This window comes from Scyliorhinus torazame, chromosome 25, assembly GCF_047496885.1.
Source record: "Scyliorhinus torazame isolate Kashiwa2021f chromosome 25, sScyTor2.1, whole genome shotgun sequence".
NCBI classification, from domain to species: domain Eukaryota; kingdom Metazoa; phylum Chordata; class Chondrichthyes; order Carcharhiniformes; family Scyliorhinidae; genus Scyliorhinus; species Scyliorhinus torazame.
Genome location: NC_092731.1, coordinates 36136576 through 36207920, shown reverse-complemented (window position 1 = coordinate 36207920; position 71345 = coordinate 36136576). Strand labels below are relative to the sequence as shown.

Sequence of the window (71345 nt, the reverse complement as noted above, 5' to 3'; positions counted from 1 at the left end):
TCGGGAGGGTTTAAACTAATTTGGCAGGGGAATGGGAACCGGATTTGTAGTCCAGCAACTAAGGTAGCCGATATTCAGGACGCGAAAGCGTGTAATGAGGCAGTGGGGAAGGGAACACTGACAAAGGAGAGTACTTGCAGGCACGGAGAGGGGTTGAAGTGTGTATACTTCAACGCAAGAAGCATCAGGAATAAGGTGGGTGAACTTAAGGCATGGATCGGTACTTGGGACTACGATGTGGTGGCCATCACGGAAACTTGGATAGAAGAGGGGCAGAAATGGTTGTTGGAGGTCCCTGGTTATAGATGTTTCAATAAGATTAGGGAGGGTGGTAAAAGAGGTGGGGGGGTGGCATTATTAATTAGAGATAGTATAACAGCTGCAGAAAGGCAGTTCGAGGAGTATCAGCCTACTGAGGTAGTATGGGTTGAAGTCAGAAATAGGAAAGGAGCAGTCACCTTGTTAGGAGTTTTCTATAGGCCCCCCAATAGTAGCAGAGATGTGGAGGAACAGATTGGGAAACAGATTTTGGAAAGGTGCAGAAGTCATAGGGTAGTAGTCATGGGCGACTTTAACTTCCCAAATATTGAGTGGAAACTCTTTAGATCAAATAGTTTGGATGGGGTGGTGTTTGTGCAGTGTGTCCAGGAAGCTTTTCTAACGCAGTATGTAGACTGTCCGACCAGAGGAGGGGCAATATTGGATTTAGTACTGGGTAATGAGCCAGGGCAAGTGATAGATTTGTTAGTGGGGGAGCATTTTGGAGATAGTGACCACAATTCTGTGACTTTCACTTTAGTAATGGAGAGGGATAGGTACGTGCAACAGGGCAAGGTTTACAATTGGGGGAAGGGTAAATACGATGTTGTCAGACAAGAATTGAAGTGCATAAGTTGGGAACATAGGCTGGCAGGGAAGGACACAAATGAAATGTGGAACTTGTTCAAGGAACAGGTGCTACGTGTCCTTGATATGTATGTCCCTGTCAGGCAGGGAAGAGATGGTCGAGTGAGGGAACCATGGTTGACAAGAGAGGTTGAATGTCTTGTTAAGAGGAAAAAGGTGACTTATGTAAGGCTGAGGAAACAAGGTCAAGGACAGTAGCGGGAGATTGTGTATTGAGTCTGAAGAGATAGGAGAGGTCTTGAACGAGTACTTTTCTTCTGTATTTACAAATGAGAGGGGCGATATTGTTGGAGAGGACAGTGTGAAACAGATTGGTAAGCTCGAGGAAATACTTGTTAGGAAGGAAGATGTGTTGGGCATTTTGAAAAACTTGAGGATAGACAAGTCCCCCGGGCCTGACGGGATATATCCAAGGATTCTATGGGAAGCAAGAGATGAAATTGCAGAGCCGTTGGCAATGATCTTTTCGTCCTCACTGTCAACAGGGGTGGTACCAGGGGATTGGAGAGTGGCGAATGTCGTGCCCCTGTTTAAAAAAGGGACTAGGGATAACCCTGGGAATTACAGGCCAGTTAGTCTTACTTCGGTGGTAGGCAAAGTAATGGAAAGGGTACTGAAGGATAGGATTTCTGAGCATCTGGAAAGACACTGCTTGATTAGGGATAGTCAGCACGGATTTGTGAGGGGTAGGTCTTGCCTTACAAATCTTATTGAATTCTTTGAGGAGGTGACCAAGCATGTGGATGAAGGTAAAGCAGTGGATGTAGTGTACATGGATTTTAGTAAGGCATTTGATAAAGTTCCCCATGGTAGGCTTATGCAGAAAGTAAGGAGGCATGGGATAGTGGGAAATTTGGCCAGTTGGATAACGAACTGGCTAACCGATAGAAGTCAGAGAGTGGTGGTGGATGGCAAATATTCAGCCTGGATCCCAGTTACCAGTGGCGTACCGCAGGGATCAGTTCTGGGTCCTCTGCTGTTTGTGATTTTCATTAATGACTTGGATGAGGGAGTTGAAGGGTGGGTCAGTAAATTTGCAGATGATACGAAGATTGGTGGAGTTGTGGATAGTAATGAGGGCTGTTGTCGGCTGCAAAGAGACATAGATAGGATGCAGAGCTGGGCTGAGAAGTGGCAGATGGAGTTTAACCCTGAAAAGTGTGAGGTTGTCCATTTTGGAAGGACAAATATGAATGCGGAATACAGGGTTAACGGTAGAGTTCTTGGCAATGTGGAGGAGCAGAGAGATCTTGGGGTCTATGTTCATACATCTTTGAAAGTTGCCACTCAAGTGGATAGAGCTGTGAAGAAGGCCTATGGTGTGCTCGCGTTCATTAACAGAGGGATTGAATTTAAGAGCCGTGAGGTGATGATGCAGCTGTACAAAACTTTGGTAAGGCCACATTTGGAGTACTGTGTACAGTTCTGGTCGCCTCATTTTATGAAGGATGTGGAAGCTTTGGAAAAGGTGCAAAGAAGATTTACCAGGATGTTGCCTGGAATGGAGAGTAGGTCTTACGAGGAAAGGTTGAGGGTGCTAGGCCTTTTCTCATTAGAACGGAGAAGGATGAGGGGCGACTTGATAGAGGTTTATAAGATGATCAGGGGAATAGATAGAGTAGACAGTCAGAGACTTTTTCCCCGGGTGGAACAAACCATTACAAGGGGACATAAATTTAAGGTGAAAGGTGGAAGATATAGGAGGGATATCAGAGGTAGGTTCTTTACCCAGAGAGTAGTGGGGGCATGGAATGCACTGCCTGTGGAAGTAGTTGAGTCGGAAACATTAGGGACCTTCAAGCAGCTATTGGATAGGTACATGGATTACGGTTAAATGATATAGTGTAGATTTATTTGTTCTCAAGGGCAGCACGGTAGCATTGTGGATAGCACAATTGCTTCACAGCTCCAGGGTCCCAGGTTTGATTCCGGCTTGGGTCACTGACTGTGCGGAGTCTGCACGTCCTCCCCGTGTCTGCGTGGGTTTCCTCCGGGTGCTCCGGTTTCCTCCCACAATCCAAAGATGTGCAGGTTAGGTGAATTGGCCAATGATAAATTGCCCTTAATGTCCAAATTGCCCTTGGTGTTGGGTGAAGGTGTTGAGTTTGGGTAGGGTGCTCTTTCCAAGAGCCGGTGCAGACTCAAAGGGCCGAATGGCCTCCTTCTGCACTGTAAATTCAATGATAATCTATGATTAATCTAGGACAAAGGTTCGGCACAACATCGTGGGCCGAAGGGCCTGTTCTGTGCTGTATTTTCTATGTTCTATGTTCTATGTTTTACTGTCAGAGGGTTAGTACTGAGGGAGTCCTGCACTGTCAGAGGGCCAGTGCTGAGAGATTGCAGCACTGTCAGAGGGTCAGAACTGAGGGAGTGCTGCACTATCAGAGGGTCAGTACTGAGTGAGTTCTGCACTGTCAGAGTGTCAGTACTGAGGGAGTGCTGCACTGTCAGAGTGTCAGTACTGAGGGAGTGCCGCACTGTGAGAGGGTCAGTACTGAGAGAGTGCTTTACTGTCAGAGGGTTAGTACTGAGGGAGTCCTGCACTGTCAGAGGGCCAGTGCTGAGAGAGTGCAGCAGTGTCAGAGGGTCAGTACTGAGAGAGTGCAGCATTGTCAGAGGGTCAGTCCTGAGGGAATGCCGCACTGTCAGAAGGTCAGTTCTGAGGGAGTGCAGCACTGTTCGAGGGTCAGTACTGAGGGAGCGCTGAACTGTCAAAGGGTCACTACTGAGGTAGTGCTGCACTGTCAGAGGGTCAGTACTGAGGGAGTGCCGCACTGTCAGAAGGTCAGTACTGAGGGAGTGCCGCACTGTCAGAGTGTCAATACTGAGGGAGTGCTGCGCTGTCAGAGGGTCAGTACTGAGGGAGTGCTGCACTATCAGAGGGTCAGTACTGAGTGAGTGCTGCACTGTCAGAGGGTCAGTACTGAGGGAGTGCTGCACTGTCAGTGTCAGTACTGAGGGAGTGCGGCACTGTGAGAGGGTCAGTACTGAGAGAGTGCTTTACTGTCAGAGGGTTAGTACTGAGGGAGTCCTGCACTGTCAGAGGGCCAGTGCTGAGAGAGTGCAGCACTGTCAGAGGGTCAGTACTGAGGGAGTGCTGCACTATCAGAGGGTCAGTACTGAGTGAGTGCTGCACTGTCAGAGGGTCAGTACTGAGGGAGTGCTGCACTGTCAGAGTGTCAGTACTGAGGGAGTGCCGCACTGTGAGAGGGTCAGTACTGAGAGAGTGCTTTACTGTCAGAGGGTTAGTACTGAGGGAGTCCTGCACTGTCAGAGGGCCAGTGCTGAGAGAGTGCAGCACTGTCAGAGGGTCAGTACTGAGAGAGTGCAGCATTGTCAGAGGGTCAGTCCTGAGGGAATGCCGCACTGTCAGAAGGTCAGTTCTGAGGGAGTGCAGCACTGTTCGAGGGTCAGTACTGAGGGAGCGCTGAACTATCAAAGGGTCACTACTGAGAGAGTGCAGCACTGTCATAGGGTCAGTACTGAGGGAGTGCCACACTGTCAGAAGGTCAGTACTGAGGGAGTGCAGCACTGTCACACGGTCAGTACTGATGTAGTGCTGCACTGTCAGAGGGTCAGTACTGAGGGAGTGCCGCACTGTCAGAGGGTCAGTACTGAGGGAGTGCCTCACTGTCAGAGGGTCTGTACTGAGGGAGCGCTGAACTGTCAGAGGGTCAGTAATGAGGGAGTGCTGCACTGTCAGAGGGTCATTACTGAGGGAGTGCAGCATTGTCAGAGGGTCAGTACTGAGGGAGTGCAGCACTGTCAGAGGGTCAGTACTGAGGGAGTGCAGCACTGTCAGAGGGTCAGTACTGAGGGAGGGCCGCACTGTCAGAGGGTCAGTACTGAGGGAGTGCAGCACTGTCAGAGGGTCAGTACTGAGGGAATGCCGCACTGTCAGAGGGTCAGTACTGAGGGAGTGCTGCACTGTCGAGGGTCATTACTGAGGGAGTTCCGCACTGTCAGAGGGTCAGTACTGAGGGAGTGCTGCACTATCAGTGGGTCAGTACTGAGTGAGGGCTGCACTGTCAGAGGGTCAGTACTGAGGGAGTGCTGCACTGTCAGAGGGTCAGTACTGAGTGAGGGCTGCACTGTCAGAGGGTGAGTACTGAGGGAGTGCTGCACTGTCAGAGAGTCTGTACTGAGGGAGTGCTGCACTGTCAGAGGGTCAGTACTGAGGGAGTGCCGCACGGTCACAAGGTCAGTACTGAGGGAGTGCTGCACTGTCAGAGGGTCAGTACTGAGGGAGTGCCGCACGGTCACAAGGTCAGTACCGAGGGAGTGCTGCACTATCAGAAGGTCAGTACTGTGGGAGTGCCTCACTATCGGAGGGTCAGTACTGAGGGAGTGCTGCACTGTCGGAGGGTCAGTACTGAGGGAGTGCTGCACTGACAGAGGGTCAGTACTGAGGGAGTGCCGCACTGTCACAAGGTCAGTACTGAGCGAGTGCTGCACTGTCAGAGGAAAGTACTGAGGGAGTGCTGCACTGTCAGAGGGTCAGTACTGAGGCAGTGCCGCACTGTCAGAGGGTCTGAACTGAGAGAGTGCAGCACTGTCAGAGGGTCAGTACTGAGGGAGTGCTGCACTGTCAAAGGGTCAGTACTAAGGGAGTGCTGCACTGTCAGAGGGTCAGGACTGAGGGAGTGCTGCACTGTCAGAGGGTCAGTACTGAGGGAGTGCTGTACTGTCAGAGGGTCAGTACTGAGGGAGTGCCGCACTGTCAGAGGGTCAGTACTGAGAGAGTGCTGCACTGTCAGAGGGTCAGTACTGAGGGAGTGCTGCACTGTCAGAGGGTCAATACTGAGGGAGTGCTGCACTGTCAGAGGGTCAGTACTGAGGGAGTGCTGCACTGTCAGAGGGACAGGACTGAGGGAGTGCTGCACTGTCAGAGGGTCAATACTGAGGGAGTGCTGCACTGTCAGAGGGTCAGTACTGAGGGAGTGCTGGATTGTCAGAGGGTCAGTACTGAGGGAGAGCTGCACTGTCAGAGGGACAGGACTGAGGGAGTGCTGCGCTGTCAGAGGGTCAGTACTGAGGGAGTGCCGCACTGTCAGAGGGACAGGACTGAGGGAGTGCTGTCCTGTCAGAGGGTCAGTGCTGAGGAAATGCTGCACTGTCAGAGGGTCAATACTGAGGGAGTGCTGTCCTGTCAGAGGGTCAGGACTGAGGGAGTGACGCACTGTCATAGGGTCAGGACTGAGGGAGTGCTGTACTGTCAGAGGGTCAGGACTGAGGGAGTGCCGCACTGTCAGAGGGTCAGTACTGAGGGGGTGCCACACTATTCAGAGGGTCAGTACTGAGGGAGTGCCGCACTGTCAGAGGGTCAGTACTGAGGGAGTGCCGCACTGTCAGAGGGTCAGTCCTGAGGGAGTGCTGCACTTTCAGAGGGTCAGTACTGAGGGAGTGCCACACTGTCAGAGGGTCAGTACTGAGGGAGTGCTGCACTGTCAGAGAATCAGTACTGATGGAGCGCAGCACTGTCAAGGGTCAGTACTGAGGGAGTGCCGCACTGTCAGAGGGCCAGTACTGAGGGAGTGCTGCACTATCAGAGGGTCAGTACGTAGTGAGTGCTGCACTGTCAGAGGGTCAGTACTGAGGGAGTGCTGCACTATCAGAGGGTCAGTACTGAGTGAGTGCTGCACTGTCAGAGGGTCAGTACTGAGGGAGTGCTGCACTGTCAGAGTGTCAGTACTGAGGGAGTGCTGCACTGTCAGAGGGTCAGTACTGAGGGAGTGCTGCACTGTCAGAGTGTCAATACTGAGGGAGTGCTGCACTGTCAGAAGGTCAGTACTGAGGGAGTGCTGCACTATCAGAGGGTCAGTACTGAGTGAGTGCTGCACTGTCAGAGGGTCAGTACTGAGGGAGTGCTGCACTGTCAGTGTCAGTACTGAGGTAGTGCCGCACTGTGAGAGGGTCAGTACTGAGAGAGTGCTGCACTGTCAGAGGGTCAGTACTGAGAGAGTGCTGCACTGTCAGAGGGCCAGTACTGAGAGAGTGCAGCACTGACATAGGGTCAGTACTGAGGGAGTGCCACACTGTCAGAAGGTCAGTACTGAGGGAATGCAGCACTGTCAGAGGGTCAGTACTGAGGGAGTGCTGCACTGTCAGAGGGTCAGTACTGAGGGAGTGCCTCACTGTCAGAGGGTCTGTACTGAGGGAGCGCTGAACTGTCAGAGGGTCAGTAATGAGGGAGTGCTGCACTGTCAGAGGGTCATTACTGAGGGAGTGCAGCACTGTCAGAGAGTCAGTACTGAGGGAGTGCCGCCCTGTCAGAGTGTCAGTACTGAGTGAGTGCAGCACTGTCAGAGGGTCAGTACTGAGGCAGTTCCGCACTGTCAGAGGGTCAGTACTGAGGGAGTGCTGCACTGTCAGAGGTCAGTACTGAGGGAGTGCTGCACTGTCAGAGGGTCAGTACTGAGTGAGGGCTGCACTGTCAGAGGGTCAGTACTGAGGGAGTGCTGCACTGTCAGAGGGTTAGTACTGAGTGAGGGCTGCACTGTCAGAGGGTCAGTACTGAGGGAGTGCTGCACTGTCAGAGGGTCAGTACTGAGGGAGTGCCGCACTGTCACAAGAACATAGAACATAGAACCGTACAGCACAGAACAGGCCCTTCGGCCCTCGATGTTGTGCCGAGCATTGTCCGAAATCAAGATCAAGTTATCCCACTCCCTGTCATTCTGGTGTGCTCTATGTGCCTATCTAATAACCGTTTGAAAGTTCCTAAAGTGTCCGACTCCACTATCACAGCAGGCAGTCCATTCCTAACCACTCTCTGAGTAAAGAACCTACCTCGGACATCCCTCCTATATCTCCCACCCTGAACCTTATAGTTATGCTCCCTTATAACAGCTGCATCCACCCGAGGAAATAGTCTCTGAACGACCACTCTATCTCTCCCCCTCATCATCTTATAAACCTCTATTAAGTCACCTCTCATCCTCCTCCGCTCCAAAGAGAAAAGCCCTCGCTCCCTCAACCTTTCCTCAACCTTTGCCAGTGCGTTCTGCCAGTGAGCCAGAGAAGACACAGCCAGAGTGAGACAGCAGAGTGAGACAGCAGATTGAGTTTGGGAATTTGAATCTAGGTGGGAATTGAATCAAATCAGTAAGGCAGATCCTTTTAAATTTCAGGAGTTTAAATTAATTTAAATTAAGCTAGAATTGTACAGTGTAGGTTAACAAGGGCTGCCCCGGACTTCCGGGTGCGGCGATGACCAGCTGAGTCGCACGTTTCGGCAGCTCCCGGTGAAACAGACTTTTGGGCTCTTGATAGGAGCCCCAACGGCAATTTTAACGGCTAAAAACACTGTGCGGTAAACCAGAAGGGAATCCCCCCTGGATACGGATGAAAAAAGGAGGAGAAAGTGGCCGGATTGCAGTGGATCCTTTAGAACAGCGGCAAGGAAGGCAAGCAAAAACCAAGATGGCGTCGGAAGGTGGCAGTTTAACATGGGGCCCTGAACAACAAGAGTTCTTGAAATGCTGTGTGGAAGAGCTCAAAAAGGAAATGAAGAAAGAGCTGTTGGCCCCGATACTACCGGCGATCGAAGGGCTAAAGGAGGAACAAAAGACCCAGGAGCGGGAGCTTCGGGTCGTGAAGGCAAAGACAGCCGAGAATGAGGACGACATACAGGGCCTGGTGGTGAAGACGGAGACGCATGAGGCACATCAGAAACGATGTGTGGAAAGGTTGGAGGCACTGGAGAACAACGCAAGGAGGAACAACCTGAGGATTCTTGGTCTTCCTGAAGGTGCGGAGGGAGCGGACGTCGGGCATATGTGAGCACGATGCTGCACTCGTTAATGGGAGCGGAGGCCCCGGCGGGTCCGTTGGAGGTGGAGGGAGCATACCGAGTGATGGCGCGAGGACCGAGAGCAGGAGAAATTCCCAGAGCCATAGTGGTGAGATTCCTCCGTTTTAAGGATAGAGAAATGGTCCTTAGATGGGCAAAGAATACTCGGAGCAGTAAATGGGAGAACGCGGTGATCCGCGTTTATCAAGACTGGAGTGCGGAGGCGGCGAGAAGGAGGGCGAGCTTTAATCGGGCCAAGGCGGTGCTTCATAAAAAGAAGATAAAATTTGGAATGCTGCAACCGGCAAGACTGTGGGTCACATATCGAGGGAGGCACCACTACTTTGAGACGGCGGAAGAAGCGTGGACTTTTATTGTGGAAGAAAAACTGGAATGAGCGAGTTATTAAAAAGAACGTTTGAACAAAGTGGTGGGGCGAATGTGGGGGGCAAAGAGGGGGGTTAAAAAGGGGGGAAAGAGGAGTTTTATGTACTAATCCTGCGATGTGGTAACTTTTCTCTCTTCCACAGGTGGTGATGGGGGGAGGAGGGGAGGTGGAGGAGATGGGGCGTTGGCCATTGGGGGCGGGGCCAAGGGAGAAGCGCGGGCTTGGTTCCCGCGCTATGATAATCATGGCGGGAATAGAGAAGCAGGAAGGAGGGGGCGTTGCACGGTGCGAGCCGAGGTCACGGGGGGGAAGCCGAGGTCGGCCAGAGTTTGCTGACTTCTGGGAGCAACATGGGGGGAGTAATTACGCTAGCGGGGGATCTAGCGGGGGGGGGTGGGAGGGGGGAATTACTGGGTTGCTGCTGCTGGGGAGAGGGGGGAGCTGGTATGGGAGGGGATGGGTGGGGGGGCACCGCCTGGGGGAGATACAGCTGCGTGGGAACCGGGTGAGGAGCTGGAAAAAGGGGATGGCTAATCGACAAGGGGGGTGGGTAGGAAGCCCCCCAACCCGGCTGATCACGTGGAACGTGAGAGGGCTGAACGGGCCGATAAAGAGGGCACGGGTACTCGCACACCTGAAGAAACTTAAGGCAGATGTGGTTATGTTACAGGAAACGCACCTGAAACTGATAGACCAGGTTAGGCTACGCAAAGGATGGGTGGGGCAGGTGTTCCATTCGGGGCTAGATGCGAAAAACAGGGGGGTGGCTATATTAGTGGGGAAGCGGGTAATGTTCGAGGCAAAGACTATAGTGGCGGATAACGGGGGCAGATACGTGATGGTGAGTGGCAAACTACAGGGGGAGACGGTGGTTTTGGTAAACGTATATGCCCCGAACTGGGATGATGCCAATTTTATGAGGCGGATGCTAGGACGCATTCCGGACCTAGAGATGGGAAAGCTGATAATGGGGGGAGATTTTAATACGGTGTTGGAACCAGGGCTGGATAGGTCGAAGTCCAGGACTGGAAGGAGGCCGGCAGCAGCCAAGGTACTTAAAGATTTTATGGAGCAGATGGGAGGTGTAGACCCGTGGAGATTTAGCAGACCTAGGAGTAAGGAGTTCTCGTTTTTCTCCTATGTCCATAAAGTCTACTCGCGAATAGACTTTTTTGTGCTGGGAAGGGCGTTGATCCCGAAGGTGAGGGGAACGGAGTATACGGCTATAGCCATTTCGGATCACGCTCCACACTGGGTAGACTTGGAGATAGGGGAGGAAACAGGAGGGCGCCCACCCTGGAGAATGGACATGGGACTAATGGCAGATGAGGGGGGGTGTCTAAGGGTGAGGGGGTGCATTGAAAAGTACTTGGAACTCAATGATAATGGGGAGGTCCAGGTGGGAGTGGTCTGGGAGGCGTTGAAGGCGGTGGTTAGAGGGGAGCTGATATCAATAAGGGCACATAAAGGGAAGCAGGAGAGTAAGGAACGGGAGCGGTTGCTGCAAGAACTTTTGAGGGTGGACAGACAATATGCGGAAGCACCGGAGGAGGGACTGTACAGGGAAAGGCAAAGGCTACATGTAGAATTTGACTTGCTGACTACGGGCACTGCAGAGGCACAATGGAGGAAGGCACAGGGTGTACAGTACGAATATGGGGAGAAGGCGAGCAGGTTGCTGGCACACCAATTGAGGAAAAGGGGAGCAGCGAGGGAAATAGGGGGAGTGAGGGATGAGGAAGGAGAGATGGAGCGGGGAGCGGAGAGAGTGAATGGAGTGTTCAAGACATTTTATAAAAAATTATATGAAGCTCAACCCCCGGATGGGAGGGAGAGAATGATGGGCTTCTTGGATCGGCTGGAATTTCCCAAGGTGGAAGAGCAGGAAAGGGTGGGACTGGGAGCACAGATCGAGGTAGAAGAAGTGGTGAAAGGAATTAGGAGCATGCAGGCGGGAAAGGCCCCGGGACCGGATGGATTCCCAGTCGAATTCTATAGAAAATATGTGGACTTGCTCGCCCCGGTATTGACGAGGACCTTTAATGAGGCAAAGGGAAGGGGACAACTGCCCCCGACTATGTCTGAAGCAACGATATCGCTTCTCTTAAAGAAGGAAAAGGACCCGCTACAATGCGGGTCCTATAGACCTATTTCCCTCCTAAATGTAGATGCCAAGATCCTGGCCAAGGTAATGGCAATGAGAATAGAGGAATGTGTCCCGGGGGTGGTCCACGAGGACCAAACTGGGTTTGTGAAGGGGAGACAGCTGAACACGAATATACGGAGGCTGTTAGGGGTAATGATGATGGCCCCACCAGAGGGGGAAACGGAGATAGTTGCGATGGATGCCGAGCAAGCATTTGATAGAGTGGAGTGGGATCATTTATGGGAGGTGTTGAGGAGATTTGGTTTTGGAGAGGGGTATGTTAGATGGGTGCAGCTGTTGTATAGGGCCCCGATGGCGAGCGTGGTCACGAATGGACGGGGATCTGCATATTTTCGGCTCCATAGAGGGACAAGGCAGGGATGCCCTCTGTCCCCATTATTGTTTGCACTGGCGATTGAGCCCCTGGCGATAGCGTTGAGGGGTTCCAAGAAGTGGAGGGGAGTACTTAGAGGAGGAGAAGAACACCGGGTATCTTTGTATGCGGACGATTTGCTACTATACGTGGCAGACCCGGCGGAGGGGATGCCAGAAATAATGCGGATACTTGGGGAGTTTGGGGATTTTTCAGGGTATAAATTGAACATGGGGAAAAGTGAGTTGTTTGTGGTGCATCCAGGGGAGCAGAGTAGAGAAATAGAGGACCTACCGTTGAGGAAGGTAACAAGGGACTTTCGTTACCTGGGGATCCAGTTAGCCAAGAATTGGGGCACATTGCATAGGTTAAATTTAACGCGGTTGGTGGAACAAATGGAGGAGGATTTCAAGAGATGGGATATGGTATCCCTGTCACTGGCAGGGAGGGTGCAGGCGGTTAAGATGGTGGTCCTCCCGAGATTCCTCTTTGTGTTTCAGTGCCTCCCGGTGGTGATCACGAAGGCTTTTTTAAAAAGGATTGAAAAGAGCATCATGGGTTTTGTGTGGGCCGGGAAGACCCCGAGAGTGAGGAAGGGATTCTTACAGCGTAGCAGGGATAGGGGGGGGCTGGCACTACCGAGCCTAAGTGAGTATTATTGGGCCGCTAATATTTCAATGGTGAGTAAGTGGATGGGAGAGGAGGAGGGAGCGGCGTGGAAGAGATTAGAGAGGGCGTCCTGTAGGGGGACTAGCCTACAGGCTATGGTGACAGCCCCATTGCCGTTCTCACCGAGGAACTACACCACAAGCCCGGTGGTGGTGGCTACACTGAAGATTTGGGGACAGTGGAGACGGCATAGGGGAAAGACTGGAGCCTTGGGGGGGTCCCCGATAAGAAACAACCATAGGTTTGCCCCGGGGGGAATGGATGGGGAATATGGAATGTGGCAAAGAGCAGGAATAACGCAACTGAAAGATCTGTTTGTGGATGGGAAGTTCGCGAGTCTGGGAGCGCTGACTGAGAAATATGGGTTGCCCCAAGGGAATGCATTCAGGTATATGCAACTGAGGGCTTTTGCGAGGCAACAGGTGAGGGAATTCCCGCAGCTCCCGACACAAGAGGTGCAGGACAGAGTGATCTCAAAGACATGGGTGGGGGATGGTAAGGTGTCAGATATATATAGGGAAATGAGGGACGAAGGGGAGACTATGGTAGATGAACTAAAAGGGAAATGGGAAGAAGAGCTGGGGGAGGAGATCGAGGAGGGGCTGTGGGCAGATGCCCTAAGCAGGGTAAACTCATCGTCCTCATGTGCCAGGCTAAGCCTGATTCAGTTTAAGGTATTACACAGGGCGCATATGACTGGAGCACGGCTCAGTAAATTTTTTGGGGTGGAGGATAGGTGTGCGAGGTGCTCGAGAAGCCCAGCGAATCATACCCATATGTTTTGGTCATGCCCGGCACTACAGGGGTTTTGGATGGGGGTGACAAAGGTGCTTTCAAAAGTAGTGGGGGTCCGGGTCGAACCAAGCTGGGGGTTGGCTATATTTGGGGTTGCTCAAGAGCCGGGAATGCAGGAGGCGAGAGAGGCCGATGTTTTGGCCTTTGCGTCCCTAGTAGCCCGGCGCAGGATATTGTTAATGTGGAAAGAAGCCAAGCCCCCGGGGGTGGTGACCTGGATAAATGACATGGCAGGGTTTATAAAGCTAGAGCGGATTAAGTTCGTTCTAAGGGGGTCGGCTCAAGGGTTCACCAGGCGGTGGCAACCGTTCGTCGAATACCTCGCAGAAAGATAGATGGAATGGAAAAAAGAAGGCAGCAGCAGCAGCCCAGGATCGGGGGGTGGGGGGGGGGGGGGGGGAGGAGGAACCAGAAGGACTCTCAGGGTTGTTAATATATACTGTATGATATGTATAGGTCGTTGAGACAGATAATTATATATTGGACTGTTAAATTATATTTTTGGAGAGTGTTACTTGTGATAAGGCAGTTGCCAATTAGGGTTAGTTTTCATTTTTGTTATTTATTATTTATTCATTTTTTGTTTATAAAATAGGTCATTGTTATTTGTGTTGTTATAATATTGTGTAAAGGATGCACAATGTACTGTGTTGGTTGACCAAAAACTTTCAATAAAATATTTATTAAAAAAAAACAAGGGCTGCCCCACCCACTCACATAACTGGTTGGCAGTCTACCTTGATCTAAAAGCAGGTGGGGGAGGGGAGTCAATTCAGGACAGTTTAAAAAGAGCAACTTGTAAACTCACTCCCAGTGAGTTCTCCCAGTGAGCCAGAGAGAAGACAGCCAGAGTGAGACAGCAAAGAGTGAGTTTGGGAATTTGAATCTAGGTGGGAATTGAATTGAATTGAATTGAATTAAATCAGTAAGGCAGCTCCTTTTAAATTTCAGGAGTTTAAATTAATTTAAATTAAGCTAGTATTGTGCAGTGTGGGTTAACAAGGGCTGCCCCACCCACTCACATAACTGGTTGGCAGTTAAGTGTCAGTCACTTAAATCGACCTTCATCTAAAAGCAGGCGGGGGAGGGGAGTCAACTCAGGCCAATTTAAAAAGAGCAACTTGTAAACTCACTCCCAGTGAGTTCTCCCAGTGAGCCAGAGAAGACAGAGCCAGAGGGAGACAGCAAAGAGTAAGTTTGGGAATTTGAATCTAGGTGGGAATTCAAAGCTGGATGGGGAGGAGGTGCTTTTTATCCCTGGTAAGTGACTGGTAAGCAGTGTTTCTGTTTTTCTGTTTCTTTTCATTGGTATATTTATTTATTTTTTTCTTCGTTGTTTATTTATTTATTTAATTTTGGGGGGGGGGGAAATTGTAATTGTTGAAGTTAACCGAAGGTTTAAAGACATGGCAGGAGATCTCAGACCTGTGTCATGCTCCTCGTGTGCGATGTGGGAGCTCAGGGACACGTCCACTGTCCCTGGCTCCTTCACGTGCAAGAAGTGTGTCCAGTTGCAGCTCCTGTTAGACCGCAAATGTGAGGTTATCCATTTTGGTAGGAATAACAGCAAAAGAGATTATTATTTAAATGATAAAATATTAAAACTTGTTGCTGTGCAGAGAGACCTGGGTGTGCTAGTGCATGAGTTGCAAAAAGTTGGTTTACAGGTGCAACAGGTGATTAAGAAGGCAAATTGAATTTTGTCCTTCATTGCTAGAGGGATGGAGTTTAAGACTAGGGAGGTTCTGCTGCAATTCTATAAGGTGTTAGTGAGGCCACACCTAGAGTATTGTGTTCAGTTTTGGTCTCCTTACTTGAGAAAGGACGTACTGGCACTGGAGGGTGCGCAGAGGAGATTCACTAGATTAATCCCAGAGCTGAAGGGGTTGGATTACGAGGAGAGGTTGAGTAGACTGGGACTGTACTCGTTGGAATTTAGAAGGATGAGGGGGGATCTTATCGAAACATATAAGATTATGAAGGGAATAGATAGGATAGATGCGGGCAGGTTGTTTCCACTGGCAGGTGAAAGCAAAACTAGGGGGCATAGCCTCAAAATAAGGGGAAGTATATTTAGGACTGAGTTTAGGAGGAACTTCTTCACCCAAAGTGTTGTGAATCTATGGAATTTCTTGCCCAGTGAAGCAGTAGAGGCTCCTTCATTAAATGTTTTAAAGATAAAGATAGATAGTTTTTTGAAGAATAAAGGGATTAAGGGTTATGGTGTTCGGGCCGGAAAGTGGAGCTGAGTCCACAAAAGATCAGCCATGATCTCATTGAATGGTGGAGCAGGCTCGAGGGGCCAGATGGCCTACTCCTGCTCCTAGTTCTTATGTTCTTAGTTCTTATAAGACCTATCCTCCAATCCAGGCAGCAGCCTGGTAAATCTCCTTTGCACCCTTTCCAATGCTTCCACATCCTTCCTATAATGAGGTGACCAGAACTGCACACAATTCTCCAAATGTGGTCTCACCAGGGTCTTGTACAGTTGCAGCATAACCTCTTAAACTCAAGCCCCCTGTTAATAAATGCTAACATACTATAAGCCTTCTTCACGGTTCTATCCACTTGAGTGGCAACCTTCAGAGATCTGTGGACATGAACCCCAAGATCTCTCTGTTCTTCCACATTCCTCAGAACCCTGCCGTTGACCCTGTAATCCGCATTCAAATTTTTTCTACCAAAGTGAATCACCTCGCACTTATCAGGGTTAAACTCCATCTGCCATTTTTAGGCCCAGCTCTGCATCCTATCAATGTCTCTTTGCAGCCTACAACAGCCCTCCACCTCTTCCACTACTCCACCAATCTTGGTGTCATCAGCAAATGTACTGACCCACCCTTCAGCCTCCGCCTCCAAGTCATTGATAAAAATCACAAATAGCAGAGGACCCAGCACTGATCCCTGTGGTACATCGCTGGTAACTGGTCTCCAGTCTGAAAATGTTCCATCCACCACCACCCTCTGTCTTCTATGTGATAGCCAGTTACTTATCCAATTGGCCACATTTCCCTCTATCTCACATCTCCTTACTTTCTTCATGAGCCGACCATGGGGAACCTTATCAAACGCCTTACTAAAATCCATGTATACAACATCAACTGCTCTACCTTCATCTACACACTTAGTTACCTCCTCAAAGAATTCAATCAACTTTGTGAGGCAAGACCTACCCTTCACGAATCCGTGTTGACTATCCCGATTAAGCTGCATCTTTCCAAATGGTCATAAATTCTATCCTTCAGGACGTTTTCCATTATCTTCCCGACCACTGAAGTAAGACTAACTGGCCTATAATTACCAGGGTCATTCCTATTCCCTTTCTTGAACAGAGGAACAATATTCAACACTCTCCAGTCCTCTGGCACTATCTGCGAGGACCCAAAGATCAAAGCCAAAGGCTCTGCAATCTCATCCCTTGCCTTCCAAAGAATCCTTGGGTATATCCCATCGGGCCCAGGGGACTTGTCGACCCTCAGGTTTTTAAAATTGCTAATACATCCTTCCTCAGAACATCTATCTCCTCCAGCCTACCCACCTTTTTCACACTCTCATCCTCAAAAACATGGCCCCTCTCCTTTGTGAACACTGAAGAAAGTATTAATTCAACGCCTCTCCTATTTCTTCTGACTCCATGCACAAGTTCCCACTACTGTCCTTGACCGGACCTACCCTCACCCTGGTCATCCTTTTATTTCTCACATAAGAGTAAAAAGCCTTGGGGTTTTCCTTGATCCGACCCGCCAAGGACTTCTCATGCCCCCTCCTAGCTCTCCTAAGCCCTTTTTTCAGCTCATTCTTTGCTACCTTGTAACCCTCAAGCGACCCTACTGAACCTTGTTTTCTCATCCTTACATACTCTTCCCTTTTCCTCTTGACAAGACATTCAACCTCTTTTGTGGACCATGGTTCCCTCACACGGCCATTTCCTCCCTGCCTGACAGGGACATACCTATCAAGGACATGCAGTATTTGTTCCTTGAACAAGCTCCACTTTTCATTTGTGCCTTTCCCTGACAGTTTCTGGTCCCATCTTATGCTCCCTAATTCTTGCCTAATCACATCATAATTACCCCTGCCCCAATTATAAACCGTGCCCTGCCGTATGGCTCTATCCCTCTCCATTGCAATAGTGAAAGACACCGAATTGTGGTCACTATCTCCAAAGTGCTCTCCCACAAACAAATCTAACACTTGGCCCGGTTCATTACCCAGAATCCAATGTGGCCCCCCTCTTGTCGGCCTATCCACATATTGTGTCAGGAAACCCTCCTGCACACACTGTACAAAAACTGCCCCATCCGAACTGTTCGACCTAGACAGGTCAGTACTGAGAGAGTGCAGCACTGTCAGAGGGCCAGTACTGAGGGCGTGTCGCACCGTCAGAGGGTCAGTACTGAGGGAGTGCTGCACTGTCAGAGGGTCAGTACTGAGGGAGCGCTGCACTGTCCGAGGTTTAGTACTGAGATGAGCAGGGCACTAATTCCGAGGGTGGAGGGCACGGAGTATTCGGCCATAGCCATCTCAGACCATGCCCCGCACTGGGTGGAGCTCGAGGTGAGGAGAGGGACCAGCGCCCGCTGTGGCGCCTGGATGCAGGCTTGCTGGCGGATGAGGAAGTGAGCGGGCGGATCCGGGGGTGCATTGAAAGCTATCTAGAGGCTAACGATAATGGGGAGGTGCAGGTGGGGATGGTCTGGGAGGCGCTGAAGGCGGTAATTAGGGGAGAGCTAATCTCTACTAGGGCCCACAGGGAGAAGAAGGAGAGGAGAGAGAGGGAGAGGTTGGTGGGGGAGATTTTACGAGTGGATAGGAGGTATGCAGAGGTCCCCGAGGAGGGGCTACTCAAGGAGCGATGAAGCCTCCAGGCCGAGTTCGACCTGTTGACCACCAAGAAGGCAGAGGAGCAGTGGAGGAAAGTGCAAGGTGCGGTGTATGAGTACGGGGAGAAGGCTAGCCGGATGTTGGCCACACCAGCTTGGGAAGCGGGAGGCAGCGAGGGAGATTGGGGGAGTTAGGAACAAAGGGGGGAACATGGTGTGGAGTGTGGTGGGAATAAATGGGGTGTTTAGAGACTTTTATGAGGGGCTGTATAGGTCTGAGCCCCCGACGGAGGAGGGGGGGATGCGTCGATTTTTGGATCGGCGGAGGTTCCCGAGGGTGGAGGAGGAGCAAGTGGCTGGGCTTGGGGCACCGGTAGGACTGGAGAAGCTGACTAAGGGTATGCAGGCGGGGAAGGCACCGGGGCCAGATGGTTTCCCGGTGGAATTTTACCGGAAGTACATGGACCTGCTGGGCCCTATATTAGTGAAGACTTTCAATGAGGCGAGGGAGGGGGGCCCTACCCCCGACGATGTCCAGGACGCTGATCTTGAAGCGGGACAAGGACCCATTACAGTGTGGGTCATATAGGCCAATCTCGCTACTCAACGTGGTCGCGAAGCTGTTAGCGAAGGTGTTGGCTACCAGAATTGAGGACTGTGTCCCGGGGGTGATTCACGAGGACCAGGCGGGTTTTGTTAAGGGAAGGCAGCTGAATACCAAAGTGAGGAGGCTCCCTAACGTAATCATGATGCCTACAGTGGAGGGGGAGGCGGAGATAGTGGCGGCAATGGACGCGGAGAAGGCCTTCGATAGGGTGGAGTGGGGGTTCCTCTGGGAAGTGTTGAGGAGGTTTGGGTTCGGGGAGGGTTCATTAGTTGGGTTAGGCTACTTTACGAAGCCCCAGTGGCGAGTGTGGCCACGAATCGGAGGAGGTCGGTATACATTTGGCTGTACCGGGGGACGAGGCAGGGGTGCCCCCTAGCCCCCTTGCTATTTGCATTAGCAGTTGTGCCTTTGGCTATGGCTCTAAGGGAGTCCAGGAACTGGAGGGGGCTGGTCCCGGGGGGGGGGGGGGGGGGGGGGGAGGAACACTGGGTTTTGTTGTATGCCGATGACCTGTTACTGTATGTGGCGGACCCAGTGGGGGGGATGCCGGAGGTGATGCGGATCCTCAGGGAGTTTGGGGACTTTTCCGGGTATAAGCTCAACGTGGGAAAGAGTGAGCTCTTCGTGGTACACCCAGGGGACCAGGGAAGGGGGATAGACGAGCTTCCATTGAAGAGGGCGGAAAGGAGTTTTCGGTACCTGGGGATCCAGGTGGCCATGAGCTGGGGGGGCCCTACACAAGCTCAACTTGACGAGGCTGGTGGAGCAGATGGAGGAGGAGTTTAAAAGGTGGGATATGCTGCCACTCTCCCTGGCGGGTAGGGTACAGTCGGTGAAAATGACGGTGCTCCCGAGGTTCCTTTTAATATTCCAGCGCCTCCCCATCCTGATCCCTTAGGCCTTTTTTAAGCGGGTTAGTAGGAGCATCATGGGATTCGTGTGGGCGAAAAAGACCCCGAGGGTGAGAAGGGTGTTTCCGGAGAGAGTAGGGACAGAGGAGGGTTAGCGTTACCTAATCTATGTGGGTATTACTGGGCTGCCAATGTGGCGATGATACGCAAGTGGGTAATGGAGGGGGAGAGGTGTGGTGGTATGTATTAGGGGTACCCAGTGATGCCGAGAGGCTATTGGTGGACAGACACTGGGTCCTGATTGGATCTGCCGCCTGCTGGCTCCACCCAGTAAGGCGGAGTATAAGAACCCAGGTTCTCCCAGCAGCCACATTCTGTAATCGAGCTGCTGGGGAACAAGTCTGTGTAATAAAGCCATCGTTCGACTCCTTCTCATCTCGCCTCGTGAGTGATTGATTGTGCTACAATTTATTACGCACACTTTAAAGGACTATGGAGCTCCGGATCACCCCGGAGTGTCTGCGAATCAGCCCCCACGCGGCAAACTCAGCGGCCACTTTTAAACACTGGCTAGCGTGCTTTGAGGGATACCTCCGAATGCCCCCCGGCAGACCTACAGAAGACCAGAAAATGCAGGTCCTGCATTCCAGGGTGAGCCCGGAGATCTACACGCTCATCGAAGGCACGGAGGATTTCCTGACGGCGCTCACCATGCTGAGAGGGATCTACATTCGGCCCGTAAACCAGGTCTACGCACGCCACCAACTCGCGATGAGACGGCAAATCCCCGAATAATCGCTGGACAAGTTCTACAGCGCGCTGCTAATATTGGGAAGGAGCTGCAACTGCCCACCGGTGACGGCTAACGAACATACGAAACTCCTAATCAGGGATGCTTTCATAGCAGGTATGACCTCATCCCAAATTCGCCAGCGACTGCTGGAAAGAGACTCGCTGGGGCTCACCGAGGCACGGGCCCTTGCGGCCTCCCTCAATGTGGCATCGCAGAATGCCCGCGCTTACGCCCCCAACCACGCGGAGCCCCTTGGGCTCCGTGGACCCCCGTCGCAACCAACTCTCCGGCACCCCCATCCCCCCGCAAGCCTGCGCGGCCAGAGCACCAGACCACCCGGGGGGGGCCCCGCTGCTACTTTTGCGGGCAATCGAAACACCCCCGGCAGCGCTGCCCGGCCCGCTCGGCCATCTGTAAAGGTTGCGGCAAGAAGGGGCATTATTCAGCGGTGTGCCAGTCCCGGGGGGTCGCCGCAATCTCCGGGGGAGAACTGGGACCACAGACTCAACCCCCCCCAATGATCCATATGCGGCCAATGGGCGTCGCCATTTTGGGTCCCGCCGGCCGCGTGCGATTCATGGGCGGCGCCATTTTGTCCGCCCTTGACTGCGTGCGATCCGTGGATGCCGCTATCTTGGCTGACAGCCAAGGACCCCAGCATGGATGGCCCCACGGGGCCTGAAGAAAACGCCCCAATGCAGCAACCACGACTGGCTTTGGTGACCCTGGACCAGTCGTGGCCCCGGACGCTCCAAACGGCAACGACGACGGTGCTGGTTAACGGGTACGAAACGCCATGTCTGAGCGACTCTTGGAGCACGGAAAGTTTTATCCATCCGGATACGGTAAGATGCTGTTTTCTTTCAATCCACCCGAGTACCCAAAAGATTTTCCTGGCAGCGGGATCCCATTCCTTAGAAATCAAAGGGTTCTGCATCGCGAATCTGACAGTGCAGGGGAGGGAGTTTAAGAACTATCGGTTTTACGTCCTCCCCCACCTCTGCGCTCCCACTCTCCTGGGGTTAGATTTTCAATGTAACCTTCAGAGTTTAACGTTCCAATTCGGCGGCCCTATACCCCCACTCACTATCTGCGGCCTCGCGACCCTCAAGGTTGAATCGCCTTCCTTGTTTGCGAACCTCACCCCGGATTGCAAACCCGTTGCCACTAGGAGCAGACGGTATAGCGCCCAGGACCGAACATTTATCCGGTCTGAAGTCCAGCGGCTGCTGAAGGAAGGCATAATCCAGGCCAGCAATAGTCCCTGGAGAGTCCAGGAGGTAGTTGTAAAGACCGGGGAGAAGCAGAGGATGGTCGTAGACTATAGTCAAACCATCAATAGGTACACACAGCTGGATGCGTACCCTCTCCCCCGCATATCCGACATGGTCAATCAGATTGCACAGTACAAGATCTTTTCCACCGTGGACCTTAAGTCCGCATATCATCAGCTCCCCATCCGCCCGAGCGACCGCAAGTACACGGCCTTCGAGGCAGACGGGCGGCTCTACCACTTTTTAAGGGTTCCATTCGGCGTCACTAACGGGGTCTCGGTCTTCCAACGGGAGATGGACCGAATGGTTGATCGGCACGATTTACGGGCCACGTTCCCGTACCTCGACAACGTCATCATCTGCAGCCACGACCAGCAGGACCACGACGCCAACCTCCGCAAATTCCTCCAGGCCGCTAACGCCCTGAATCTCACATACAACAGGGAAAAATGCGTGTTTAGCACCGACCGTCTAGCCATCCTTGGCTACGTAGTGCGTAATGGAGTGATAGGCCCCGACCCTGAACGCATGCGCCCCCTTATGGAGTACCCCCTCCCTCACTGTTCCAAAGCCCTGAAACGCTGCCTGGGCTTCTTCTCTTATTACACCCAGTGGGTCCCCAACTACGCGGACAAGGCCCGCCCGCTAATTCAGTCCACTGTCTTTCCCCTGTCGCCAGAGGCCCGCCAGGCCTTCAGCCGCATCAAAACGGATATCGCAAAGGCCACGATGCACGCCATCGACGAGTCCCTCCCCTTCCAAGTCGAGAGCGACGCCTCCGACGTAGCTCTGGCGGCCACTCTCAACCAAGCGGGCAGACCCGTGGCCTTCTTCTCACGCACCCTCCACGCTTCAGAGATCCGCCTCTCCTCAGTGGAAAAGGAGGCCCTGGCCATAGTAGAAGCTGTGCGGCATTGGAGGCATTACCTGGCCGGCAGGAGATTCACTCTCCTCACGGACCAACGGTCGGTATCTTTCATGTTCGATAATGCACAGCGGGGCAAGATCAAGAACGACAAGATCTTGCGGTGGAGGATCAAACTCTCCACATATAATTATGAGATCTTGTATCGACCCGGAAAGCTGAACGAGCCGTCCGATGCCCTATCCCACGGCACATGTGCCAATGCACAAGTGGACCGTCTCCAAGCCCTCCACAAGGACCTCTGCCACCCGGGGGTCACTCGGTTCTACCACTTCGTGAAGACCCACAACCTCCCCTACTCCGTCGAGGAGGTCCGAACAGCCAGCAGGAACTGCCAAATCTGCGCAGAGTGCAAGCCGCACTTTTTCAGGCCAGATAGAGCGCACCTGATAAAGGCTTCCCGTCCCTTTGAGCGCCTCAGTCTGGACTTCAAAGGCCCCCTCCCCTCCACCGATCGCAACACGTACTTCCTGAATGTGGTTGACGAATACTCCCGTTTCCCTTTCGCCATCCCCTGCCCCAACATGACCGCGGCCACTGTCATTAAAGCCCGCTGCACCATCTTTACACTGTTCGGTTTCCCCGCCTACATCCACAGCGATAGGGGGTCCTCCTTCATGAACGACGAACTGCGTCAATTCCTGCTCAGCAAGGGCATCGCATCGAGCAGGACGACCAGTTACAACCCCCGGGGTAACGGACAGGTAGAGAGGGAGAACGGAACGGTCTGGAAGACCGTCCTACTGGCCCTACGGTCCAGATGTCTCCCAGTTTCCCGCTGGCAGGAAGTCCTCCCGGATGCTCTCCACTCCATCCGGTCACTGCTTTGTACCACAACTAATCAAACGCCTCACAAGCGCCTCCTTGTCTTCCCTAGGAAGTCCTCCTCCAGACGTCACTTCCGACCTGGCTGGCAGCCCCAGGACCCATCTTGCTCTGAAAGCATGTGCGGGCGCACAAACCGGACCCGTTAGTCAAGAGGGTTCATCTTCTCCATGCAAACCCTCAATACGCCTACGTGGCGTACCCCGATGGCCGACAGGACACAGTCTCCCTACGGGACCTGGCGCCCGCCGGAGCTCCCCATACCCCCCCAACACCAATCACCCCCTCCCTCCCGTCGGCGCACCCCACAGCCGCTCCCTTCCCGGGTGGATCGGTCCTCCTCCCGTGCCCGCCCAGGAGTAGTGAAACAGGAACAAACATCGCGACATTCCCAGCGACGACAGAGCCCGAGCCAGCGCCTGCACCACCACCGGAGCTGAGACGACCGGCAAGGATGACCAGGGCACCCACTCGACTCATTGAATCTGTGTGACAAAGCAAGATCTGTAAATAATTCAGTAGCCCAGTAAAAGCGGTATTGTAAATAGTTAACCGTTGATATCGATGCATAGCCACTGTGTTAATGGAATCCCAGTACCGACCTTGTAAACCCCTACCACCATGCGACCCACCACCCCGCCGGGTTCTTTTTTAACAAGGGGTGAATGTGGTGGTATGTATTAGGGGTAGTACGGTACCCAGTGATGCCGAGAGGCTATTGGTGGACAGACACTGGGTCCTGATTGGATCTGCTGCCTGCTGGCTCCACACAGTAAGGCGGAGTATAAGAACTCGGGTTCTCCCAGCAGCCACATTCTGTAACCGAGCTGCTGGGGAACAAGTCTGTGTAATAAAGCCATCGATTGACTTCATCTCTTCTCGCCTCGTGAGTGATTGATTGTGCTACAAGGGCGGCGTGGAAAAGGCTGGAGATGGCGTCCTGTGTGGGCACGAGTCTGGGAGCACTGGTGACAGCACCGCTGCCGCTCCTGCCGACAAGGTACACCACGAGTCCAGTGGTGGCGGCGACTTTGAAAATTTGGGGGCAGTGGAGACGCCACAGGGGTGAGGTAGAGGCTTCGGTTTGGTCCCCGATCCGAGAGAACCAACGGTTCGTCCCGAGGAGAATGGATGGAGATCTTGAGCTGGCACAAGGCAGGAATTAGAAGGAAGGGGGACCTGTTTTTAGATGGGATGTTTGCGAGCCTTGGGGTGCTGGAGGAAAAATTTGTGCTCCCCCCTGGAAATGCCTTCAGGTACATTCAGGTAAGGGCGTTTGTAAGACGGCAGGTGAGGGAGTTCCCGCTGCTTCCAGCACTCAGGATCCAGGATAGGGTGCTCTTGGGGGTGTGGGTTGGAGAGGGCAGGGTCTCGGCGATCTACCAGGAGATGCAGGAGGAGGAGGAGACCTCGGTGGAGGAGCTAAAGGGTAAATGGGAGGAGGAGCTTGGGGAGGAGATAGACGAGGGTAAGTGGGCGGATGCCCTGGGTAGGGTTCATTCTTCCTCCTCTTGCGCCAGGCTGAGCCGGATACAATTTAAGGTTCTTCACAGAGCGCATATGACAGGGGTGAGGCTGAGCAGGTTCTTTGGGGTGGGAGACAGATGCGGGAGGGGCTCGGGGAGCCCAGCAAATCACGCCCGGCACTGGATGAGTTCTGGAGGGGCATTGCGAGGACGGTGTCTAAGGTGGTGAACACCCGGGTTAAGCCGAGCTGGGGGTTAGCACTATTTGGGGTATCGGACGAGCCGGGAGTGCAGGAGGCGAAAGAGGCCGGTATTCTGGCCTTTGCGGCCCTGGTAGCCCGGCGGAGGATTCTGCTGCAGTGGAAGGATGCGAGGCTCCCGAGCGTGGAAGCCTGGATCAGCGATATGGCAGGGTTCATTAAATTGGAGAGGGTAAAATTTGCCTTGAGAGGGTCTGTGCAAGGGTTCTTCAGGCGGTGGCAACCGTTCCTAGACTTCCTAGCGGAGCGTTAGGAGGTGGTCAGCAGCAGCAGCAACCCAGAGGGGGAGGAGGAGCAGGGGGGGGGGGGGTGTACTTTGTGTTTTCTACTGTGTTTATTCTTGCTTAATGGGGGGTTTGTATATTGGGGGAATTTGTGATGTAGTTGCAAGATGTTTAGTTATGTGTTCTTTGTTTCTCTTTTTTCTGTAAGGGGGGGGTTTGTTGAAAATATGTAAAAAATTGAACAAAAATATTTCAAAACAAAAGGCACCACTGGAAGGGATCAAGGCAAAGTGGGAGGAAGAGTTGGGAGAGCGTATGAGGAGGGGTTCTGGTGTGAGGTGCTCCGGAGAGTGAATACCTCCACCTCGTGCGCGAGGTTGGGGCTGATACAGCTGAAGGTGGTATACAGAGCGCACATCACGAGGGCGAGAATGAGCCGATTCTTTGAAGGAGTAGAAGATGTGTGTGAACGTTGCGGGGGGGCCCCACTAATCACGTTCATATGGTTGGTCCTGTCCAAAGCTAGAGGATTACTGGAAGGAGGTTTTTAGGGTAATCTCGAAAGTGGTGCACGTGAAACTGGACCCGGGCCCCGGGAGGCCATATTCGGGGTGTCGGACCAGCCAGGGTTGGAAACGGGTGCGGAGGCAGATGCTGTAGCCTTCGCCTCGTTGATTTCCCGAAGGCGGATCCCGTTGGGATGGAGAGCAGCCTCTCCACCCTGTGCCCTGGCGTGGCGGGGGGACCTGCTGGAATTCTTAACGCTTGAAAAGGTCAAATTTGAACCGAGGGGAAGGATGGAGAGGTTCTACAATTCATGGGTGTTATTCATTATGCACTTTCGATAATTGGATCACATCGAACATTAGGGGGGTTGGGGGGAGGAGGGAGGGTTGAGGGGAGGGGGGCTGTGTGTGTTAATGGCGACTATGGGTGATTCCTGATTCTTTTTTGTCATTTGTTTGTGTGAACATGCGGGCGGATGTTTGGGGGTTGGTGGGAGGATGGGATCGTTGTTATTGATATGGGGATTGACATATTTGTTACTGATTATTGTTTATTGTTGGGTGTAAATTTGGGAGAAAATGTGAAAAAGGGGGAGAATAAAAAATATTTAAAAGAAATGTTATGAGGGTCTCTGCCTCCATCACCCTTTCAGGCAGCGAGTTCCAAACTCCCATCACCCTCCGGGTAAAAAGGCTTTTCCCTCACATCCCCTCTAAACCTCCTGCCCCTCACCTTAAATCTCTGCCCCCTGGTCACTGACCCCTCCACCAAGGGGAAAGGTTTCTTCCTGTCTACTCCCTTCATTATTTTGTTCATCTCGATCATGTCCCCCCCTCAGTCTCCTCTGCTCCGATCGCAACCTTTCCCCTTCAGCGGAGAATACGTCCAGTTGATAAAGTAGCTCCTCATAATCCAGTCCATCCCTTCAGCTCCAAACAATCATTCTCATTGTTCCCTATAGCAGCTTGTGTTTATGAATGCCCTTTAAACATCTTAAAGGGCAGCACAGTGGCACAGTGGTTAGCACTGCTGCCTACGGCGCTGAGGACCCGGGTTCGAATCCCGGCCATGGGTCACTGTCCGTGTGGAGTTTGCACATTTCCCCCGTGTCCACTTGGGTTTCACCCCCACAACCCAAAGATGTGCAGGCTAGGTGGATTGGCCACGCTAAATTGCCCCTTAATTGGAAAAAATAATTGGGTACTCTAGATTTATTTTAAAAAACATCTTAAAGTGTTTTACAGGTGGGCTACGAAGCCAAAATTTGACAGTAGGCCACACCGGAAGCTTTTGGCCGGAATTCTCTGGTCGCTGAGATTCCCTTTCCCCGCCAGCAGCGAACGGTGCGGAGCCGGGAAACATGCGGCTGGGGGACTGGAGAATCTCGCCCTTTAGAACAAGTGAACAAAGAACAAAGAACAAAGAAAAGTACTGCACAGGAACAGGCCCTTCGGCCCTCCAAGCCCGCGCCGACCATGCTGCCCGTCAAACCTAAAATCTTCTACACTTCCTGGGTCCGTATCCCTCTATTCCCGTCCTATTTATGTATTTGTCAAGATGCCCTTTAAACATCACTATCGTCCCTGCTTCCACCACCTCCTCCGGCAGCGAGTTCCAGGCACCCACTACCTTCTGTGTAAAAAACTTGCCTCGTACATCTACTCTAAACCTTGCCCCTCGCACCTTAAACCTATGCCCCCTAATAATTGACCCCTCTACCCTGGAGAAAAGCCTCTGACTATCCACTCTGTCTATGCCCCTCATAATTTTGTAGAGCTCTATCAGATCGCCCCTCAACCTCAGTCGTTCCAGTGAGAACAAATCAAGTTTATTCAACCGCTCCTCATAGCTAATGCCCTCCATACCAGGCAACATTCTGGTAAATCTCTTCTGCACCCTCTCTAAAGCCTCCACATCCTTCTGGTAGTGTGGCGACCAGAATTGAACACTATACTCCAAGTGTGGCCTAACTAAGGTTCTATACAGCTGCAACATGACTTGCCAATTCTTATACTCAATGCCCCGGCCAATGAAGGCAAGCATGCCGTATGCCTTCTTGACTACCTTCTCCACCTGTGTTGCCCCTTTCAGTGACCTGTGGATCTGTACACCTAGATCTCTTTGACTTTCAATAATCTTGAGGGTTCTACCATTCACTGTATGTTCCCTACCTGCATTACACCTTCCAAAATGCATTACCTCACATTTATCCGGATTAAACTCCATCTGTCATCTCTCCGCCCAAGTCTCCAAACAATCTAAATCCGGCTGTATCCTCTGACAGTCCTCATCACTATCCGCAATTCCACCAACCTTTGTGTCGTCTCCAAAATTACTAATCAGACCAGTTACATTTTCCTCCAAATCATTTATATAAACAACAAACAGCAAAGGTCCCAGCACTGATCCCTGCGGAACACCACTAGTCACAGCCCTCCAATTAGAAAAGCATCCTTTCATTGCTATGACCTAGCCAGTTCTGTATCCACCTTGCCAGCTCGCCCCTGATCCCGTGTGACTTCACCTTTTGTACTAGTCTACCATGAGGGACCTTGTCAAAGGCCTTACTGAAGTCCATATAGACAACATCCACTGCCCTACCTGCATCAATCATCTTTGTGACCTCCTCGAAAAACTCTATCAAGTTAGTGAGACACGACCTCCCCTTCACAAAACCATGCTGCCTCTCACTAATACGTCCATTTGCTTCCAAATGGGAGTTGGTCCGGTCTCGAAGAATTCTCTCCAGTAATTTCCCTACCACTGACGTAAGGCTCACCGGCCTGTAATTCCCTGGATTATCCTTGCTACCCTTCTTAAACAGAGGAACAACATTGGCTAGTCTCCAGTCCTCCGGGCCATCACCTGAAGACAGTGAGGATCCAAAGATTTCTGTCAAGGCCTCAGCAATTTCCTCTCTAGCTTCCTTCAGTATTCTGGGGTAGATCCCATCAGGCCCTGGGGACTTATCTACCTTAATATTTTTCAAGACGCCCAAGACGCCCTAGTCTTTTTGGATCTCAATGTGACCCAGGCTATCTACACACCCTTTTCCAGACTCAACATCTATCAATTCCTTCTCTTTGGTGAATACTGATGCAAAGTATTCATTTAATACCTCGCCCATTTCCTCTGGCTCCACACATAGATTCCCTTGCCTATCCTTCAGTGGGCCAACCCTTTCCCTGGCTACCCTCTTGCTTTTTATGTACGTGTAAAAAGCCTTGGGATTTTCCTTAACCCTATTTTCCAATGACTTTTCATGACCCCTTCTAGCCCTCCTGACTCCTTGCTTAAGTTCCTTCCTACTTTCCTTATATTCCACGCAGGCTTCGTCTGTTCCCAGCCTTTTAGCCCTGACAAATGCCTCCTTTTTCTTTTTGACGAGGCCTACAATATCTCTCGTTATCCAAGGTTCCGGAAAATTGCCGTATTTATCCTTCTTCCTCACAGGAACATGCCAGTCCTGAATTCCTTTCAACTGACACTTGAAAGCCTCCCACATGTCAGATGTTGATTTACCCTCAAACATCCGCCCCCAATCTAGGTTCTTCAGTTCCTGCCTAATATTGTTATAATTAGCCTTCCCCCAATTTAGCCCATTCACCCTAGGACCACTCTTATCCTTGTCCACCAGTACTTTAAAACTTACTGAATTGTGGTCACTGTTCCCGAAATGCTCCCCTACTGAAACTTCTACCACCTGGTCGGGCTCATTCCCCAATACCAGGTCCAGTACCGCCCCTTCCCTAGTTGGACTGTCTACATATTGTTTTAAGAAGCCCTCCTGGATGCTCCTTACAAACTCTGCCCCGTCTAAGCCCCTGAACAAAAGGTCAAAGAGGTTAACGAGCTTCTTAAAGAAAGTGGCACAGAGTGACAAAGAGGTTGCCTGCCTCCTTGCACATTCTGTCAAGCTGCAATATCCTTTCCATATTGTGGTGGCGGGCAATGCACACAATATTTTAACTGCAGTCCGCTCTCTTAAAGTGGTACACCTCTTAAAGCAGTATCTCTCTTAAAATGGTACTTTGTCTCTCAATGTGGTCTGTTTTTAAAGCGGTATATCTCTTAAAGTGCTACTGTATTGTCTTAAAACAGAATGACTCTTCAAGCATTTTTTCTCTTAAAGTGGAGTATGTCTCTTAAAGCAGTATGCCTCTTAAGGCGGTATCTCGTTTAAAGTTGTGCTGTATGTCTCTTAAAGCGGTATGCCTCTTAAAGCGGTATCTCTCTTAAAGTGGTGCTGTATGTCTCTTAAAGCGGTATGCCTCTTTTCCCGGTGACCTCACTACTGCATTTCAATATTGATCTCTTGGCGCAACCCAAGGTCTGATTGGTTTTCCTTAATGCCACACACAGGGCATTATCACTGATGGCATCAATTTGTTGTCAAATAAGGATCCCCATAGTGAGGGTACCATGTTCTGCCAGGACCACTCCGCTCCTGACCTCATTACAGCCTTGGTCTAAACATGCACAAATGAGCTGAACTCCAGAGGTGAGAGATGTTGTGGTCTGTTCAATAGGTCTGAAGAAGACTTCATGGCCACGCTTTAAGAGGCATGCCGCTTTAAGAGACATACAGCACCACTTTGAGAGATACCGCTTTAAGAGGCATACCGCTTTAAGAGACATACAACATCACTTTAAGAGACATACCGCTTTAAGAGGCATACCGCTTTAAGAGACATACAGCACAACTTTAAGCGAGATACCGCCTTAAGAGGCATACTGCTTTAAGAGACATACTGCGCCACTTGAAGAGAAAAAATGCTTGAAGAGTCATTCTGTTTTAAGACAATACAGTAGCACTTTAAGAGATATGCCGCTTTAAGAACAGACCACTTTGAGAGACAAAGTACCATTTTAAGAGAGATACCGCTTTAAGAGGTGTACCACTTTAAGAGAGATACCACTTTAAGAGGCATTCTGCTTTTTATCGCTTTAAGAGAGATTCCACTTTGGTTAGTACTGGGACTGCGGCACCGAGGTCCCAGGTTCGATCCCGGCTCTGGGTCGCTATCCGTGTGGAGTTTGTACATTCTCCCCGTGTCTGCGTGAGTTTCGCCCCCACAACCCAAAGATGTGCAGGGTAGGGGGATTGGCCACGCTAAATTACGCCTTAATTGGAAAAAAATAATTGGGTATTCTAAATTTATATAAAAAGATACCACTTTAAGAGGCATTCCGCTTTCAGGGATATATCACTTTAGGAGGCATTCCGCTTTCAGGGAGATATCACTTTAAGAGGCATTCCATTTTAAGGGAGATACCACTTTAAGAGGCATTCCGCTTTCAGGGATATATCACTTTAGGAGGCATTCCGCTTTCAGGGAGATATCACTTTAAGAGGCATTCCATTTTAAGGGAGATACCACTTTAAGAGGCATTCCGCTTTCAGGGAGATACCACTTTAAGAGGCATTCTGCTTACAGGGAGATATCACTTTAGGAGGCATTCCGCTTTCAGGGAGATATCACTTTAAGAGGCATTCCATTTTAAGGGAGATACCACTTTAAGAGGCATTCCGCTTACAGGAAGATATCACTTTAAGAGGCATTCCATTTTAAGGGAGATACCACTTTAAGAGGCATTCCGCTTACAGGAAGATATCACTTTAAGAGTCTCTCGCCCCGGACCCGCCCGCGTGACTCCGCTGCCCTCGTGATCGCGCTGCCACGTCTAAAAATGACGTCAGGGCAACCTGCGCCGGAACCTGACGCGCAGCTGCCCCGCCCCTTCCCCGGGCCCCGTTCCTATTGGTCAGACGGGATGGGGAGGCGGGGCGGGATGCGGGGGCGGACCGCGCCGATTGGCCGGCGCCGCCGTCAGTCAGCGTAAAGGGCGGGGCCGGAGGGGGCGGGGCTCAGAGCGGGAGCTGAGCGGCGCTTCTGCGGGGATCAGCTGCGGACGGGCCGCCCGGAGCCGCCATCTTGATCCAGGCAGGGGAGACACTGAGGCGGCGGCAGCAGCTGGACTGGTAGCGCCCCTCCCCCAATCCAGAGGAGCCCGGACCCCCCGAGAGGAGATTCATCACCCCTCCCTCCTTCCGCCCAGAGGAGCCTCACCTTCCCTTCCCCCCCCCCCCCCCACCAATCCAGAGGAGATTCATCACCTCTCCCTCCTATCCAGAGGAGCCCCATCTCCCCCTCCCCCAATCCAGAGGAGCCCAGTCCCCCCCTTCTCCCCTCCCTCTCTCTGACATGTCAGCCATGAATCCTGAATAGTAAGTATGGAACAGGTGGAGCCTCCTTGGCCAACATTCCTCCCTCCCTCTGTAACCATTACCTGGCCCCTTGTGCTGTCCCCCCCCCCCTTTTAATTAACTCCAATTTGTGTGTGTGCTGAATGAATTGCTCTTTTTTTTTTCAATGTTTACATCTGATTTTCAATATGACTTGTTACCTGGATAGGTTGAGGTGCATTGAAGCTTCTGCTGTGAAGGGCAGTGCTATTGGGATGGGATGGGATGGATGGATGGATGGATTGGGGGGGGGGGGGGGGGGGGTGTTGGGTGTCTGAAGACCTTCAGCACAGGACTGATCTTGTACTTCAGATAATGGGTGTGCCCCCCCCCTCTCCCTCAGATCTCTTTTTATTTGAGGGGAGGGGGGGGGGGCTTGTCTGTCTCTAATATTTTTTGGAGCTCTGGGATGGGGGACTTTGCATAAGTGTTTGCATATTTTAAGATCCTCCGCACCCAGACTGATCTTGCAGTTCAGATAATGGGTCTGGGCCCTCCTACATTATTATTGTTAAAGGGGGCACTTGGTGTCTTGATCTGGTGCTCTTGGGACTGCGAGTGTGTGGGTGTCGAGGGATTGTTCATTGTAGCACCATGACCTGGGTGGTGGATGTCGGGTGCCTTTGCCAGCTTGTCCAAACGAGGATGTGATCTGGTGTTTAACCACACCCATCTCCTCAACCATTCATCCACGGTCTAATGAGGTTTTCAAACTTGGTCTGTTTTCCATAGATCCTGATTTTTAAAAAAATTTTTTGTAGCTACTGTAATTAACTGTCTGTGCCAAATGTCCTGTTTTGTCATAGCACTTAAACTAGATTCTTTAATGAGTAGCCTTTTAAGAGATTTGTCTTTCACTAACTCACTGGGTGCCTTGTGCTGTGTAGTTTCTGTATGTTTCACACTATATTTTGGGTGTGAAAATCCTTTGTCACAATCTCTTTGTGTTGGCCTGTGGCACTCCTTGTCTTGGACTCCTTCAACCTGGTATTACCCTCTGGATATGGGAACGGTTTGAATTCTGCTAAATTTCATGCTGGTAATGGATATTGGGGCATAGATATAGCTGCAGGAATGAAATTGCCTTGCTGCTCATTAACTGCATAAATGTGTGTATTAAAAATGGTTTATCTCAGTGATGACTGGTGAAACAGCTGAAAGAATTTGGAGCATAACAGTTGGGTTGTTTACAATGATTTTGTGCAGCACAGGTGCCTGGCTGCCTACCCCCTCCAAGTGAGTTTGTTATTGATGCTAAACCTCCCAATTACTGGTGCAGTTTTGCAGTAATGCTGTGTGCTCTGCCAGTATTGAACTAAGTCTGAGACTATTTAACTGTGCCCAGTTTTCCTGTAATTAATATAGTTGGCACTTGGGCACCAGTACATACCAAGGTTTCAAACCCGAGCCTTCATTTGGTATTTGTTTTGTTCCATTGGTATAGCCAAAGGTCTAGTGTAATATTTTCTTGTGGAGCATTGCCACCATGTCACATGGTAACCTGGATTTGCTAATGTCTTTGTTTGGATAGAATGCCTTTAAAACAAAAGCCTAATCTTTGGAATTACATTTTTTTTATTCCATTGATTGCAGTACTAAACCACTTGATCACCATGGTAGTGTTCTCTCCTCTATGTGGAGAATTGGACCCTGGGTGGTGAGGTGGTGTTTGGACCCTGGGGGGAGACTGGGCTTGTATAGCTGGGTGTATGCAGGCTAACCCCTCCACTGGGGTTATTTTTCAGTCATAATTTGGGCTGATTTTATGTTTTGTGCAAAGCTGTAATTTGAGATTGTAGGGGGTCCCCACCCATGGGGGGCACATAAGAGAGCAGATTTTCCAAATCCAACCCCAGTGGTTGCTTATTTCTGTAATCTGTTTTCTCTTCCCCCCCCCCCCCCCCCCCCCCCCCCAATCACAATAACAAAATTGTGCTTCATTTTATTAGATGCTACCCTTTGCGCACTAGCTCATACTTTCGGATTCAGCATCCTGACCACCTTGTCTGAGACATGGCCTCTGCTATCAGAGGCTATTCTCCAATGGGCCGCACAGTGATTAGCACTGCTGCCTCACAGCCCAGGGGTTCAATCCTGACCTTGGGTGACTGCCTGTGCAGAGTCTGCATGTTCTCCCTGTGTCTTTGTGGGTTTCCTCCAGGTGGTCTGGTTTCCTCCAAGTTAAGTGGATTGGGCATGATAAATTGCCCCTTGGTGTCCAGCGATGGGTGGACATTAGTAGAGTGCTCATTCAAAAGGTTGGTGCAGACTTGATGGGCCGAATGGCATGCACGATGGTTTTGGAGCAGATATTTAAGGATGAGATGTGGTCTCCAGTGGGCTGGAAGCTGAAGGCACATTGTCCACTGGAGGTGGGAGGGGTAGTACAAAGAAAAGTACAGCACAGGAACAGGCCCTTCGGCCCTCCAAGCCTGTGCCGACCATGCTGCCCATCTAAACTAAAATTTTCTACGCTTCTGGGGTCTGTATCCCTCTATTCTCATCCTATTCATGTATTTGTCAAGATGCCCCTTAAACGTCACTATCGTATTAAGATCAAGCAAGTAGTAATGGGCCCAGTTCTGGTGCTTGGGAGCATTTCAAAATAGCTGACGTCAGATATTGGGGCAGGTAAGAGGTGGCTTTAACAAGGTGAAGAATCGAAGGTTGGGGTTGGGAGTTTAATCTTTGGGGTCCTAGTAACTGAGTGGATGGCCATCAGTGGGCTACAACTGAGTTTAAGGTTGTTTTGGATTAATTTGGGGTAAATGTGACCTGTCCTGAAGTGCCCTGATTACGTTTATTGTCACATCCCCAATTGCTCTTGAACTGATGTGTCACTGGGCCTTTGCAGAGGGGCTGGAGTCAACCACACTTGCTGTGGGTCTGTAGTCACATGTAGGCCAGACCAGGTAAGGATGGCAAATTTCCTTCCCTAAAGGACACTGTTTTTAAAAGCCCATCTGGTTCACGTACAAAAAGCCCATCTGGTTCACGTACAACAGTTTTGTTGTCATTACGGAGACTAGCTTTGTACTCAATTTAATTAAAATTCCACAAGCTGCCACAGTGGGATTTGAACCAGTGCATTAATCTGGGCTTCTGGAGTGACCTTGTTACTCGCCCAAGTGTATAACCCTCCTCATCTTGCCGCAAAAACAATGACCGAGCCTGTGTGCTGGAGACCAGAGAGTAAGGCTTTGTAAATAGCTGTGCTTTAAGCTGCCCCTTACTTTGAAGATGAGAACTCGGGGATAGAACAAGGCCTCGGTGATTCTCACTGCCTGGAGATGGGCTTTTGAGCAAGTAAGAGTTCTAAAGTACTCCTCTGGGGAAGAGGATTTGAGGGAGCAGTTACAGACAACGTGACCGTTTTATAGGAATGCAGGTGGGAGGTCACGCTGAGCTTGAAACGACCAAATTTGAAAGCTAAAACCAGATTGGAAGATTTGCCACGCTTGTTCTAGAAGAAACATCAGGGTGGTGGGGAAATCTTAACTCCCAAGACCGTTCTGGCTGAGGAAGGAAATGTGACCGATGTGAACCCTTGGGAGCTAAGAATCTCCTTACTGGATCTGGGGTAAAAGACAGTTGTGCAAAAGGGGAATATGTCTCTGTCACAATTAAAAGCCTTAAAAATATGAAATGTTGGCCTTCGATTATAACTTTACAGAAATGGGGGTGATAGATTGCACAGGAGACCATTCAGCCCATCAAGCCTGCACGTTAGCAAGCACTGCTGCCTCAGCCCCACGGACCCGGGTTCGATTCCGGCCTGGGGTAACTGGAGTTTGCACGAGTTTGCACGTTCTCCCCATGGCTGCGTGGGCTTCCTCCGGGTGCTCTGGTTTCCTCCCACAGTCCATAGATGTGCAGGTTAGGTGGATTGGCCATATCTTATTAAAACAGTAAAAAAATATATACAAGGCCAAACGGTACAAACACTCATTTTGTGTTGGAGAAACAGGGTACCCGCCCCTCAGTACCAATGTACTGGATGGGGGGGGGGGGGGGGGGGGTGGATACTCTGATTATTAAAACAGTTCACAACACGTGACTACAAAAAACAAATGGTACAGGCACTAAACTTTGCACTGTAGAGACCAGATACCCTCGCCACTGTACCAACAGAAGGGGGGGGGGGGGGTTAGGTGGGGTTACGGGAGGGTGGATGGCTTAAGAAGGGTGTTGTTTCCAAGGGCCGGTGTCATTGGTTGCTCCAGATTAGTTTTCTTCCTGGAGCAAATTCCTCTAGTCCAGCAACGATGTAATTTTCACTCGTTTAAATGTGTTCGCTCAGTGCAAAGTACAGATTGGCTACCCATTAACTCGTGATGGGATTTCATTGACTTTAATATTGCAAATATCCCAGTTGGTGTCAAACCTCAGCAGCAACTCCCAATTATTCCAGTGCCCTTCAACCCTGATGTTGAGCTCGCCCAAATGCCGGTGTACACTGCACATTGCTGACGGGTGGTTGGGGTTCTGGTTTTATTAATTGAGAACCATTTAAGAAAGACATTCCCATAATTACAATTGCCCAATTCCTTTGGCCAGTGAAGTCTACAGCAGGTGTATGGACTTCAGGGTGTGTGAATATAAACCACTTGCAATATAGGTTTCATAGAATTTACAGTGCAGAAGGAGGCCATTCGGCCCATCGAGTCTGCACCGGCTCTTGGAAAGAGCACCCTACCCTAGGTCAACACCTCCACCCTATACCTGTAACCCCACCCAACACTAAGGGCAATTTTGGACACTAAGGGCAATTTATCATGGCCAATCCACCTTACCCGCACATCTTTGGACTGTGGGAGGAAACCGGAGCACCCGGAGGAAACCCACGCACACACTGGGAGGATGTGCAGACTCCGCACAGACAGTACCCCAAGCCGGAATCGAACCTGGGACCCTGGAGCTGTGAAGCAATTGTGCTATCCACAATGCTACCGTGCTGCCCAATATGTAACCATTACAAAAAACCTTCCTGACACTCGCACACTGAACCCAAGTTTATACGCCATAAGGCATGCTTGCTCCTTCCCCTCGGATGGTTGTTTTCTTGTGTGATGGTGGTTTTCAGTGCTCTGGAACAAAGGTTAATGAAAGTAAAGGTTAGCAGTGTTGTAATTGACTCTATGGACCCTGATACTTCAGGAGTCTGCTTTTAAGGGCCTTGACTGCTCCCTTGATTGTTTGACTGGGCCCTCTATGCAGAGCAGGGGTCCCAAAGTAGTTGATTTATGTGCTGTTAGATATTGGGGGGGGGGGTCGGTGGAGAGAGAGAGCTCCTAAAGCACGGTCGCTGGCCTGCTGTAATAGTTTTTGGAATAGTTACAATGCTGGAATGCCTCTGCTGCCTGGAGGTGGGTTTAGGTATTGGGCTTGGGGAAGAGGTGAGCATACTGGAGGAAAAGAGGCTGACGCCTAGCTGCTAACATAAGGGCATTCATGTGGCTGCTTGGGTGTTCATTGTTTTGTCTGCATGGGGTCTAGGTAATGGGTTGGAAATCACCAACAGGAGCGGAAAAATCCATTCTGCTTGTACCTGAGCCCTCTTTGGGGCCACGTTGTAGGGAATTTCTTCAGATTGTGTAAGGTTCTTTCCAGCAATACTGGCTAGGAGGGGTGGGGGGGCCTTTTCAGCACTCCAGGTAATCTTCATCCGTTACAGCTATTGGTGTCCACATTTCCATTAACTCTGGTTCTAATATTCTGGCTGAGTCATTTAACAATTGTAAATTTCATCACCAAGTTGGTATCCGAGCTTCCTCCCAGTTGGAGCTATTTGTGTTCTGGAAGGTCCTTTTTTTTTTTTTTTTTTTTAGGCTTGCAAATGAAATGGTCCATTCTAGAATGCAGCAAAGGTGGTGGTCATCGTATTTAGTCGTGAAAAATAACGGGAATCTGGCAGCGTTGGAGGAGAGAGTTGACGTTTCATGGTGGGATATGACCCCTTTGGACTGAAGAACAGTAGAAATGGGATGGGTTTTATACTGTGGGAGGTAAAGGAGGAGGAAGACGCGACAAGCGAGGTGTGGGATCAAGCAGAGCACAGGAGCAACTGGTCTGGTGCCTTAAGTTAGCTTGCGTAATATTGTTTTTTTTTGAGGCATAAACATTGCACCGGACCGAATAAAACAGCTTAAATGTGGGTAACTAGGGGAGATATGATGAGGGCAGGATTTTGCTACCATCTGTGTCATGCAGAAGGATAGCTGCAGTGAGGTACTTTCCATTTGCCACTCTTCTCTCCTTTTCCCCTCTCTCTCTTTCTTCCCCCCCCCCCCCCCCCCGTTTGAGTGGATGTTAAATAAAAAAATAAAAAAATAATCCTCTTGAGGACCAGGGAGATCTGGCCATTGTTTCCAACAATTAAGTGGCTTATGAGCGATGCAGGGAGAAGCTGAGATATCAAACTTTTTAAAGAATGTGGGAGAAATTTCTCCATCTATGAACATTTACTGACTGTTAACATTCAAACTGAAGTTGACTTGTCATTGCCCCGGGGAATGAACCTGGGAATGGCTGTCACCTGTTTAGTGGATGTGTACATGTCTGCAAAGAACAGGGCTCCGTGTAACTAAAAATTGCACCAAGTGTGCCACACTGCAAACCTAACAATCTCTTAATTGGTTGACTGTGTAACTTTTGGCGCACTCTGGATTGTTTAGCCAAATGTTGCCCTCTAGATAAACTCTCTTGCTGCTCGTAAAATTTTAGATTTGCATGTTACGAAACTTCAAAAGTGAACATCTAAATTAAACTCCACCGCTGGTAGTAAGGCTTTGGATTTGCAAGTTTAACTAAAACGTCTGTCTGTTTCTCGGAGTATGATGCCATGCTGACAATGAACTGTCAAGCACTTGAGCCTGAATTTTGTTGGTGTTAAATCATCTGGATGGGTTGATACATCCAGTGAATCTGACAAACTGGCCCTTGATTTGTTGACTTTTAGTGAACCAGGCAGCAAGGGGGGAAGCATGTTGGAATTTTCTCGGAAGGAGTCATTATTTCTGAATGTTCTTGTGCTATTTAATGAAAGATCCAGTGTATAGATGCCAATAATCAGGCTAAGATGGTGCTGTGCTGTTAACTTTAGTTCACTGTAGCTTTGCACAAGTAGATTAGGCTGACTGATTTTAATGAGACAGTGCAGTATGGGGGCGGCAATGTTAGTTGGTGCAGGGTGTTACTTAAAGCGGAGCAGAATTGCACTAGCAAGTCAGTAAAGTAAACCTAAGGCATAGGATATCAGAGCAGGGTGGTTCTGCAGGAACTGGCAGTAGATCAGGTACTGCTTGTCACAGTAGAAGGAGGATGCTGGCTCCGACTAGGAGACTGTAGCGAATGCTGCCAGGAATGGAACATTAAGGGGTGGGGAGGGGGAATTGACCTGAAAGGATGGTCGATTGTAGAGACTCTGGATTATGTAGATAGGCACCTGAAGGTGATCGATGAGTGTGTAACCGTTTTGGCTAACACTGACTGAATGGCCTCCATGCTGTCATCAACTCCTAAATAGTTTGGTTTTCATTTTAACCTACTTTCGGATGACTTTTCCATTATTAAGGTTCTGTTTAGTGTGTTCGGAAGAGGCACTAAATGCTGAGGCAGAAATTCCAGCTTCACTGTCCCGGGGAGAATGCTGAACTCGACAACAATGTGATTCTCGGCCAGTGCAGATCCAGGAAGGAAGTACACGTGACTTAAACCTGCAGTCTGCAGGAAGGGCTGACTGAGCTTGTCCCCCCCCCTGCCATTCTGCTGCTTTGTCAAATTGAACTTTGCACCAGTGGCTATTCACACTCGGTGAGCCAACAAAGCCACCACTATTGTGAAACCATTCACTTGTGCCACACTAGTGTACATGCACTCTAAATTATCTGTGCTGGTCCCTCTGTCCCCAGAACAAGGGGCACGTGTCTTGTAGGGATTACTAATGGCTTTGAATGTCTCTTGTGTGTGTAATCTAAACTGTATCAGGAGCACTGACGACTCCTCCCCAAGAGTAAATAGTGAAGTGAAGCGAGAGGAACAATACAGTGAGTTGGGAGGAGGTTTGTTGTTGAGTACAGTCTTTGGCAATCACTCACTAAAGTGTGATCATCCTGCTAAAACTGCTACTGGTCATGGGTTCTGTGGGAGCCTTGCGTGGCCGATGAGCCAGATCTCCAACCCCACCCTTCCTGGGGCCCCCAGGAGGTTCCCCCAAGTGGGTCCCTTCTGAACAAGGGTCTCCCCAGGTATTGATGTGTATAGTTGCATTTCCTGAACCTTCAGCGTGTCTTTGAAGCGCCTTCCTTGAGATTGGTGAGTTTACAGCAGTGAAATAGGCCATTGTTAGTTCCATTTGGTCAGTCTGTGGGGGAGGGGAAAGGATTATGGGAATGTTAATCTTCCAGACACCGCATTAGTGGATATCTTTGGCTCAATGGGAGATGAATTTAAGTGAATGCTTTTAATCGGCAATCCTAACTTATTGCCAGTATATTGCTTGTAAATAAATGCTAAAGTACAGCCAAAGCTGCTTACCTGGACCGACATTCCCAACTTGATCAGTTGTTGGAGATTTGACCTTTGGTACGAATGGAGATTTGCAATGCCTGGAACTAGAAATGCAGGTTTTGAGGCAAAGCCTGCAGTTGGCACTCCATTCTGAAATTTAATACCGAGCACAGACTGGGAGCAGTATAATTTGAAAGTTGCCAACCCTCCCCCCAAGATTGACCTGGAGACTCTGGGAATTGAGAAGCGAACTGCAACCCTGGTGAAAAATCAATGGGGCGTCTTTGAACATTTCTCTTTATCAGATGTGGGAAATATTGAATTGCTGTGAAGGCTGACAGGGCAGCATCATTTGATTTGATTTATTGTCACATGTACCGAAGTACAGTGACAGTGTTTTTCTGCGGCTGAGGGGACATACACTGTACATCATAGTAGACAAAAAGAATAATGAACAAAATATTGACAAATGGTACACTGACAAAGTGAGTGGTTACAGTGCGGAACAAGGGGCCCAACAAAGCAAATACATGAGCAAGAGCAGCATAGGGGGTCGTGAATAGTGCTCTTACAGGGAACAGATCAGTCCGAGGGGGAGTCGTTGAGGAGTCTAGTAGCTGTGGGGAAGAAGCTGTTCCTATGTCTGGATGTGTGAGTCTCTGTACCTTCTGCCTGATGGAAGGGTCTGGAAGAAGGCAAATGTCTGGGTGAGAGGGGTCTCTGATAATGCTCTCTGCCTTCCTGAGGCAGCGGGAGCTGTATACAGAATCAGTGTGATGCGTTGGGCTGAGTTCACCACACTCTGCAGTTTCTTGCGATCTTGGACCAAGCAATTGCCATACCAAGCTGTGATGCAGCCGGAAAGGATGCTCTCTATCGCACGATTGGGTAACAGGTCTGTTGCATTGGGTGCAGGAAGGCATTGTTTTGAGGTTGAATAATTCTGACCTCTAGCCAAATCCCAGCCAATGCTTCAGAGTTAGTTGATGTGCTGAATAATGTGTCTTGTTCATAGAATCCTAGAATTTACAGTGCAGAAGGACTCTATTTGGCCCATCGAGCCCGCACTGGCCCTTGGAAAGAGCACTCCATTTAAGTCCACCCCTGGGCAGTTGGGGGGGGGGGGGGGGTTGTCGTGGAGGGGAGAGAGTTTGGGGCAGTGGGAGTTGCTGTACTGAATGCAGAAGTGAGGTGATGCACTTTTGGAAGGAGTGATGTAACCAGGAAGCATTCAATGAACAGCATCACTGGGAAGTTCTGAGGAACAAAGGGACCTTGGTGTGTTTGTCCATAGATCTCTGAAGGCAGAAGGTTAGGTTAGTCGGGTGATGAAACGGCATATGGAACACCTTTATCAATCGGGGCCTAGATTACAAAGGCCGGGAGGTCCTGTTGGAGTTGTATAGAGCTTTGGTGAGGCCGCAGCTGGAGTACTGTGTACAATTCTGGTCGCCACATTATAGGATGGAGGGGGTGCAGAGGAGATTCACCAGGATGTTGCCTGGGATGGTGGGAGTTTGGATAGGTTTGGGTTGTTTTCACTGGAGCAGAGTAGATTGAGGGGAGACCTGATCGAGGTGAACAAGATTGAGGTGTGGCTAGGGAGCAGCTGTTCCCCTTTGTTGAAGGATCCGTTACAAGGGGACACCAGTTCAAGGTGAGGTGCAGGAGGGTTTGAGGAAAAGCTTTATTACCCAGAGGGAGGTGAGGGTCTGGAACGCACTGCCTGGGAGGGTGGGAGAGGCAGGTCTGGAATGTGCTGCCTGGGAGGGTGGGAGAGGCGGGTCTGGAACGCGCTGCCTGGGAAGGTGGGAGAGGAGGGTCTGGAACGCGCTGCCTGGGAAGGTGGGAGAGGCGGGTCTGGAACGCGCTGCCTGGAAGGGTGGGAGAGGTGGGTTTATCCTTTAAAAAGTACCTGGATGAGTGCTGGGCACGTCATAACATTCCAGGCTCTGGGCCAAGTGCTGGCAAAAGGGATTAGGTGGGCAGGTCAGGTGTTTTTCATGCGTCGGTGCAGACTCAATGGGCCGAAGGGCCTCTGCACTATTATTCTGTGATTCTGCTCCGGTTATACTGCAGTGATGGGGATACTCAGGATTCTGGAATTGAAAAACGGGCTTGAGGGTTGTAGGGCTTGAGGGATTACAGAAATGGGGTTTGGAAAGGAGGAGAACATTGAACTTGCTGTTTCTTGCAATGCAGAAGTGCCTCACTACTGCTTTGGGAGACGGCTCTGGCTGTGGAAGGTGCTATATAAATGCAAGTCTTGCTCAGCCTCTGGAGAAACTGCAAATCTGGGTGGGGCTCAATTGCATGTTACACTGACAGTGCGGGGGTGTGTGTGAGAATGTGACGGTGGGGGGGGGGTGGGCTGAATGTGACGGTGCTGGGGGGGGGGGGCTGAATGTGACGGTGACGGGGGGGGGGGGGCTGAATGTGACGTGGTGATGGTGGGGGGGCCTGAATGTGACGGTGGGGGGGCCTGAGAATGTGACGGTGGGGGGGCCTGAGAATGTGACGGTGGGGGGGCCTGAGAATGTGACGGTGGGGGGGCCTGAGAATGTGACGGTGGGGGGGCCTGAGAATGTGACGGTGGGGGGGCCTGAGAATGTGACGGTGGGGGGGCCTGAGAATGTGACGGTGGGGGGGCCTGAGAATGTGACGGTGGGGGGGCCTGAGAATGTGACGGTGGGGGGGCCTGAGAATGTGACGGTGGGGGGGCCTGAGAATGTGACGGTGGGGGGGCCTGAGAATGTGACGGTGGGGGGGCCTGAGAATGTGACGGTGGGGGGGCCTGAGAATGTGACGGTGGGGGGGCCTGAGAATGTGACGGTGGGGGGGCCTGAGAATGTGACGGTGGGGGGGCCTGAGAATGTGACGGTGGGGGGGCCTGAGAATGTGACGGTGGGGGGGCCTGAGAATGTGACGGTGGGGGGGCCTGAGAATGTGACGGTGGGGGGGCCTGAGAATGTGACGGTGGGGGGGCCTGAGAATGTGACGGTGGGGGGGCCTGAGAATGTGACGGTGGGGGGGCCTGAGAATGTGACGGTGGGGGGGCCTGAGAATGTGACGGTGGGGGGGCCTGAGAATGTGACGGTGGGGGGGCCTGAGAATGTGACGGTGGGGGGGCCTGAGAATGTGACGGTGGGGGGGCCTGAGAATGTGACGGTGGGGGGGCCTGAGAATGTGACGGTGGGGGGGCCTGAGAATGTGACGGTGGGGGGGCCTGAGAATGTGACGGTGGGGGGGCCTGAGAATGTGACGGTGGGGGGGCCTGAGAATGTGACGGTGGGGGGGCCTGAGAATGTGACGGTGGGGGGGCCTGAGAATGTGACGGTGGGGGGGCCTGAGAATGTGACGGTGGGGGGGCCTGAGAATGTGACGGTGGGGGGGCCTGAGAATGTGACGGTGGGGGGGCCTGAGAATGTGACGGTGGGGGGGCCTGAGAATGTGACGGTGGGGGGGCCTGAGAATGTGACGGTGGGGGGGCCTGAGAATGTGACGGTGGGGGGGCCTGAGAATGTGACGGTGGGGGGGCCTGAGAATGTGACGGTGGGGGGGCCTGAGAATGTGACGGTGGGGGGGCCTGAGAATGTGACGGTGGGGGGGCCTGAGAATGTGACGGTGGGGGGGCCTGAGAATGTGACGGTGGGGGGGCCTGAGAATGTGACGGTGGGGGGGCCTGAGAATGTGACGGTGGGGGGGCCTGAGAATGTGACGGTGGGGGGGCCTGAGAATGTGACGGTGGGGGGGCCTGAGAATGTGACGGTGGGGGGGCCTGAGAATGTGACGGTGGGGGGGCCTGAGAATGTGACGGTGGGGGGGCCTGAGAATGTGACGGTGGGGGGGCCTGAGAATGTGACGGTGGGGGGGCCTGAGAATGTGACGGTGGGGGGGCCTGAGAATGTGACGGTGGGGGGGCCTGAGAATGTGACGGTGGGGGGGCCTGAGAATGTGACGGTGGGGGGGCCTGAGAATGTGACGGTGGGGGGGCCTGAGAATGTGACGGTGGGGGGGCCTGAGAATGTGACGGTGGGGGGGCCTGAGAATGTGACGGTGGGGGGGGCCTGAGAATGTGACGGTGGGGGGGCCTGAGAATGTGACGGTGGGGGGGCCTGAGAATGTGACGGTGGGGGGGCCTGAGAATGTGACGGTGGGGGGGCCTGAGAATGTGACGGTGGGGGGGCCTGAGAATGTGACGGTGGGGGGGCCTGAGAATGTGACGGTGGGGGGGCCTGAGAATGTGACGGTGGGGGGGCCTGAGAATGTGACGGTGGGGGGGCCTGAGAATGTGACGGTGGGGGGGCCTGAGAATGTGACGGTGGGGGGGCCTGAGAATGTGACGGTGGGGGGGCCTGAGAATGTGACGGTGGGGGGGCCTGAGAATGTGACGGTGGGGGGGCCTGAGAATGTGACGGTGGGGGGGCCTGAGAATGTGACGGTGGGGGGGCCTGAGAATGTGACGGTGGGGGGGCCTGAGAATGTGACGGTGGGGGGGGGCCTGAGAATGTGACGGTGGGGGGGGGCCTGAGAATGTGACGGTGGGGGGGGGCCTGAGAATGTGACGGTGGGGGGGGGCCTGAGAATGTGACGGTGGGGGGGGGCCTGAGAATGTGACGGTGGGGGGGGGGGCGGTGAATGTGACGGTGGGGGGGGGGGGGCGGTGAATGTGACGGTGGGGGGGGGGGGCGGTGAATGTGACGGTGGGGGGGGGGGGCGGTGAATGTGACGGTGGGGGGGGGGGGCGGTGAATGTGACGGTGGGGGGGGGGGGCGGTGAATGTGACGGTGGGGGGGGGGGGGCGGTGAATGTGACGGTGGGGGGGGGGGGGGCGGTGAATGTGACGGTGGGGGGGGGGGGGGCGGTGAATGTGACGGTGGGGGGGGGGGGGGGCGGTGAATGTGACGGTGGGGGGGGGGGGGGGTGAATGTGACGGTGGGGGGGCCTGAGAATGTGACGGTGGGGGGGGGGGGGGGGGCGGTGAATGTGACGGTGGGGGGGCCTGAGAATGTGACGGTGGGGGGGGGGGGGGGGGCGGTGAATGTGACGGTGGGGGGGGGGGGGGGGCGGTGAATGTGACGGTGGGGGGGGGGGGGTGAATGTGACGGTTTTAATATTGAGGAATGGAGTGTTCTAGGAAATGGGGAGGGTGGGGATTGTAAAATGGGGGAAGCAAAGCCCTGAAGCGATTTGAAATAATCAATGTGTTAAAATATATCTTGTGTTTTAACCCTGTGACCCCTAAAATCAAACCAAACCGATATTAAATAAACTAGTTCCCAAATGAATATTCATAGTTCCATTTGGAGCGTATTGAGGGGCAGAGAGGGTAATAGAAATGCCTGACCATGAGTGGGCCATTTGCCATTGATCCTGTTGGTCACATTTCCAATTGGCCGCTTCTTGGGATCTTCAGTTGTTGAAGATGACTAGTTTTGGTTTTAGGAACCGATCAATGCAGTTGGCCAAGCTGGCTACCAGACCACAGAGGTCCAAAACCAAGGTCCCAGCCTCTTTTGGGTGTAGGGCAGGTGGAGTTGGAATGTGCCACCTGTGGGGGCAAGGAGGCTGTCTGCTGTTGGGAGACCTTTGACTCTGGTGGACAATCACCTTTGCCTGCAATTGAGTGGTGCAGTGGTTAGCACTGCTGCCTCAGTTCACTGAGGACCTGTGTTCGATCCCAGGGTAACTGTCCGTGTGGAGTTTGCACATTCTCCCTGTGTCGGTGTGGGTCTCACCCCCACAAAGATGTGCAGGGTGGGTGGATTGGCCGCGCTGAATTGCCGCTTAATTGGTAAAAGCAGAATTGGGTACTCTAAAACTTTGCCTGCAGTTGTTCCTTTCTGAAACTGCAAATGTGAACTCTTCTATTGGCTCACCTTTTTTTGAATGTGACTTTTGGGCGGTCCTCCTTTGCGGGCAATGCTGCAGATTTGAGTGTCCTCTCCCGGTATGGGATGTAATGAGGCACAATATTACATCCCATGAACTGTGAAAGATGCAGTGAGTTTGAGAATCTGCTAATAAATAGAAACACTGTTCACCCTGACCCTTCATTGATGCTTGGCTTATCCTCGCGTCCTTCATGAATTAAAAATCGAGCTCCTGGGGGTTTGAAATTCACACGCTGACTTCAGTCACTGGCAGCCATCATGTTAACCCTGCCATCGTCTGAAGCTGGCACTACCTGCTCGAGACAGCCGTGACTTCAAATTTCATTCCCTGACTTCCTCAATTTGGTAAAATGCACAAGCTCGAGAGAACAAAGGCATTTGTTTGCCCTGTTTCGTTACGTAACTTTACACCAGAGGAAACCGGAGCTCATTGTCTCCAGTGTCCCTTAACACACAGAAACTCCCTTTTGCAGTGACTAATGTATGCAACAGCCATTTTGTACACCCAGATTTCCCCAATGTTGGTGAGAGTTATTTTTCAAATACTGAAAGCACGAAATAGCACGTGAACACCAAGGTGCCTCTGCCATTGTAACTGATATTTACAACCTGCACTCTGAAGCTCCATTGAACTCCGTCTGACGCACCTCTGGTCTCCTGCACGTGTAGCCATTTCCTAGCTGGCACATGTGCATGATTCCGCGTTTTTAACATTTCTTCAGACTAGGGACTGATCTTGCACACCATTGTGAAGGGAAAAATGGTCCCAGCAACAACCTCCTCACTGCTGTTTGTGGTGGGGGAGTCCCAGAGTGCACGGCATGGAGACCAGGAAGATCTCCAAAAATAGTTCCAGGTAAGGGATGGGGACAGGAATAGACCCTATTGAGAAAGGGGCAGAGATACAGGCTCCAGTAAAAGTGGACTCTAACCAAATTGGCCATATGATGGCAGCCAGAGGTTGGTGACTTGTGTGCTATATATATTTATTATTGTCACAAGTAGGCTTACATTAACACGGCAATGAAGTTACCGTGAAAAGCCCCTAGTTGCCACACTCCGCCGCCTGTTCGGGTACACAGAGGGAGAATTCAGAATGTCCAAATTACCTAACAGCACGTCTTTCGGGACTTGTGGGAGGAAACCGGAGCACCCGGAGGAAACCCACGCAGACACTGGGAGAACGTGCAGACTCCGCACAGACAGTGACCCAAGCCGGGAATCTAACCTGGGTCCCTGGTGCTGTGGCAACAGTGCTAACCACTGTGCTGCCGAGGCGTCCATTGGCTTGTGCTGCAGGCCATTGGGGCAAAGGTGCTGTTCTGCTCGGCACAGCCACCGATCTGAGATTGTGCTTGGCAGGTGAATCTTGAGGACACTTGACACATTCTCCAGGGGAAAAGACCTAGATTAAAACCCTGTGAGGTGGGTCAGGTGGCAGAGTGGGGGATTACTTTTTAAAGAGAATTCCAAGGCCATGGTCTTCAAATGTGGAGATTGGAAATCCTTGTTTCAGTCGGGTTGGTTGGCTCGATGTGAAAAGTGTGGGCTGTTTGAGGAATCTATGGAATCTGGTTTGGTCACATCTGTCATTGTGTAGGTGTCTAACCATAAATTTGCCTGTTGTTCACCTATGCCTCCTATTTGGATGGTGCAGTGGTTAGCACTGCTGCCTCAGTACCAGGGATCCAGGTTCAATTTCAGCCTCTGGTGACTGTGGGGTTTGTACGTTCTGTGTCTCTGTCGGCTGCCTCCAGGTGCTCCGGGTTCCTCCCATAGTCCAAAGATGTGCAGGTTGGATGCACTAAAGAAAATTGCTCCTCAATGTGCCAAGGTTATGGGGATAGGCCCAGGTGGGGATGCTCATTCGAGGGTTGGTACATTCTCAGTGGACCGAATGGCCTTCTGCACTGTTGGGAAGTCTATAATTTCCCTGAATGTTTGCTTTCTTAATAGATATATTCCAAACAGGTGGAATTTTGCAGCTTTATTTGTTCAGTAAGTATCTTGGTCCCTAACTGAATTAATCTGGGGCATTAATTCATGACCAAAATACAGCAGGTGGACCTTTAGTGGCCTTTCCCCATTGAGCCCTTGCTGCAGCTGCCCAAACCTGTTTTACCCCTTGGCACACTCATCCTTGGAATGTGCCAGTCTGCAGCATTCGATCACCGGCAGCCCAAGTCTCTGGAACGAGTGTCACTGTCAAAATCTTAACCACCAGCGCAGGATGGTTATTGTGTCCCTGGAAGCTGCCGGCTGCTCGCTGAACCATGGCATCTATTTCCAGACCACCATTGGATGTATGAGGTGAATCGATGCACTCGAGTAGGATGCTAGCTCCGAATCTTGTGGGTAAACTGAACATCTTTGTTAACATTACATTTGACAGTAGCAAGTTCTGCCTCTTGTGGACACCGCCTTGGACAAATGCCATCATTTTTAACTTATTGCATCGTATTTTGGTTATACAATTGCGTACAAGTTGACCTGAAGATTGAAGAAAGAGGATGGCGCAGTGAGATTAGTGAAATTTGCATCAGTAAGAGGTGCATGTTGGGATATCCCAAGTTGCAGTAATATTGAATGGATGTGGTTGGATTGATCTTCCTCCTGAGCCAGACTGGGTGGAGTTCCGATTATGCAGGGTGACATTTGACCCTTTGGTGTTGCTGATTCTTGATTTACAAATTTGTTGCAGTTGAACACCCAATTGGCCTTCTCTCAGCTGGGGTAGGGCACCTTCCTGGGTGTGACACCATGACATCCCATAATGCAAAGGCCAGTAGCCGGCAGGACAATTGGGAAACTTGAGCAAAGGTAAATTATGGAAGAAAACTAGTGTAAAGCGAAAGCTTCGAATAGCTACCCTTGGGAAGAGTAGCTGAAGTGCACGTTGCTCCCTTGGCGGATGCGACCAGGGAGTTAATAGTGGGGAACATCGAAATGGCAGAGATGCTAAATCAATATTTTGCCTGTTTTCACAGTGGATGACACCATCCCAATAATTTCAGGTAATGCCGAGGTAATCTGAAACGGAGGAACTTGGAACAATCATCAATAGGGGCGGAAGTACTGAACAAATTGGGATTGAAGACCGTCACGTCCTGCGGGTCTGATGGCCTGCATCCTAGGGTTTTGAAGGAAGTGGCAGCTGAGGTAGTGGATCCATTGGTTATAATATGGGGAAGGTTCCAGTGGATTAGAAAAATGCTAATGTAATGCCCCTATTCCAAAAAGGAGGGGGGGGCAGAAATTTAAGACTGATGAATTTAACATCTGTCGTTTGGACACCAAGGGGCAATTTACCCTGGCCAATCCACCTAACCACATCTTTTGAGCTGTGGGGACAAACCAGAGCACCCGGAGAAAATCCACATCGACACGGGGAGAACGTGCAAACTCCACAGAAGACGGGTCCATGCAGCCAGAACATGCAAACTCCCAAGTCTGGAATCAAACCTGGGTCCCTGGCTAACGGTATGCATTGCTGCCACTGTGCATCCATGGTGGAAGAAGTGAATCTTTAAGGTGGTGGATGGGCTGCTTTGACCTGAATGGTGTCACATTCGTGGTGGAGGGGTTCCTTATAGGGCAGGCATTTGAGAAGTCTGTGCTGCTCACTTCCAGCCTCTGACCTGCTTGCAGCCACAGTATTTGTATGGCTGGTTCAGTCATTGCCCCGTTTGTTAATGAGGGATTCAGTGACACTAAGGGGTGATGATTAAATTGTCTCGTTAGAGATTGGCTTTGCCTGGCACTTTCCACTTGTCAGGTCTTGTTGCCTATGGGTGTAGGCTGCTTCGGAGAGTTGCAAAATGGTGCTGAACATTATCTGCAGTCACTGGTGAAAATCACACTTCACCCCTGATGACCTTGTGTCACTGAGTAGACTGGGGCAGTAATTGGCCAGGTTAGGTGCATCACTTTTGTGGATGCAATATAGATTGGAAACATTCCATTGTTGGGTAGATACCAGTGTAGTTTGGAACAGCTTGGTTAGGGGTACAGCCTTTGCAGTATCCTGTTGAGTGTGGGATTTCTTGGCTCTGTCACATGTCGTCCAGCATAAGCAGCCCCATGTTGTAGCTTCAGCAGGTTTACGCATATTTCTCACTGGGCCCATGGTTGATCTCTTGGGCTTGATGGTGATGAGCCTGACCAAGAGGTTACAGGTGTGGTTGAAATAAAATCCCACTGCATCAGTCTTTTGCTAGATTGGTTATAATCCCACTCAGCACAGTGGTAGCCGCCACAATACAATGGAGGGTATCGGTGTGCAGATGGGACCTGGACTGAGGTGGTCACTGCAGTCATGGGCAGATACACCAGCGGCTGGTTGATTTTTGGCGGCCGGCTGATTTTGGTGAGGATAAGAGTCGTTTTTTCCTCCATTCCTTCCACAGATGCAGTCTAGCAGCTATGTCCCTTTTGGGGTTTGTCCTTTTGGGGTCGGGTCAGGCACTGTGCTCTTGGGGCACCTTTGGTGACGGTCAGTCTTGTGTCCATCCTCCAAGTGGGAGTTCAACACGGAGCACAGATTCCTCACTGCCACTTGCAGCTCTGCACAGCAGACTTGGCAAAATTATCACACACTGAATAAAAGGGGCCATAGCAACCTGGATGTGAAATTGGCTGAATGACCTGATTCGGTAACTTGGATGTGTTTTGAGCAGGAAGGAAATTTTTGGGCAGGGGTCTGTGTTTAGGAAAGGTGTCTGCATTGGAGAGAGTGCAGAAAGATTAATGAGCTATTCCAGGAATGAGGAACTTCGGTTATGAAGATGGGAAACAGCCTCCCATAGAGTAGAGAGAGATGGGGAATGATTGTGTAGTTGGACAGCAGGGAGGGGTGCAATTGGCAAACCAAGCAATGGTGACATGGATTTGGAATGTGGAAACCGGGTCAATTAAGGCAGGGGAATGGTAACAGGCAACTTATTCATTGAACTGGTACAGATGGGATGGGCCACATTGCCTCCTTCCGCTCCTCAATGTAACTATTCTGTGATGGCATCAGCTATTGGACATGGGATGTGGGTGTCGCAGGCTGTGCCAGCATTTATTGCCCACTTCTAATTGCCCTTGAAGGGGCAGTTACGATTCAACCACATTACTGTGGGTCTGGAATCACGTGTAGGCCAGTAAGGCCAGTCACATGTAAGGACGGCAGAATTCTTTCCCTAAAGGACATAGTTAATCAACAATGGTTTCACGGTTGTCATTAGACTTTAATTGCAGATATTTATTCAAATTTCACCATCTGCAGTGGTGGGATTCGAGCCCAGGTCCCCAGAACATGACTCTGGGTCTCTGGTTTACTAGTCCAGTGACAATGCCACTATGCCCCCCCCCCCACCCCACTTCATGGGGTCAAACAGGCAAGGAATCCACAAGTAACGATCTGGTCTTGTTGCCAAGAAATTGACATAAATTTTCCTCCATTGTGGTTCCTTGTTTGGTGAAGTTGGACTAAGATTAATGCCAGTCCTGACTGGGTGGCAGTGGATGGCACTGCTGTCTCCGTGCCAGCGACCCAGGTTCAATTCTACCCTCGGGTGACTGGAGTTTTTATGTTCTCCCTGTGTCTGCGTGGGTTTGCTCCGGGTGCTGCCAGTTCCCCCCCACAGTCCAAAGATGTACAGGTTATGTGGCTTGGCCATGATCAATTGCTCCTCCTGTCCAGGGATGTGCCGGTTCGATGGGGTTATGGGTTTGCGGGGATAAGGCACGGGAGTGGGCCTGGGTAGGATGCTCTTTTGGTGGGTTGGTGCAGACTTGAGGAGCCAAATGGCCTCCCTCTGATTCTATGACTGCAGTTGTACAAGTTCAACAGGGCTTGATTGTCACGAGTTAAGATTCCAATGACTGCTGGTCAGAAAGGTAATGGCTGTGGGGCCATCCCTAAACCAACAACACTAACACATTTTACATTGAGTCGCATTTGCAGAATAAAGTTGGAATGATATTTACTTACTGAAGATGTCCTCCCTGACTGTGTGGGGGAAGAGAGGTGTAAGTTGGTCCATTCTCTTTGCAGATCCATAATCTTGTTTCTTGTGCTGGAGAGATGGCCAGGCAGTGTCTGAAGATAATGGATTAATGTTTCAGCCTAGTGGGCTTTATCAATAAGCCATGTGCCTGGATTGGCACTCAGTATCTTGCGAAATGTGTGTAGACTTGGAGTTTGTCTTTATTGTCTGACCTGGATTTGCAAAATGGATTTAACCTCTGCAAGCAGTAAGAGCTTGCTCCTTGGTTTATTCATTAATTGGAATGGCAGCAAGTGGGCTGTCTGTGTGTGGTGGGGGGGGGGGGGGGGGGTGCGCAAATGGTCTACCAAGCTCTCTCAAAACACCCAAATAAATGCCTGCCCCTTCTTTGAAGGGGCCCAATGACTCCCAAGTGTGAAGGTGCACTGTTCTCATTGTGCAGTGAACAGCCTGTTCTAATGTTGGCTGGAAATGTATGTAACCTTTGTGTGAGAGAGAACCACCTTGTTCATCAGGCAGGTGATGCCCTTCTTGGCATAATCACTGACTACTTGGAATTTAACAGTGCAGAAGGAGGCCATTCGGCCCATCGAGTCTGCAGCAGCCCTTCGGAAAGAGTACCCTCCCCAAGCTTCCATCCTATTCCTGTAACCCAACCCAACCTTTTGGACACTTGAGGGGTAATTTAGCCCGGGCCATCCACCTAATCTGCAAACATCTTTGGACTGTGGGATGAAATCCATGCAGACACTGGGAGAACGTGCAAACTCCACATAGTGACTAGAGGCTGGGTCCCTGGTGCTGTGAGGCAGCAGTGCTACCCCTTGGTTGTGCTAGTACAATAGTGAGAGTGAGTGATGTGGACATGAATCTTGATGATCTTCTGCATGTCTCCGCACCGTGCAGATAATACAACTAACGGCAGGTGTGAATTACTGGATAACACGACTGTGAGATTTGGCTAAAGAATGTATAATTGCCAGGTTTGGATGCAAGCTATTTGAGGGGGAAATGTTTTTAGGCTCGGACTACCTCGATCCCCTCTGATTGCTGGTAAGGTACAAGGGTTGCTAATATGGTAAAAGGTAAAGTCACCATAGCCCCAGATGACCAGAGGCTGCTTTCCCCTTTTGCGGGGGAGAGATGACTGGTGGTGATTTAACCCGAGGGCCACTACACGAGGGGCACGGTTGAGAAGGCGGGGCTTTCGTGAATAACCTCAGCCGGTGCGGGGATTGAACCTGCGCTGGTGTAAACCAGTGCCCTATTTACTCAGGCTATTCTTTCCTCCCTTTAATTGGCCTAACCTCTTGGAGGGCAAATTAATGGGGGGGGGGAGGAGGAATGGAAGGTGGCATTCTCTACCACAGAAGGCTGTGGGGGCCAAGTCACAATGTAGGTGTGTTTTGTTTAGATTTTAATGGCATCCAGAAATCTGGCATTTGAGATAAGCGGTGATACTGAATGGCAGAGCAGGCTCCAGGCCCTTCCTGCTCTTCTTTCTTTCCCCAAGTTAGAGGTGGATTTTAAATCCCATGTCACTGGTCCCATGGAATACGAAGGTTGAGTCCTGGACAACCCAAGTTGACTCGGCGATTGGATGCACTGTGACTGGGGGTTTTACAAGGCTTCGGACTGTGCCCTTGCTGTTTGTGGCACATCAGTGATTAATATTAGATGGTGCGATTAAGAAATCTCCAGATGGTTCAAAAGTTGCCCATGTGGTTGAGGAAGGAAGCTGCAGACTTCCAGTGTTATGCTGGGTCTCGGGATTAGGAATCCAGTCCCCACCATCCCCCTCACTGAGGGAGCTAGTGATTCACCCCGCACACTCTTTCAGAAGTGTTGTACAGAATGTTCCCCAAATGGCGCAACCTGTGACGTGAAGGATGATCACTCGGGGTCTCATTACCGTGTGGGACCTGGTGGCTGTGGGGCAGGTACCCAGTCTGCATTGAAATGAGAAACTGGGTACTGACAGAGTACATGTGGGACCTGCTGATTCAATTGAGGCAAGCTTTGCTAAATCTTGTCGATATTGAGGGTGTGTGGGGAGCATCACTTGGGTAGTGGGGAAGGGGCACAAATGTACTGGTGGAGTTGCTTTATCTATAACCATTTATCTTTCTTTCTAATCCAGTGACTACTTGTTCAAGCTGCTCCTCATTGGTGACTCTGGTGTTGGGAAGTCTTGTCTGCTCCTCCGGTTTGCCGTAAGTTTCCTGAGTGTAATCTTTATTTGCGCTATTTCCCAATGCTGGAAAGTAAAATTAAGGCTGTAACCTTCCCCCATGTTTTACTTGATGATTTAAAAAAGTTAGCGATTGAGGTGACCATTCATCAATCTTTTAATCATTCATGGGTAAAGTCAGCATTTATTGCCCTTGGAACTTGTGGCTTGCTGGGGCGGAGCGTTCTCCCGGGTCTCTGGATTACTAATCCAGTGACCAACACCACTGCCTCGCCCAAGGATAATCCCCACCATGGAACAAGCTGGCAAAGGAAATGCTCATAAGCCCCATCTCCAGATAATTGACTACCATCTCAGCAGGCTGCGTCTGGTTTATTTAGTGTCAAATGTTGGCAGAATAATGCTGACGCAACTAAAGCAGTGTAGCTCCCGATTCCCTCTGCCGTTCAGCTGTTGAATATTTGATGGTGTCATTGGACTGACTATCTGAAGTTGCTGCACTTGGCTGTGCAGGTCCATTGAATTGGGGCTGGTTTAGCACTGGGCTAAAGAGCTGGCTTTTAAAGCAGGCCAGCAGCGTGGTTAAATTCCCGTACCAGCCTCCCTGAACAGGTGCTGGAATGTGGCGACTAGGGGCTTTTCACTAACTTCATTTGAAGCCTACTTGTGACAATAAGCTTTTTTTTTTTTTTTTTTCATTTCATAGAATAGAATCATAGAAGTTTACAGCATGGAAACAGGCCCTTTGGCCCAACCAGTCCATGCCGCCCAGTTTTTACCATTAAGATAGTCCCAGTTGCCTGCACTTGGCCCATAACCCTCTATACCCATGTAACTATCTAAATGCTTTTTAAAAGACACAATTGTACCTGCCTCTACTACTACCTCTGGCAGCACATTCCAGACACTCACTACCCTCTGAGTGAAGAAATTGCCCCTCTGGGCCCTTCTGAATCTCTCCCCTCTCACCTTAAACCTATGCCCTTCTTAAACAAGGATGGGTTTACAGAACTGGGGGATGTGGAGAAAGTACCCTGCTGTCTGTCTCAAATTCCCCCTGCAATAAACTTGCCGTCTATGGGAAGCTGATGATTCCAGTCCCTGACATACAAGTCATCAAGCCAAGTCATCAAGCCACTCAACCTCTCTGCAGATGCTGTCTGGTTGCAATTTCCCAGCATCTTTTCCCAAATTGCCATTTCAGATGGTCAGCCACATCGCTGTGGGACTGGAGTCCCATATGGGCGGGTGCAACACTGCTGCCTCAGCACCAGGGACCTAGGTTCAATTTCTAGCCTTGGGGTGACTCTGTGGAGGTAGGTGGGGTTGTGAGGATGGGGTGGGGGAGTGCAGAGGTAGGGTACTTGGGGTCAGTACAGACTCGATGGGCAAAATGGGCACCTTCTGCACTGGGATTCTATTCCCTAAAGGACACTATGAACCAGATGGTTTTCTGCAATTGGGCCCATGGTGGTCATTAATTTGATTTCATATTTTTTTATTGACTTCAAATTCTGCCATGGTGGATTCTAACCTGGGTCCCCAGAGCATTGCCCTGGGTCTCTGGATTTTATTCCAGTGCAACTTTACAACCCCTCAGTTTCCCATTGGGTAGATTACTCTATTCACCACACAGTGGTGAGCACTTTGGCTTCACAGCACCAGGGTCCCAGGTTCAATACCCCGCTGGGTCACTGTCTGTGCGGAGTCTGCACGTTCCCCCCGTGTCTGCGTGGGTTTCCTCCGGGTGCTCCGGTTTCCTCCCACAGTCCAAAGATGTGCAGGTCGGGTGGATTGGCCACGCCAATTGTCCTTTGGTGTCCAAGAAGGTTAGGTTGGGTTAAGGTGGAAATGAGGGCTTAAGTGGGACGGTGCAGACTCGATGGGCCGAATGGCCTCCTTGTTCTATGTACTCTTGTGGTAGAGGAGGTCCTCATTCTCGAGTGATTTCCCCCACAAAAGCAGAAGCTCCAAACTTGAGTTTGTATTTTTGTGGCGATTTGTTCTCTAAATAAAACTGTTCTGTCCCTTCCCCCTCCCAGTTACAACAACCCTCCTTCTATTTAGTATAAAAATGGGAATCTCACACAGCCGCTAAGTGGGTGGTCGTAATGGCCTTTTTGAGGTAGGGTCACCAGCAACATTTACTCCCTTAAATCGCAGTAATTTTTTTCAAACTATCTCCTTTGTGTCCTGACTTATAAACTACTGCTGGAACAACACTAAATCCTCTATTTTCTTAAATTATTTGAGAAAAGTTTACTTGGGATGGTGAGAGGAAATGGGAGAAATGCTATTTTATTTTGTTCCCCTTGAGTTTTCTGGATGTTCTGTCTTTAGTCCTCACTGTCTGGCCTGGAGGAGGCTGACTGGGTGGGTTCCGACCACCGTCTGGCCTGGAGGAGGCTGACTGGGTTGGTTTGTACCACCGTTGGGCCTGGATGGGTTTGGACCACTGTCGGTCCTGGAGGAGGCTGACTGGGTGGGTTTGGACCACTGTCGGTCCTGGAGGAGGCTGACTGGGTGGGTTTGGACCACTGTCGGTCCTGGAGGAGGCTGACTGGGTGGGTTTGGACCACTGTCGGTCCTGGAGGAGGCTGACTGGGTGGGTTTGGACCACCGTCTGGCTTGGACGAGGCTCACTGGGTGGGTATTGACCACTGTTGGGCCTGGAGGAGGCTGACTGGGTGGGTTTCGACCACCGTCGGGCCTGGAGGAGGTTGACTGAGTGGGTTTTGTGCCTCGTGCCAAATCCTTTTTGGAAGTGGTGTGAAATTGCAAATTTGTTTTGAGAGCAGCTTGGTTTCCATCTCCGATATCGCCCCTGAACCAATTATCACCCTTTTAAAAACTGAATCCTGTCTGTCACTGAGCAGGCCGGGGTGAGACCGGTGGCTTTGTTATGACGATCCCCAGTCGTTTCGTGGCCATATTACTGATTTTTATTAATTGGCCCAAAATTAATTTGGGTAACAGTAATTTCCAGAAATGCGCTAGCTTTAATGTGTCAAAGATTGTCATTGATCTGCCACCAGGTGGTGTAAGCATGAGGCAGCTGGATGTTTGTGCACTTTCTTTCCATCACTCATTTGGGTTTTCTCCCCCCAGGATGATACATACACGGAAAGCTACATCAGTACCATTGGTGTCGACTTCAAAATTCGAACCATCGAACTGGAGGGTAAAACCATTAAGCTACAGATTGTAAGTGTCCAGAATATCTATTCTGCCTGCCACCTTCCGTGGTGAATTTTTACAAGAAATGTAATTTTTGATGTGTTGGAATTCACTTTTCGGCGTTTGGGCCGAATCTGTCAGCCAGGTTTAGTCTTCCAAACTTCCGTGGAGCTTGAAGAAACCAGTCATGGGATTTCGAGTTCTGAAGCCTTTCAGATCCGGCGATCTAGTGTGGGTGGAGTTACTTTGGCTCGAGGCGACAGAATACCTGTGTCCTTAACTGTCAGCTTAGTGGATGGGTTGCTAACTTGGCCTGCATTTGAGTTGGTCAACGCTCCACTCGCAGTTGGGTAGGGTAACACTCGCTGAGCAGTGGTGTGCGTGGCTGTTCAAATGGTGATGGTGAATGAGGCCTCTTTTTATTCTGATTGGAATGTCCTTGCTGACTGAGGCCAGTGGCTCTTTACTGTGGGGAGACCTCCATCAGGGACTTGGGCATCAAATGAGTAACTGGGAAAGGAGAGACTTAAAATGGCACAATTGCAGAAGTTTTTAAACTTCTACATTTCTATCGATGTCCATAATAATGGAGCTTTTTTAAATCCGTGTTCTTAGCATCCTTTTGAGTTCAGAGACATTGTGGAAAACGTTTATTCCAACCAAAAAAAAGTCAGTAAATAGATTCTCTGTGGAGAAAGCATAGAATCTTCCTTGGAGATGGGTGCATTTCTTAGCTTTGCCTGCTTGTTGCTACCACCTTGGTGAGAAGCTGAGTAGTGGGATTGGGTTGAGTTTACTATCCAAGACTGCCCTGACTTCGCAAGCTGTGCTACACGGAAGAAGAAAAGACTACTCCAATTGCTTTGACATCTCTTAGACTTGATTGTATTAAACTGGTTGATTACCTCTAGACTGAGGCAAGCTAGACCTGAGGCAAGCTAGTTGATCCCACCCAAGGTGGTTTTGGTAGGGCTATTTCAGGGTCAACAATGAAAAAGGGAGGTAAAAAATAAAGCAAAGTATTGGTCCTGAAGTAATTAAATAGGGTGGGAACTGAAAAGGATACACTGGAAAGAGTGGCTATGCTACCAAGCTAAACAAGTAGTCTGATCCAGGTGGTTTGCAACCTGGGATTGGGAGTGAAGTTGGCAGACCGTATCTTGATTCTAGGGAGGATTGAGTGGCAAATGTTGACCTGCGTATTCAAAGGAGATGGACAGTCCTTGGGAGTTAGTCTGTGGTGGGTCAGGCAAGGTTTTGAGCTCCTTAATTGGGAGAGAAAAAAAACTAGCTGGCACTTGAGGGAGGTTTGAGTTAAGGATGGCCGACACAGGTCTGTAGATGGGAATGCAGTGGATGTTGTCCAAAAGGTTGGTTAATTGAGGCCTGTGGAATAGGAAGGTCAGTAGCCACTTTTCTAAGTGACAAAGCAGTGAGTCATGGTAGATGGTTGGCTTTTCAGGCTGGAGGATGGGACCGTGGTGTTCTCCAAGGGGTGAAACAAGATATGCTGGCAAGTGGTAAATGGATGTAATACAGGGGAGTGGGGTGTTAGGAGAGACGATATAGACTTGTGGCATGGTTCTGAAAGAGGCAGGGTTCATGTTTCATCAATCAATGAAGCAGCCAGGACATTTGTTAGCAAAATATGAGATCTTCGGCTTGAGATATTTGTACAAAAGCAGAGAAGTTGTACAGAGCCCATGTAAAACTTTGATTGTACTGAAGCTGAACCTTGTTTGGTGATCCTTCAGAAAGGATGAGTGCTGGGCAGATGCTCCTGGGCTGGGGTCTGGTTTGGATAAGCTGGGGTGGTTCTCCTTGGGAGCAAAGATTGGGGGGAGAGGTATGACAGATTGACTGGATATGGTGTACAAAGGCTGTTCCATTGGTGATGAGGCAAGGGCTGGGGGGGGGGGGGGGGGTGGGTGGAGAACTGATTGGGTATGAGATACAACCGAAACACGAACGAGGGCGCTAACCTGGAACCTACTGCCTTATGAGAGTGGTGGGAAGTGTTGTTGATGATTGCAGAAGGACTTTTGAAGGAAATAAAACTTGCAGGGTTGAGGTGGGGGGAGGGGTGTAAAGCCGGGAATGGGATTGCTCTGCATAGAACTGACATGGACTTGGGCTAAATGGGTTTACGGCTGTAAATGACTCCTTTCTAAGATTGAATGCAAGGCCTGATGTGTAATGTGCTCTGGACAGATGTCGACTACTCGTGTACCAGGCATTCACTAGTTTTACCTGAGCTTTAGGGATTGAAGGTAGAGGCCATGTAAAGCAATCTTCAGGATGAAGATAATATTGACGGGGAAGGGCTGAATGGTTCAGTAAAGTCTGGTGGGGATTTAGACTTGAAGCTTATTTTACTGAAATCATTTTCCCCATGGCCACCTGTTCACAGTGCTGTTCATCTGGTTTCAGTTTGGGAGCTTGTTAACGGTTTAGCTGCAGCATTGATGTTTTAACGTGTGCTGTCTCTCTTCCCAGTGGGATACAGCAGGGCAGGAGCGATTCCGGACCATCACTTCCAGTTACTACAGAGGAGCGCACGGGATTATTATTGTGTATGATGTTACAGATCAGGTAGGATTGGCATTGTGGCCTGCATTTTGGGGGAGGGTGGGGTGGGTGCAAGTGTAATATAAATGATGGTTGCTTATCTGCCAAACCTCTATCTAAAAGGGAGGTAAGATAATATGGTCGTATCAAATGTATTCTGCGGTTTGGTTGGAGTAGGAGACTGGCTGACATGTCAGTGTTGGGTTTTATGCTCCACTTGAACTTTCGTTCTCCTCCACAATTGGCATTGCCCTCCATTCCTTCTGTATGTTTGTCTTTAAATTAATCTGTGCTGGGCAAAGGAGTTTCCTATGATTTCTCTAATGCGACCTTGTACCTTATGTCACATGTACAAACAGAAAATAGAAGCAGGAGGATGCCCTTCGAGCCTGCTCCTCCATTCATTATGATCGTGGCTGATCATCCAAGTTCAGTACACTAATATCCCTATATCCCTTTAGCCCAAGAGCTCTACCTAATTCCTTCTGGAAATTACACAAATAGAGCCCAAGGCCTCCTATCTGGCAACCCCTCGGCTTCTCCATTTCCAAGAGAAATGAAGCTTGTAATTTGTGAATCTCCTGGTCTGGTGAGTGCGGAGATTGAGGCTAATGCCAACATTGCCTTCTGATAAAACCTGCAAGCATCCTGACTGTCAACGAGCTGCTTGCACTCCAGTTAACGGCACTTGTTGCCGTTGTGATTAATGGATCTGAAGCAATTTTGCTCTCTTTACAGGATTCCTTCACTAATGTTAAGCAGTGGCTGGAGGAAATAGCTCGCTATGCCAGTGACAATGTGAACAAATTACTAGTAGGAAACAAATGTGACTTGACTACTAAGAAGGTAGTGGATTATACTACAGCTAAGGTAAATAAACTCACTCCTGCGTGCTGATTGGTTTGATCACTTGGTGCTAGTTTGAGATTCTTGGTGTGGGCAGCATGGCTGAGCCAGATCAATTGCCCCTCAACTGAGGTTTGCTCCTTCGGGGGACATTGCTGTGGGTCTGGAGTCCTGTGTAGGCCAGACCGGGTAACCTTCCCTAAAGGGGACATCAGTGAACCAGATTGATTTTTCCAACAGTGGTATTCATTGTCATCATTGGACTTTGAATTCCAAACCTCACCATCTGCTGTGGTGGGATTTGAACATTCCCTGGGTCTTGGGATTCCCAGTCCTGTGAGTACCACGACACCGTTTCCTCCCTAGGTCTTGGGATTCCCAGTCCTGTGAGAACCATGACACCGTCTCCTTCCTGGGTCTCGGGATTCCCAGTCCTGTGAGTACCACAACACCACTGTCTCCTCCCTGGGTCTCGGGATTCCCAGTCCTGTGAGTACCACAACACCGTCTCCTCCCTGGGTCTCGGATTTCCAGTCCTGTGAGTACCACAACACCGTCTCCTCCCTGGATCTCGGGATTCCCAGTCCTGTGAGTACCACAACACCACTGTCTCCTCCCTGGGTCTCGGGATTCCCAGTCCTGTGAGTACCACAACACCGTCTCTTCCCTGGGTCTTGGATTCCCAGTCCTGTGAGTACCACGGCACCGTCTCCTTCCTGGGTCTTGGGATTCCCAGTCCTGTGAGTACCACGACACCGTCTCCTCCCTGGGTCTCGGGATTCCCAGTCCTGTGAGCACCACGACAATCACCAGGCAGGAATGTTCCCTTCCAGTCGGGGAACACTTCAGCAGTCAAGGGCATTCAGCCTCTGATCTCGGGTGACATCGAAACAAACCTGTTGGACTTTAACCTGGTGTTGTAAGACTTTATAAATGTCAGGGACAAGAGGTTTTTTTTTTTTTTTTTTTGGCAGAAATTGTCATGTTGCTGATTCATGTAGAATCCTTCGTGTAGAAGGCCATTGAGTCTGCACTGACCCTCTGAGCACCCTACCTAGGCGCACCTAACCTACACATCTTCGGACACAAAGGGGCAATTTGTCACTGCCAGTCCACACAACCTGAGACTGTGGGAGGAAACCGGAGCACCCGGAGGAAACCCACGCAGACACGGAAAACGTGAAAACTCTTCTAAGACAGTGACCCAAGCCAGGAATTGAACCTGGGACCCTGGAGCTGTGAGGCAGCAGTGCTAACCACTGCTCTTCGATGCACTAAGCCTAGCTGATAATGGGCATCTCAGTGGCACAGTGGTTAGCACTGCTGCCTCATGACTCCAAGGTCTCTGGTTTGATCCCACGTCACTATCCATGTGGAGTTTGTACATTCTCCCAGTGTCTGTGTAGGTCTCAGTCCCACAACCCAAAGAGGTGCAGGGCAGGTGGCTTGGCCACGATAAATACAGTTCTCAATTAAAATGCTGAATTCCGATTCCTGGTTGCTGCACATAATTTCAGGTTAGATGGGAGTTTTTGATCTGTTTGATAGGATCTGACTCTGCTCAAGGGCTCGTCTCATTATCGAGTAACGAGCGCTGTAGATTTTGGACCATGCTCTATTTGTTTATAAATTCTGGGATTGGGATATTCAATTAATGCTGTTGTACCTGTGCTTTCATAGGAGTATGCTGACTCTCTCCAAATTCCATTCTTGGAAACCAGTGCAAAGAATGCCACTAATGTTGAACAGGCATTTGTGACGATGGCTGCTGAGATCAAGAACCGCATGGGCTCTGGTCCGACACACAATGATGACAAATCCAATGTCCGAATCCAGAGCACTCCACTGAAGCAAGGCAGCGGTGGAGGTGGCTGCTGCTAAGGGCATCGGTCCAGCAGAGACAGATCTGTTCCTGTTGCACAGTACACTTAAAAAAAAAAAAGTCTACAGCATTTGCCTCCTGACCAGTAATGGTTTTAACATAATGGCCTGTTTTTGATTTTTGTGACAGTTTTTTTTGGCAGACCCTCCTTCTGCCCAAATGGACTTGAGACCAATTGGAAACTCCAGGAAAAATTGTCTTTATGCGGTTAACGTTTTGTCTTAAAGATCTTGTGGACTGTTTGAAACACTTGGATTGTAAGATATTTTGTAATGGTCAATTTCTTATCATTTGCCCCCACACCCCCTTCCACAAAGTTTTTGTATTGCATCTTGCATCCGGGTAAAAACTAACTAGAGCATCTGACAGCTGGGTTTAAGTTTCAGATACACTAGCAATGCAATCATTCAGTGCTTGGAAATGGTATAGAGTTGTGGAATTAGATGAAGGATGTCAAAACGTACAAAATCCCTCTAAGTTCTGGTATATCTCCTTTTTTGTAACTCTCGTGGAAACTGAAATTTTCCCTGTTTGCTCTACTTATTCGAGCCTCCAATACTGCTCTCTTTTCTTCTCCCCCCCCCCCCCCCCCCCCCCGCATCAAATGTTGAGACCCCACACTGACTTTCATTCCTAATGGCCAGAAAGTGCATACTGGGCCAAATCCTAATGGCCAGAAAGTGCATACTGGGCCAAATGGGCCTTAATTGAATGCTTGTCAGAGTTAATTGCGCAATGTTCCTTCTCTAGCTCCCATATACTTCAATTTGGATGTCCAGTACATGCAATCTTTCCACTATTCCCCTGATGTCAAATCAACACAACAGGGCCAGTGCCCACTACTATTCCCCTGACTTCAAATCAACACAGCCGGGCCAGTGCCCACTTTGCAGGGTTTTGAAGTGAGATGTTAAACCTTAAAAAATTCTCTTCTAAAAATGATTTCACCATTCGTTGCTTGTCAAAGATCCATTCTGAAGCTAATCTGGGCTGTGGGAGCTTGAGGCGAGTACAATTGACCGCAATGAGTACATTCCGGGTTGGCAAATGGATGATGTGCTGCTTAAATGAGTTGCACTTGCATGGGCTGGATGTGATCGAACCGCACAGTATGTGAAGATGGCCAGTATTTAAGAGGATGAATGTATATCTCGAGCTGCTTTTGCTTGATAGCTGTATGCTGGGAAACTGGTTTTGATGGGTTTTTTTTTTTTTTTTTTTAAGGCCTTCAGTGGGTAGAACCCAAGTGGTTTGGGAAGATTTATAGTGTAACTTGCTTCAGCCATTGGATCCTGACAGTGGATGAATTGACCCAGCTTGTCCTGATCTTGCTATTTTATTTGTAAACCTGCATGGAAGCCCATGGTGAAATTGGTGCATGTGTAAATTGTTTGTCCGTTTCTGTCCATTTGATGAGCCCAAATATGATCGGTGCTGGCAAATGCTTTTCTAAACTGCATAATTGATGACTATCCTTTTCTAATGGGGCAGTGTTTCCTCCCCCCTCTAACATTAGGGTCAGAAAGTTGTGGGTTGAAATGATCCTATGTGCTCCAATGATCAGAATTCCTGTTGGAAGAGATTACTTAACTTGGAGGGCTATTTTTTTTTTTTTTTTGAACACTGGGTATTTTGAGCTGGCTACATTGTGCAAACATTCTCATGCAAATCACTGGTTTAAAAACCATCATGCATGCAAAAAAACCTGCTTTGTTTGCATGAGTATGGCCTGTGGTTGCAACGGTCTGTGTTGAGGTGGGAAGTCTCAATTTTTACACCAACATGTATTTCACTCACTCCCAATGACATTGCTCTTGATGTCACTTTTTCTACTGGTATAATTTTCTAATCCTTTGTTTCTTCAGTAAGCATTCCGGTTAAAGCCCCCTCTCATGCAGTTTACACCAAGAACTGAGCCTCCACCCTAACCAGGGTGTTAATTTGATCTGAAAATTCTGGAACTCTTCCAATGGGGACAAGTGCATGGGACTCCTTCCAGATTATTACTGAGGTTTGAGTCGGGTGTGTAAACAAACACTTTCTTTTGTATATTTAGTTTGAAATCATCCGGATGTGGCTTTGCCACTGACCACGTCACTAAATGTCTCGGTCACGTGTTCTGTAATTGTCTTTAAAACCACTTTTAGAAACTACACTTTATGCACATTGTTTCTGGAGTGCATCTTATGAATTACGTTTATTAGCAAATTGCAGTTCCAGTGGGTTTTTAAACTTTTTTTTTGTGACTGCACAGCCCCTTTTAAAAATGTGAACTTTTTTTTTTGGATTTGCATGTGGTCCTGATCACATTGCACAAATTAGCAGCAACAAATGGCCACATGTTACAGGAGGCTCGTCTTTCTTGCCCTCGTTGGTTTTTTGACCCTTGCTTTCACTGCATTGAATAAATACCTATTTAATCCTAAATGCAACTATTAAATTTACTGCACTCTTAATGCTTTTTTTTACTGGACAGATGTTAGAGCTGTTCCTGTCGTCCTGCACTACCACATGCATTTGAGATGCTGTAATTTGAAACAGGCTTTTTTTTTTTTCTTGGGAGTCCAGTATTAGGAATGATTCCAAGGTAGAATATTATCCAGTCCTGGGTTGACTGATACTGGTAGTCCTTGTATTACATTTTTTCTGTCTGCCAATCTTTTCCAGAGCATCTTAAAATTCTAACCCTAACAATATATGGACATGGCATCCTCTTCAGACGTGGCGTCCCCTTCTAAAACTGAGGGTGCATTCAGCACTTTGGAGTGCAAGTCATTTTAAGAAAGCAAAGTGATGTTGGCCTCAACTTTGTTGTTTATTGCCAGCTACAGCGATGGGGAACTTGAACATCATTGTTATCTGATTGTGATCAGCATTGAACTGGGAAATAGTGTAAATTAGTATCTAGGGGACCAAATATCTAGTATTAAACACATGCACTGAATTTTAAAAATCCCTACAAATGCTCTGGAAAACAATAAAACCTGATCGTAAGGTCTCTGTTCTTGTACTGATTTTGCTGTGTTGTTGGTGGCTAAATAATATCTCTGTTCTGACCCCCCACTTTAACTTGGAGGGGAAAAATGCATAACCAAAATAAAGTTACCAAAGCATAAATGTACAATAGAATTCCAGTAGTTGACTAGTGATGGGTTATTCTGGTTGGTTCAGAATAGCCCCCAAACCAGTTGCTAGTAGTGAACTTCAAGGGCAAGAGCATGAACTTCAGGAAACTCTCCCTTCCAGCAGTTGTAGATTTTTTGATGACTGAAATCATAAACAGTTGAACGTGTCACAGGTGGGTTAACAATTGGTCTGCTTCTGTGGACATTCGTCATCTCTTTCCCCCCCCCCCCCCCCCCACCCTTTTTTTCCACTATCCAAAATAGTTGTAACGAAAGTGGTACCTTTCTGTCGTACTTGGGTAATCTGTAAATGACTTAATTCTGAAATGGAGTAAGATGGAGACTACCTTTCTTGGATTTCTTGTTGATGTGGCTGTCTGGAGATCAAAAATAAAGTCAACTTCCCTCTACTTTGTGCAACAAAACTTCCTTGGGTTATTTAATCTTTTATATTCGCCTGTTTTTGTACCTGTGGTAGCCTTGGACAAGAAACGACAAATGGCAGTATTGACCCGCGACTTGGTGTAAATTTACTCCTCTCCTGCTGGGCTTCCTGTTTTTGCCTTGTTACATGTTCTGATCATGTAGAAATTTTGGGGCAGGCTGATCATCTAGCTCGGCACAATTTCCCGCACATGGACATGGTATCCCCTTCAGACATGACGTCCCCTTTTAAAACTTGAGGGTGCATTCAGCACTTAGTGCGAGTCTTTTTAATATCTGGAATTCGCAGTGGAGTATGTTCACGATGAAGGTCCATGAATTTCTAAGATTCGCCACCCTCTGACAATTCCGTCCTCCTGTCAGTCCTACCTCTAATTCGGAGACTCTTTGGTTATAGGCCCCTCCAGCCAAGGGACACCTGTCATGCATTTTGCCCTGCCAAGCCATGAGCTTCAATTCTTGATGCCAGCTTTATTTCAGTCCCTGTCCCACTCATTTGACTGGAGTGATGTGCCAATATCTTTCTGATCCATTGGCATTTGGTACATTCTTAATGCAAACATTACCCTGCACCCAGAGTTTATATTTCCGAACTAGGGCATTGGTTTAAACATTGCATCGGGAAATGAAACCTTTACCCAGAGTACATGTTGATTTTTTAAAAAGTGAATTTTGGAATAGAAAAAAAGTGAACTTAAAATACAACAGATGGCAGGACAAGCGATGATGCAGCTGTAGCATGAGAACTGGTGGTGACGGTTGGCCCCAGGGTATCCATCTGCAGTTAGTGCAGCTCTAGGAACTTCAGATCAAAATCGACAATGCATCAGGGATATGTGGGTGCGGGGGGAAAGAGGAGAAAAAGAGTTGTGGCCCCAGATTTGGCCTGTGGTCAGGGATGGGAGGGTGTCTTGAGTGAGGCAGACCTGTAATGCCAAGGGTAGCACTGGAGAAACCTCCGCCTTTGCACTTCTCCCAATAGGTTTGGGGTTCCTGGACATGGGCAGGGACTACTAGCTGAATGAGCAAACCACACTGGTGAGAATGTAAATTGTAGGGATGATAGCAGATCGGGTAGTTAGTTGCTGTTCTGTGCTGCCAATAGCATCACTGAGACTGCAGTGCTTGTCCAGGACATTCTAGGCTGGATAGTGGGAGGGGAAGGATCCAGTTGCTGTGTTGACAAGAGTACCAATGACTAGTAGAACTAAGCGTTCCGTTATGAGCAACTAGGAGCTGAATTTGAAGAAAAATCAGATCTGCAAAGTTTGTCGTCTCAGTTGTGAATTGGCATAAGTAAATAAGACCCAGATTTGGGGAAGTCACAGGCCCCTAACCGCTGTAGTTCTGCTGTTGCATGGAGGCCAGACCAGGGAATAATGGCAGATTTGCCTCGCTAAAGGGCATTTCAGCTCCAGGTTATAAATTAAATTTAAATTCCTCCATCTCCTATAATTGTGGGTGACAAATCAAATTGGCAAAGGTAGAGTTAGGACCATTTATTGGAACGGATGTGAAATAACCAGGGTGGGGTAGTGGGCTATTAGATTTGATGTCCGGATTAATTGATCTGATCTAGAATCAGCAATAAGGAACTTGGGTCTGAAGTGTAGGAGAAGGCCACTTGACACTCCAAGACAGCTATGCCACTCAATAAAAAATTGTGCCTGCTCGAGTCCTTTGTATGTAACTGCTCTGTGGTGGCATATCCACTGACGTTGGACTGTGGACACTCTGGAGGGATGTCTATCGAATCTTCCACCCTATTTTTCCTGTTCCTTCCATTCCTCCCATTGGTTACATCCCGTACATCATTTCTAAATCCAGTTTTTCATTATAGTGCTCTGAGCCACCCACTACTCCGGTCTACTGTTTACCACCGGTGCCCTTTTATATTTTTGTTAAACTTTTGAATTGGTTAATGTTTCCTGGGTTACAGCAAAGGCAAGTGCTGTAGAACTAGCAGCATAAAACCCCAGGCCATTCAGCCTTGTTCCTGATACTCTTCCACTGTTTCCTTATCCTAACCTTGCGATTCTCTGTTCCTTGTGCTTACCTAGTCTTCCTTCAATGCATCAACACCATCTGTCCATAGTAGCGAGTTCCATGTTTCTAGGTGTTTTTTTTTTTTTTTCTTGGCCAAGGTTAAAACTGCAAGTGAAATATAGATGCCTTGTAAATTGCTTTTGCAGGTGGCCTGCGAGCTGTTTTTTGAATTCCGCTCCTAATATGATCGCATGCCCAAGTTCTTTATGCTGTTTATACTTTACCAAATGGCTATATACTTTACCAAATGGCTAATACCCTCTAACTATAAACTCGAGTGATTTAGTCTGTGAATGCCAAGACTTTAGAGGGATGGAAGTCATTTTGCACAGTGGTGGTAGCTGTAAAACCTTTTATCAACTATCTGATGTCTGCTTGGGACACCTGATACTTCTCAAGGAGGAACCCAAAAATAATTAGACTGCTGCATTGATGTCCTTCCCCCTAACCAATCAAAGGAGTATTATTTGACTTCTAAAACTAATACTGTCTCAAACCTGAATCTCAGCAGTGTTAACCCACAACACCTGGATGCATAATTGGCATGCATACCACATAAGGCCCTGAACTTGTGAAAAGCCACGTGGAGACGGTCATGCCCTATATTTCCTCCAAAAGATCACCTAAAACAGCTGTGTGCTCCAAAGCAAGCATCAGCCACTATGAACCAGTTTCTGAAACTAGCTGTGAGACATCAAGCAAACTTTGTTTACCTGAGAACCAACTAATTGACTACAACCTGGGATATACTTTTCAAAAGAGACAACTGAAATAATCAAATCCATTCAAAGGACCCCACACAGCTAGATTACAATTATCCATCTCTATCTGCAAAAGTGCATTGCGTCTTTGTGTGTAAGTGCATGAGAGCAAATGTGTGGTCATAAATAACAACCTCCATCTTAAAACTCTTAAAAGCTTCCTGCTGAAAAATATAATTGGAACACCCAGTCCCGAAAGGTAAGAAAACATACCTTTTTCCATACAGAAACTTTTGATCATGGCAGTAAGAAAGCATAAACATTGTCAAACTGCTTCTTTTCAGATAAATTATCTTGTTGTATTTCTGACCCTCTAAGGAAGACTAAAGCAAAATAACGTTGGTTCTGAAATATCAAAAATGCTTAATGTTGGCAGCATCTACTGAGGGGGGAAAAAAGAGCAGATTTAATGTTTCTAGTATAGTTCCTCTGAGGGAAGGAGTTATGCTGGCTTAAGTTGTCATGCAGGGGCAAGATCATTAAAATTATCAATTCCTTTCATTAAAGAAAAGTGCAACAAGGTCGATTTGAAGGCGAAGATGGAAAACAAATAATAGTCGCATGTACTGGGGGCTGGTTTAGTGTTTAAGTATTGTAGATGCAATAATGGTATTTATGTACAAGTTCTATAATATCTCACTTAAGTGAGTCCGACCAGTATTTGGGGCAGAAGTCAGCAATTCAGCCCTTCGAGGCTGCTCCGCCATTCAATCAGATCCTGGCTGATCTCTCCCTGGTCTCAAATCCACCTCCCCACCTGTTCCCCATATCCCTTCAACCCGTTTATATTTTTAAAAAATCAGAAATGTATCTCAAAACCATTTAATGACTCTGATTCTACCGCACTATGGGGCAGCGCGTTCCACAAACTCCCCACCCTCTGCGAGAAGTAGTTCCTCCTCTGTTTTAAATCTACCTCCTCCTCAACCTCTATCCGAGACGTATCTTGTCTTAAGTGGCTGCTACATGGTCCCTTTGGGGGGGTGGGGGAGCATAACCTGTTTTAGAAGTATTAGATTCTGCTGATTGAAAGAACAGCTAGGCAGCGCAGTAGTACAGTGGTTAGCACTGGTGCTTCACAGCCCCAGGTTCGATTCCCGGCTTGGGTCACTGTCTGTGCGGAGTCTGCACGTTCTCCACGTGTCTGCGTGGCTTTCCTCCGGGCGCTCCGGTTTCCTCCCACAATTCCAAAAAGACGTGCTTGTTAATTAATTTGGACATTCTGATTTTTCCCTCCTTGTGTACCCGAACAGGGGCTGGAGTGTGGTGACTAGGGGATTTTCACAGTAACTTCATTGCAGTGTTAATGTAAGCCTACTTGTGACAAATATTATTATTACGTGAAAAGCCTCTAGTGACCACATTCTGCGCCTGTTTGGGTACAATAATAGATGATTATTCTGGCAGAAAGCTTTTTAAGGACGGCTAGACCATAATGCTTTTCAAATGGGCTTTTGTTTTTTTAATGGAGCCAGCAGCTACCACTATTGGTTTTGACTCCGTAACAAGCTGTTGTGTAAGTACAACACCTTGCTAATCAGCATATCCTATTTGCGCAGTGAGCTCAGTTCAGATTGGCTGTATCAACCTTAACTCTACTTGTAGATTCTACTCGTGTAGATTCTACTTGTGGATTAATAATTGAGAAATTTTAAAAAGCAAGGAAGGTAACGAGCTGAATTTTAATCCTCATTAAAATTCAAACTATTGAATACTCTGTCACCACATTGAGATGAGTTTACAAACTGGAAACTAATTTAATTTAGTGCTACTTAATTGACCATACAGGTGTTAGGCTCTGAATTTAAAGGCAGCACAGGACTTCAGGGATAATTTCTGGTTATTGCCAAAACCCCAGGTAAATTGGCACGGGAGCAGGCACAACAAGAGGTGGGTTTCATGGGATACCGGCACTAATTCTGGGTCAGGAATGAGCTGTTCCCAAAACCAGGATGGGACCCATGTCCTAGTGGAACTCTAAATAGGAAGGTGCCAAAGGCTTTCGACTAGCTTTGGGGGATGGTGATCGAGATGTG

General features: G+C 49.6%; 1 protein-coding gene across 1 annotated transcript; it reads left to right on the top strand.

Annotated features, from left to right (window-relative positions):
- The first annotated feature begins 31509 nt into the window (after positions 1-31509).
- Positions 31510-66468, top strand: LOC140402483 (ras-related protein ORAB-1-like). Its single transcript, XM_072490307.1, has 6 exons — positions 31510-31856; positions 54410-54482; positions 57569-57664; positions 60134-60229; positions 60944-61075; positions 62732-66468. Exons 1-6 carry the CDS (start codon positions 31834-31836, stop codon positions 62930-62932), a joined length of 621 nt encoding a protein of 206 aa, XP_072346408.1. The 5' UTR covers positions 31510-31833; the 3' UTR covers positions 62933-66468.
- The last annotated feature ends 4877 nt before the right edge of the window (positions 66469-71345 follow it).

Coding starts and splice junctions, on each gene's coding strand:
- LOC140402483 (XM_072490307.1), top strand. CDS start 31,834: ATGTCAGCCATGAATCCTGAATA. Junction 57,665..60,133: donor AAACCATTAAGCTACAGATT/GTAAGTGTCCAG, acceptor CTCTCTTCCCAG/TGGGATACAGCAGGGCAGGA. Junction 61,076..62,731: donor TGGATTATACTACAGCTAAG/GTAAATAAACTC, acceptor GTGCTTTCATAG/GAGTATGCTGACTCTCTCCA.